Consider the following 72,089-nt stretch of genomic DNA (forward strand, 5'->3'; position numbering starts at 1 on the left):
GCTAAAATAGCTGGAAGTGGCTTATACCGGAAGTGGTCCACATTCAATGTTGCTAATGGTCCTAGTTTTGCTGAAACATAAGGTGGATACTGTGTACGACTCAGTATATAGCAATTATTCCAATTCTAACATAGCATAGCTCCTTTAAATATTCTTTTAAAAAGTGTGGGCTGAGCAGCTATAGTGATAAAACTGCTTGTAAATCCTAAAATAATAATAATAATAATAATAATAACTTGAAACACCATTTATAAAGAGATGGGGTCAAGCTCTGACCTCTGACATCATTTAGGGTTCATAAAGTCAGATTTGATCATTGTGTCATTGAACCACACCCCCTCATTGAGTAACCAGCTGGTTTGAAAGCCTACTTTGTAAAAAAAAAAAAAAAAAAAAAATGCATCTGTACTACATCAGAACGATCAAAGACACACAAAACGCCGTTTTCATATATTCAGTCTAATAAAACCACGATCAAATGCACACAACTGGAATCGAGCGTTGCAGTTAAATAGCACCCCACAATCGCCCTCTGCCGGTCACTTTGAGAACAACCTCAGTTGAAAGGGGCGGAGGACAGAGAGAGTCAGAAAAACGGGAGAGAGAAAGAAAGAAAAGAGTCTGAGTGTGTTTTTGCAGGCGGAGTTTCGTCCTTGCGCACCGTCGGAATTCACTGCCTCCGTGTGTTTTTATTCCGGGTTGCTGGAGGAGAGAGAAGGAGCGAGAAAGCGCCGCCAGCGAGCAGATGTTCTAGCCGGACCATCCCTCTGCCACAAGCAAGCTGTTTCCAACCTGAGAATCGAGCTTATAGACAATTAAAATGTGGCAGCCTGCGTCGGAGCGATTGCAGGTAAGACTGGATGGCTTTGTGTTGATACATAATATGAGTAAGAAATGCTTTTGTTATCTGTCGTGCATTTTTGGAGCAAGCACACAAGCTTCTCATCGATTTCTCTGCAACTGCAAGTTCGTATTCCTCCACCTCGCTGAAGCTCGAGCTTCTGTCCAGCAGCTGGGAGCATGAGCATAAAATATAGCTGAAGTTATATGCTGTTTTTTTTTTTTTTTTTTTTTTTTAGAATTATTGTCCCTATGTCTATACAGACCCAAGGCCATTTCACACCATTAACTGGCGTTGGGTCTGGAACGACTTTGTCGTGCGGGGAACTTGCAGCAGTGGCCTTGCTAGAGATAATAGTGCATTATTTCTTTTCTTTTAAAATTGTTGGTTTATACTCGTGGCGTCTGTACTACGGCACGTCAGGTTAAAGTAGTTAAACTTTTATAAACGTGTCTCTTTGTGTCCTGTGTGAACGCCCCTGAAGCCGGTTTTATAAACTGCACATCTGTTGACAAGCTGTGCGTCTTGATTTTTATATCTGTGTTGGGCAACGACATTGGCCTCCAATTCCCTTGCATTATAGTATTTAGCCTAATTTCACCAGGCAGTCGGATTCAGATAATTGGTAGTGAAATAGTTACCTGTAAATCTCGTTTAAATAATAATAATAATAATAAATACAAAAATTGTTCATGTCAAGTATTGTTATCTCCAGAGGTGCTGGGCTTCACGCCTCCACTGTTTGTAATATTATCCAGATGTGGAGAGGGACGGGCTTTGCCAGATGAACTTGCACAATCTTTCCTCACAGAGTTTGGCAAGGCGACAGTGATTAAACAGCGTAGTAAACTATTTGAAAGCTATTTCAAGTGATTTGATAAACATAATTTTCTATAATGCGTAGCAAAATGGCAGATTGAAAACACTATAAATGATTTAAAAGCATGTAACAACAACAAGAGTTTATTAAAGTAATACTTCACCCAACAATTAAAGTTTTCTCATCATTTACTCACCCTCATGTTATTCCAGATGTGTATGACTTTCTTTCTTCTGCAGAACACAAACAGATTTTTAGGCAAATATCTAAGCTCTGTAAGTCCATACAATATTAGTGATTGGTGAAAACTTTGAAGGAAACAAAGCACATAAATGCAGCATAAAAGTAATCTATAAGGCTCCAGTGGTTTAATCCATGTCTTCTGTGGCGATCCAATCTGTTTTGGATGAGAACAGACCAAAATGTATCTTCTTTTTCACTGTACATCTTGCCATTGCAGTCTCTAGGCACATTCATGATTTCAAGCTCAATTACACTTCCTAGAGCTCTAGATGGTGCTTGGAAGTGTAATCGAGCTTAAAACCATGATCGCCATGGAGACTGCTGATGTCAAGATTTATAGTAAAAAAGCAGTTACAATTTGTTCTGTTCTCAGCCAAAACCGATTGGATTGCTTCAGAAGATTGCTTTAAATTATAGGAGTCATATGGATTACTTTTATGCTCCCTCTATGTGCTTTTTGGAGCTTCAAAGTTTTGGTCACCATTTACTTGCATTGTATGGACCTACAGAACTGAGATATTCTTCCTAAAATCTTAATTTGTGTAATACACATCTGGGATGGGATGAGGGTGTGTAAATGAGTAGAGAATTTTCATTTTTGGGTGAACTATTCTTTTAATCTGTAGGTACCGTAGTTCCGTGCAAACTGGGCTCAAGATTAAAACAAATCCTTACTGAAGTAATCCAAAAGATTACAACCTAATTTAATCACCTCAAGTTTGTTAGTTATACACCATGTATGCATAGTTTGATAGAATTTTGTGGTCTTTCACATATTTGTATATAGTTTGAAAAGGCCTGTTCCTTATTAGACCATCATCCATGGCCTCTGTCCATTGAAGTCCCTGTTTTCAGTTTTACAGCGTTAAATCATAATACATAGTTGTGAGCATGTTTTTGAAATAATCGCTGTCATAAATAAATCACAGTGTTGAAAACATGGAAGTACATCTTTCTTACTGTGCAGTTGTAGATTTGCAAAAAGTTCAGTTTGTATACATCCTCATGCATACATTGAAACACATCATCCTAGCAGAACCACAACATCTTTTTCTTATTTGGTTTTTTTCATGTGAATTACAAGCAAAATGTATTGTTATTGTCTGATATAGGCCATATTAGGGCCATTTTAAGGGGTTTTCAGACCTGTAGACCGTTTGCTTTGTTCCGAAAGGTGGACTTAATTGTTACAATGTTGCATTTTCTTCTTGGTTCGGTATGCTTTCAAAAGGCAACATTTCAAAACAATACCAAATCTATGTCAATAAAAGTCACATGTGTGCAAGCTGTCCACTTAGAATTAAGCTCATCCATTGATATACCAGTTACAATTATATGCCTGTAAAAAATGTGTCAACCAATACAAATTTGAGAGAATTTTCAAGCGTCGCCAGTTAGAAGTTGTGCTCCAAATACAAATTATCCATCACTCGGATGGATATGAGTTGTAAAGTTTCCGTCATGGTTATTTTTATCCGTCATTAGTTGCTTTTAAATTATTTCTCCATAGAAACGTGCCTGTTGTCACAGATCTCTCTCTCTCTCTCTCTCTCTACCTCTCTCTCGCATGTACACACACACACACAGCAGAGTAAAGCCACGTAAAAATGTTTTTTTCTTTGTCAAAAAGTTGCTAACGCCGTCCTACCCATGTTCTGCCGCTATATGAAAGAGAGAAACGATCGCACTAAAATTACCACAGGAATTATAAAACAGCTATTTTAAACATGCAATTATAACTAATATAGTTACCAAAAGGCTATATACACGTTTTGATGCTGATCTACAGATGTCTTCTCCAAAGATCCCTCAGTTATGTTCATGGTTTTTATAGGGATATTGTTTGATTCGTTGGTCCATTGGGACGGTTTGCATTCTCACCACAAGCGAACTGCTCCAGGTCCGAGACCACCTCGTTCAGGCGGTTGTTTTGGTGTGGATCCGAGCGCGATTGCCATGTTCATATATGCCTAAGCGAACCGAACCAAGGGATGTACTCATATTTACTGTTTTCTTTCTGAAATAAGACATCACAGTTCTAACATTCTGCCTAACATCTCTTTTTGTGTGTGTGTATTATAATCAAATGAACATACAGTATCTCTTTACTGTTTGTGGCACCCCTAATCGGGCTAATCAAGCCCACGAGAGGGATAAAGGCGGCTGGAGGTGGCAGTACAGGGAGAAAGAGCTACAGGCAGCTGCCCTGTATGTGTTTGTGGTTATGTTTGTGTTTTTTTGTTTAATTAAATATTACTTTGATACTTCATCTGGTTCTTGCCTCCTCCTTTCCCTTTTACCCTCTTACACTGTTATACGTGTTTTTTTTCTGAGGCCTTGAGACAAACCTTCACTTAGTCTACTTTAGATCACCCTCACACTCTTATCTAAAAAAATACAGAACGTTCTGTCCAACGTTATCTTACCTAACCTTAGTACTAGGCTTAGGATCGATACCTTTTCCACGCATCCATAATCAGACAATTTTCCCGATGATTATTGATCTATATCGCCTTTTTTCAGATATAAATAGGGTTATACTCGTTGCACAATAGTCTTTGTCTCAACATACAAATTTCTCAACACAATGTAAGTAAATTGTTAGCGGCAGGCTCCAATTTAATTTCCTCTAACATGTTTTGGAAAAGGGACTTTCTACCACGTTAAGCCGCTGCAAAGCACCGACTATAAACTTAGCTACATAATTTGATATCTTTTTCTTAGGGTTCAGAGCTTCCAAAATTGTAGGTTGTACATGTATGTTGCCTGTTGCTGCGTATCATGGCGAATGGCAGGGATATCTGTTCATATAGGATATTTCTTCTAAAAGGGCTTCTTTTGCCCTTTCCCCAAAACTTTTCAATTTGTTTATCCACCATAACATAACATTATCCACAATGAAACACTATGCGAAACACCAGCTGCGCAAATGTAGGGGTGACAGAGGTGATAAATAACTTGGTATTAAGTACAGTATATGTTACATCACCCCCTTTTGGTCTCCCAAATATATTACGCCAGACTACTTAGTACCATATATCAGTCTTACCAAGGGCATTTATCTGATTATTATTAAGAGCCAATTGTCTCTGTGACCAGATTGATTGGATCTCAATACTTTTCCAATAGTGATCACAAAAACACCACACAGCCAAAGACTTGGATTTGTGACCTAGGCATGGTACAGTTCAGTCATATGAATGCAACCTTAGTGGGCACTGGCCTCAATAAGACCTCCAGACAATGAATTGAAACAAGACCTTATTCTCAACCCTTTAATTTTCCACTCGCATACACTGATTCTTTCTCAACACACATTTCTCAGAATGCTGTGAAGCACTCTCACTGTGTCCGCTGCATGGTAACCATGACTACCAGCAGTCTCTCTCTCTGTGGTGTTTCCACGGTAACGGGCATGGCTGTGTTGATGGCGATGCTCAGTCTCATTCTGTTCTCTCCCTTTCTGTGATATGAAACCGTTCTGATGAATTCTGTTATTCATTTAGCTGTTATTGAGATCCAAATCTGATCTTTGTAGAGAGGATAATCCTCTTTTGTTCTGTTGCAATGGTGAAACCACTCATTGATAATAACCTGTATATGCTTTGAAGAAAAATCCTATGTATGTTGTGTTTGATCCATGGTTTTGTGTATTAGCAAAACTGTTGTAAATATGTGACGGTTAGTGAAGTGATTTAGGTAGCTCACATAAAGGGTTTTACTTTGGGCTGCCACTCACTGCCTTGCTGAAAAGACTAACATGGCTGTTCAAGTAAATTATGACAGAATTTTCATTTTTGGGTGAACTATTCCTTCAACCATTGGTCAAGCAGCTTCAACAGAATGACCATGTTGGCAGACCAGCTTCACCAACACCTAACCAGCATAAACAAGCCTTGACCAGCATGGAAATTCATGCTGCTCTAAGCTGGTCTTTTGAGCAGGATCTTAAAATATTTTTTATATTTCATGTTGCACAATCCAAGACAACAGAAAAATGGCTTACATAGCAATTTCTCTGCATATTATGCCCACTGCGTACGTTTATTGGGTGTCTTTTGGGACATTCTTTCACCTCAAAATAAACTCCACATTTTCCAATGGGCGGGACATGTTTGTTCTTCTTTTCTATATGCGTGCATCTATTACTTAGTCATCATTTTTTTCTGCCAACGCTTAAATTTCATATCCCCTTTCCTTAAAGTGTGACACGCTTCTAAAAATTGTGCAGAGAGATGTATAGATGTTCAGTATTGTTTAGACTTGACACTAAAAACAATGTTTCCAATTTAACAGTTTTTCATACACTATATTGCCAAAAGTATTCGCTCATCTGCCTTTAGACGCATATGAACTTAAATGACATCCCATTCTTAATCCATAGGGTTTAATATGATGTCGGCCCACCCTTTGCAGCTATAACAGCTTCAACTCTTCTGGGAAGGCTTTCCACAAGGTTTAGGAGTGTGTTTATGGGAATTTTTGACCATTCTTCCAGAAGCGCATTTGTGAGGTCAGACACTGATGTTGGACGAGAAGGCCTGGCTCGCAGTCTTCGCTCTAATTCATCCCAAAGGTGCTCTATCGGGTTGAGGTCAGGTCTCTGTGCAGGCCAGTCAAGTTCTTCCACACCAAACTCGCTCATCCATGTCTTTATGGACCTTGCTTTGTGCACTGGTGCACAGTCATGTTGGAACAGGAAGGGGCCATCCCCAAACTGTTCCCACAAAGTTGGGAGCATGGAATTGTCCAAAATCTCTTGGTATTCTGAAGCATTCAAAGTTCCTTTCACTGGAACTAAGGGGCCAAGCCCAGCTCCTGAAAAACAACCCCACACCATAATCCCCCTCCACCAAATTTCACAGTTGGCACAATGCAGTCAGACAAGTACCGTTCTCCTGGCAACCGCCAAACCCAGACTCGTCCATCAGATTGCCAGATGGAGAAGCGTGATTCGTCACTCCAGAGAACGCGTCTCCACTGCTCTAGAGTCCAGTGGCGGCGTGCTTTACACCACTGCATCCGATGCTTTGCATTGCACTTGGTGATGTATGGCTTGGATGCAGCTGCTCAGCCATGGAAACCCATTCCATGAAGCTCTCTATGCACTGTTCTTGAGCTAATCTGAAGGCCGTTTGAACTTTGGAGGTCTGTAGCGATTGACTCTGCAGAAAGTTGGCGACCTCTGTGCACTATGCGCCTCAGCATCCACTGACCCCGCTCTGTCATTTTACGTGGCCTACCACTTCGTGGCTGAGTTGCTGTCATTCCCAATCACTTCCACTTTGTTATAATACCACTGACAGTTGAATGTGGAATATTTAGTAGCGAGGAAATTTCACAACTGGACTTGTTGCACAGGTGGCATGCTATCACAGTACCACGCTGGAATTCACTGAGCTCCTGAGAGCGGCCCATTCTTTCACAAATGTTTGCAGAAGCAGTCTGCATGCCTAGGTGCTTCATTTTATACACCTGTGGCCATGGAAGTGATTGGAACACCTGAATTCAATTATTTGGATGGGTGAGCGAATACTTTTGGCAATATAGTGTATGTTGGTAAATTTCAACCGACAGTAAGTTGTTAACTGCATGTTCTATTGCAACATTCCACATTGGTCATGTTTAGTGAACTGAAGTGAACCCATACTCAGAGTTTAATGCACTCTTTCTGTAGTGTGTTTGGATGGAGAGGAGGGATTTGGGCTTGTCATGTGCTGGCCTCTGTAAGGAAACATTTGTATGAAGTATGTGTTTTGAATGTTCTTTAAGGGAATAATTGATAACTGCAGTACAATACAGCCTATTACAACTCCCAGTCTCCAAGAATATCATTTGGTTTCTACTTGGTTTTAGTATGTGTGCCCGTGTATGTTGAGTGAGTTTGAGGGTAAACCACAGATATGTCTGTCTGTCGTTAGCTTCTTTAGTGTTTGGGAAGACTCTCCCACAAGGTTCACAGAGAGATGATAGTGTTTGGGTGTGTATGTGTCTGAAAAATATGTAAATAAATCAGGGTCTTTAAAATTTATGGATGTATTTACACTTAACCAGTGTGTGTTTTTATTTGTGTGTATGAGTGGTTGGTTTAATAGCTTCTGTGCACCATTGCTAGTTGACATTGATTTGTGTTTTGATGAATGTGGGTGGGGCCATCATTACTTTTAAAGGAATGTTCTGGTTTCAATACAAGTGAAGTTCTATTGACAGCATTTGTGGCATAATATTGATTACCACAAAAAAATAATTATGATTCATCCCTCAATTTGTTTTGTTTGAGCAAAAATCATGTGTCCAGTTAGGCACCTACAATGGAAGAAAATGGGGGCAATCTGGTAAACTTTAAAATTCACACAGTTTCAAATTTACAGCCACAAGACTTAAAAGATAATAAGTAGTAACAATATGATCACATGGGAAGTCGGCATGTTGTTCCTGAGAGTTCCAGTACCCTAGGATTGACCACATTATGCCGACCCAATGACAAGCGCTATCTCCTATCTAGGGCTAAAAAGATTAGTCAATGATATCGTCAACGTCGACAATAAACATTTGTTGAGGAAAATATCCATTGTCATAGTTTGATCTCATTTAACGTAACATGAAGTCATTAAAACAAATTTTTTAACCACTCCACAAATTTAATATTAGAAAACTATAGATTAAGCAAGTCGTTTAGGACATCTACTTTGCATGACACAAGTAATTTTTCCAACAATTTTTTGCAGACAGATTGTTTCACTTTTAATTGACTATATCACAATTCCAGTGGGTCAGAAGTTTACATTCACTATGTTAACTGTGCCTTTAAGCAGCTTGGACAATTCCAGAAAATAAGCTCAGTTTTTCATAATTCCTGACATTTAATTGTAGAAAACATTCCCTGTCTTAGTTCAGTTAGGATCACTTCTTCCTTGCTGAGCAGCCTGTCAGGTTATGTCGATATATGACTCGTTTTAGTGTGAATATTGATACTTGTCTACCTGTTTCCTCCAGCATCTTCACAAGGTCCTTTTCTGTTGTTCTGGGATTGATTTACACTTTTCGCACCAAACTACGTTCATCTCTAGGAGACAGACAGAATGCGTCTCCTTCCTGAGCGGTATGATGGCTGTATGGTCCCATGGTGTATATACTTGCGTACTATTGTTTGTACGGATGAACGTGGTACCTTCAGGCTTTTGGAAATTTCTCCCAAGGATGAACTAGACTTGTGGAGATCCACAATTTTTTACTGAGGTCTTGGCTGATTTCTTTTGATTTTCCCATGATGTACAGCAAAGAGGCACTGAGTTTGAAGGTAGGCCTTAAAATACATCCACTGATGCACCTCCAGTTCAGTACACCTCATATCAGAAGCTAATTGTCTAAAGGCTTGCCATCATTTTCTGGAATTTTCCAAGCTGCTTCAAGGCACAGTTAACTTAGTGTATGTAAACTTTTGACCCACTGGAATTGTGATATAGTCAATTAAAAGTGAAACAATCTGTCTGTAAACAATTGTTTGAAAAGTGACTAGTGTCATGCACAAAGTAGATGTCCTAAACGACTTGCCAAAACTATAGTTTGCTAATATTAAATCTGTGGAGTGGTTAAAAATTAGTTTTAATTACTTCAACCTAAGTGTTTGTAAACTTTTGACTTTAACTGTATCTAACATAATTATGTATTTTTCAGCTGGGCAGAATTATTCATATTTCTATTCTGGTGTCACCATTGCCCTCTGCTGGGCTGATTTTTTTTGTCCCACTCCAACCGCGATGGATCTTTTTACTCTTTAATGAACAGTACTTTTTGTTTAAGTTTTACAAGTAAAGGAAATGAACTGTTTTGCATATGTCCTGAAAGTAATAATAATAATAAATTAAAACTTTTCATGTTTCAGGCTTTGTTCAAAGTTTTGTGAGAGTATAGAATTGTGAATTCAGTATACAGTAAATCAGACCAAATCCTTAACGCCCTTTATCATTTCTGTTTTTTTTTTTTTTTTTTAAATCGCATTTTAATAAAATACAGGAAATAAAATTTCAGTATTTATCCGATTAATCTATTAATCGAAGAAATAATCGAAGATTAATCAATTATCAAAATAATTGTTAGTTGCAGCCCTAGGCAATATGCAGCTCTATTTTGTTGTGTGAGTTAAAGATGGATCAATGTGAACAAAATGGTGAGAGAGGGTAGTCTTTGCCCATTTTACACAGCAACAAAATACATTTTTCATTTGTTTTTGTTTTAGCTTGTTTTTCAGTATAAATATCTAAAACTTCAAAAGTAAGTGTACATTTACATTTGGAGCTATACTGCAGAAGAAAAATGTGTTATCTGTTTTATACTGAATATAATATAAAAAATTCAAATATTTTTAAATTTCTAAAAATCCTTAAAAACAAGATACATTCACCCCAGAAGCAGCATATACGGTATTTAGACTTGCTTTCAGAGAATATTTCTTGAATACAAGTGTATTTTGTCTTTATTGCACTGGCAGAAGTATGAACAAGTGAAAAAATACACTTATACAAAATACACTTATATTCAAGTTACATTCTCTGAAAGCAGTTCTTAACATCTTATATATTGCTTCTAAAGTAAATGTATCATGTTTTAAGGATTTTTAGATATTTTTAAATGGACAACAAGACAAAAACACTTGATAACAAACAATAGGATTTTTTGCAGTGAATTTGTACTCAATTAGAAAACAAAAAAATGTTTCTCTTTAATTCAGTGAATGTCATTTAGGGGTATTTTAAAAAGATGATTTGTCCTCTTTATTGTTAGTAAGCATGTTTAAGACAACCTTTTAACTTGGCCCGAATAGTCAAATAATCATTCTAATAATCGTTAGATTAATTGATTATCAAAATAATCGTTAGTTGCAGCCCTACTCCTATCAATGGGATTTTTAAACTGGGGTCCACAACTTGCCGCAAGGGGGTGCTAGGGGGTCCGTGGAAAATAAAAATATAAAGTGTAAAAATTCTGTGTGTGTGTGTGTGTGTGTGTGTGTGTGTGTGTGTGTGTGTGTGTGTGTGTGTGTGTGTATACACACACACACACACACACACACACACACCGGTTAGTCACAACATTAAAACCACCTGCCTAATATTGTTTAGGTCCCCCTCGTGCCGCCAAAACAGTGCCAACCCGCATCTCACAATTGCATTCTGAGATGCTATTCTTCTCACCACAATTGTACAGAGTGGTTATCTGAGTTACCGTAGAATTTGTCAGTTCGAACCAGTCTGGCCATTCTCTGTTGACCTCTCTCATCAACAAGACATTTCCATTCGCTGAACTGTCACGCAAAACAGTCTCTAGAATTTACTCCGAATGGTGCCAGAAACAAAAAACATCCAGTGAGCGGCAGTTCTGTGGACAGAAATGCCTTGTTGATGAGAGAGGTCAACAGCGAATGGCCAGACTGGTTAGAACTGACAAAGTCTACGGTAACTCAGATAACCACTCTGTACAATTGTGGTGAGAAGAATAGCATCTCAGAATGCTATGGAATGCTATGTAGGTTGGTGCTGTTTTGGCGGTGATCTGCCACAACATTAAAACCACTGACAGGTGAAGTGAATAACATTTATTATCTCGTTACAGTGGCATCTGTCAAGGGGTGGGATATATTAGGCAGCAAGTGAACAGTCATTTCTTGAATTTCATGTGTTGGAAGCAGAAAAAAATGGGCAAGCATAAGGATCTGAGCGACTTTGACAAAGGCCAAATTGTGATGGCTAGATGACTGGGTCAGTGCATCTCCAAAACGGCAGGTCTTGTGGGGTGTTCCCGGTATGCAGTGGTTAGTACCTACCGAAAGTGGTCCAAGGAAGGACAACTGGTGAACCGGCGATAGGGTAATGTGCGCCCAAGGCATGGGGAGTGAAAGCTAGCCCGTCTGGTCTGATTCCACAGAAGAGCTACTTTTGCACAAACTGCTGAAAAACTTAATGCTGGCCATAATATAAAGGTGTCAGAACACACAGTGCATCACAGCTTGCTGTGTAGGGGGCTGTGTAGCCACAGACCAGCAGAGTGCCCAGGCTGACCCCTGTCCACCGCCGAAAGCAACTATAATGGGCACGTGAGCATCAGAACTGGACCATGGAGCAAAGGAAGAAGGTGGCCTGGTCTGACGAATCACATTTTCTTTTAGATCATGTGGACGGCCAGGTACATGTGTGTCGTTTACCTGGGGAAGAGAGGGCAGCAGGATGCACTATGGAAAGAAGGCAGGCAGTGTGATACTCTGGGCAATGTTCTGCTGGGAAAACTTGGGTCCTGGCATTCATATGGATGTTACTTTGACACGTACCACCTACCTAAAGATTGTTGCAGACCACGTACACCCCTTCATGGCAATGGTATTTCCTGATGGCAGTGGCCTCTTTCAGCAGGATAATGCACCCTGCCACACTACAAAAATTGTTCAGGAATGGTTTGAGGAACATTCAAAGAGTTCAAGGTGTTGACTTGGCCTCCAAATTCCCCAGATCTCAATCCAATTGAGCATCTATGGGATGTGCTGGACCAACAAGTCCGATCCATGGAGGCCCCATCTCACAACTTACAGGACTTAAAGTATTTGCTGCTAACATCATGGTGCCAGATACCACAGGAAAACTTCAGAGGTCTTTTAGAGTCCATGCCTTGACGGGTCAGAGCAGTTTTGGTGGCACAAGGGGGACCTACATAATATTAGGCAGGTGGTTGTAATGTTGTGGCTGATCGGTGTATACTGTATATACAGTACATACATATATACTGTGTGTAATATAAGTATATGATATATATATATATATATATATATATATATATATATATATATATATATATATATATCTGTATATATAAAATAAATTATTTTTTTTAATAAAATTTACATTACCGAATTTGACATTATTACTGTTTTGTTTTGCTTTCTAAAGACTGGTTGGAATGCACAAGATTATTCATGATTATTTTATTTTATTGACAGCCCTAGTTTTAACTATAAGAAATGAAAATAATTTAAAAAAAATCTGCATATAGGTTTGTAATACAAATATTTCTTGAACCATTAGCTGTCACTTTTAGCTTGCTCACTTGTGGTTGTAAGGCCATATTCTTAGTAAAGCTGCTTTGGCATAATGTTTATTGTGGAAGCTCTATACAAATATGTTTTAATTAAAAATATTTCTCTTAAGATTTATATACGAACATTAATAGTGAAAATAAGATGGTAAGGAAAAAACACTATACATTTTAAAATACAAAATTAATTGTATATTGTATAACAAATTATTTGTTAAATATTTTGAACCTTTTAGCAACTGGGTTCTCTCACCAGGGGATCATCATATTTAGGGGTCTTAGGCATTGAAAAGTTTGAAAACCCCTGTCCTATCAGACATTTTTGTATCCGCTCCAGTGTGTTTACCTTCCCCTGTGGCGCGATCAGATGTGTGTTGCGTGTACAGTGTGGGAGGCCTGGGTTCAAATCCCACGTTGAAACCAGGAAGTAATCTCGTTTGCAAAATCTGTGACAGGCACGATTCTGAGGTTGCATTTTCCCCTTAAAACATTTCAATTTTTACCCCACTGATGGTTAGGTTTACGTGTGGGGTTTGGGTTGGGGGCTACGGTTTATTAAATCTGCATTCCTTTTCACTTTATTACAGCCTGTACAGCTAAAAACAACTTGCTTCACAACTTTTTGGCACCCCTCCATGGTCATTTCACCCTGGAAAATGGAGCTCACACGTGCCTGTATGCCCAACAACACTTACCGCTTTGGCCACTGGGGGCATTGTTTCACATTTCAGTATGCACAAACCTATTTTAGATAAAGAAAAGTCAACCTACTGTTTACAATTTTGCTGTGATATCAGTCTGGTGGTATCATGACTCAAGTTTGATAAAATTGCTTAATAATGTTTGATTGATGTCCGCTTTAGGATACCAAGAATAGAGGTGACTTAACTTCTTCGTTTACTTGGAGCTGATCAGATATTATGCCTGACTGTTGTCTTAAATCAACAGAAGAACATAAACTTGACTCCTCCTTGTTGTCTGTATACGTTTTTGATGTCCAACAATGAAAAACTGCCAGAATCCGTGTAAAATAAAAGCTGTCTGCTATTAACCTGACACCAGGTGCTTGACGACATGCTTTCACTTACAGGAGCAAAAAGGTGATGATTAACTAGAATAGCAGTCCCACTGCAAAAGTGACAATTTAGACAACTTGTTGACAGCATGTTTCTTACAGAATAATTTACGTAGGCCTAAGTGCTTTTACATAAAAAGCGTTTTTCAGCATTTAAACCCTCCAAATGCTAGCACCATTTACTTCTCTAGTAAGTGATTCACTCTAACCCTCATTTTTGCTTTTTAAAAAAAACAACAAGGGACAAGTGGAAATAAAAATTGTGGTGATCAACTTTTCGCAACAAATCTTGTCGATTGAGTTTAACTTGTATTAAACCAACATTCCTTATTACATTCCATAAGGTTTTTCACTGTCATTGCCATTAACCAACACCCTATCTTTCTAACTCATCAGTGTTTTTGTTTTTTTTTGCTTCCAATGGCATCTACCAGTGGCAGCACAGGACCTCCCATATATCTAGGCTGACTTGGCCCTGGTAGGTCCATGTGAAACGCAACAAGGACACTCGCAAAGTTATACACACCCTGCGACTGACACCCACACTTGCAAGCTGTCTGGACACATTCTCATACATAGCAACCAGACATTTATCATCTCTGTTTGAAAGTCAGATTTGAAATAGGTCATTTTGGTGGGTGGAGAGGACAGGGAGAGATTAGGGCTTTCTGTTGAAATAAGAAGTTGGGGTGGGAAATATCGAAGTGCCCGTCCCTTTCATTCAAATGGCCAAGAGCCTTTTATTTATGTCACAGACATGAACCATGCTTTGCTACTTGCGATTGCTAGTTGGAGGCAGGTGATTTTATGAGGAGGGAACGTTCTCATTTTACAGAGCATTTTATTAGACAAAATTTGTTACACATCCTAGGGTGTAAGATTAGTAAGAATTAATATGTTTGGCCCATTTTCTCTGAAGAGAAACTGTACATTTTAAATGTGAATATCTGCTAAAAGATAATTTTGTCAACTTTAGGACTGTACTAGCATATACTGTGGAAGGCCTTAAAACTAACACCTAGAAATGGACTAAAAGCCACAAAACTAAAGTTTGATTCATTCTTTAAGGAAATATTCTAGATAAAATGGAACATCTTATATTTATAAGTCTGTTCGTAGACTTGCCCAATAAACTTCTGTTGTGCATTACTGTAAACATAGTTTTCAGTTTCTCACAAACTAAGGGATAAATTTAAATTATTTTCTGTGGTAATCGACAGCATGCCACAGATGCTGTCCATAGAGCTGAACTTGTATTGAACCGGAACATTCCTTTATTTTCCTTTACTCCCTTGAAGTTGTATAAAACCTGCAGTATTCCTTCAAGACTTAGACACAACTTGCACGACAAGACTGTGTGAGGTCTGGTCGGATATAATCAGGCTGATAGAGGCTAGAGACGTCCCTTAGCCATTTCCATTGTCTCACTACCTTGCTAACTTACACCAGCCCTCTGACATGTTTCTATCTCTCTAGACACACTCGGTGTGAGTGATTTATGAATGACTAGAGATGTCCTGGGTCTTGTAAAACTCATCAGTGCAGGACTGAGCCACAAACTCCTTTATAATGTGTTAAACACTGACATAGTTTTGTCCATCTCTCGCCCACATACAACAGGAAATGGGCATATACATTCATGGTTTATTACTCGCAAACATTTAGTTCAAATCTGACAAGTTTTACACAATGCCTCCCTTTCTTCTACACACACATAACCAAAGTATGAGTTTGCTGGAAAAGACCATTTTGTGTGTATTTGAATTTGTGTGCATGAATGTTTATTTGAGTTGTGCATGTTAGGTCAGTGGTTCTCAACTAGTTTAGTTTCAGGTCCCAAATTATGACCTTGTGCCAAATTTGTGTACTGAAATAAACAAAATATGCCCTTAAAATCAAACACTGGCATTTAGGGCTGGGCGATATGCCTTCAAAAATTATATCTCAATATTTTTCAGCAAATTGACGATATTCGATATATATCTCAGCAATTATGGCCGTTTTCCAAACGGCAGTTTTGCGCCCTTGAAGGGCACTGCAGGAAGGGGACGCTACTCGAAAGTTCGTTCCAAACAAAAATAAGAAATTATTATTTTTTTTTTCACGAAGAGCCCTTTTACAAGACTTTTAGTAAAGGGTACATTCATACAGTACTTTCATGCTCCCTTTAGAGTGTCCACATCAAGAGATCTGTCCTTCAGAGAGAGTAGGGCATAGGGATGATCACTTTCAATTGGAATTTGCCCTATGTTTTTGCTCTGAAATAGCATGGTGTTTTTTGTTTTTTTTTTTAATCATAGGAACCATCATTTCATCTAAACAACCATTGTAGCCATGTATAATTAATATTTCAAAAGCATTAAATAAAAATCTATTTAAAAATGATGAAGGCATGTTTCCCAAAATGTTTCACTAAATTAACACAAGGGAGAGTAAAACGATCAATCATTTTCATTGATTTGCACGTTTATACTTATATTTAATATACAATCATATATGAAAGCTTAATAAAATCTTATTTACCTTCATATATTTTTGCTAAAACATTTTTCTTTGTGAATGAACAAGGTGTGCAAAAACTACTTCACTTACTTTTTGGAAACCAGATACATAGTACTAAATTATTACTGTGGAACCCAGTCAAGTTTATTATTATAATATAATACTGAATTATGATTAATTTCAGGATAAGATTTTAAATTGATATATTTCTGTCCTATTTACTTCACCCTTAACTGGGTTTTTTATTTTGACATTGCATGTACAGTCGTGTTTATTTCACCTTCACCAGGAGCTTTTATTATGAAACGGAAAGCATATGTTTGTTTAACAGTTATGAGTTTCATATCTTGTGAACTGCTGTCAAACTCTCCTTTTCTGTTCCGTGTTTGTAGATTTGTATAATAACTTTATATCGGTTACTAATGTTTGGAATTGCGTGAATGTTTGAACCTGCAGTACTTCACAATGCAAGTGAACTGTGCTAAAAACACGAGCCCATGAGCCCCGCTGCCCCGCGCATGCACACAGATCAGCGTGACGCCGGTTCATTCTGAAGCGCGCATAGACCATGTTTATCTGTCTTTAATCGCGGCCTTTGGCAGTTAAATAATCACATATGATAATTTCTCCATTTTTATGTTATTTTGATTAATTATACAGCCCTGAAGGATTGTGAAATTAGTCTACTGATGCTTTCTATGAAACTTAATGGCCATAATTAAAATAATTGCAATATTCATGATATTGTTGAATTTTATATCGTCAGCAAAATCATCACAATTATATCGTAGGTATTCGATGTATCGCCCAGCCCTACTGGCATTTATTAATATTATAATAAACTGCATAGGTCCAACAATAGGCAAAATTATTATCATGACAAAGGCTGAATAGGATCTTGACAATAACTTGGCTGCACCATGTTCAATGTCAATGATCCCAAATGCTATAATTTCTTGTGTCTTGTCAAACCAACTTTAACGAGCCAACTTTGAATTTTCTTTAAGTGCATCATATTTACTGTACCTCTGTCCTACACAGACTTGTTTTTGTTCACATAAAATTAAATATGCTGTCTACTCCGACTAAAACCTTTATGGCCTGCAAGGAACAAGTTCAAGTTTTCTAGCCATGAAAGAACTTCAAAATTGGTGTGGATCTAATTGGAGGAATGGTTGTGGAATGGCTTTATTTTCATTATGCTATGTTGTTGAGAATGAAGCTTTATGATTGGCCACTCGTCTTAATGTGGTCCACCAACGACAGCTGGCCACGTAGCTTTTGGTTAGCCGTAGGTAATGATAGTTATCTACAGTTAGAGAGAGAATTGACATGTTATGTCTATGTTGTTCTTGTCAAGCTTGGCAGTGCGGTGATGGATAGACATCTAGTTTGATATGTCAGAGAAATGTCCTTTCTGACATTGCACATGTTGAGACAAAATGAGGTTAGTAAAGGTGATGGTCATGCTCTGGTTCTACTCATGCATCCAGTGTTGAAATTCTGAAATTCTGACTTAACTCTGAGAACTTTGCCCTCTTTCTCAGAAACAGAAAATTCTCTCTCTCTCTGTCTCAAGCATAAGCTCTCTCTTTCTCTCCTGAGAGGAGCCAGTCGCTCTGTTGGAGGTAAAGTTTGGAGCCGGTGTCACGTTTTCAGGAAGAGGGGTCTAATTTGAAAACGTTTTAATGATCTATGTTTTAGGAGTCACATTTTATTCCCAACTTGTTTAAAACTTAGACAAACTCAAAAAACATGGACAGATATAAGAATACAAAAGAGCAAGCACACACTCTCATAACAATGACTCTCTCACACACAGAAACACACAAGCAGTTTTTCGTGGAAAATGTCCACTGTTCCCCTTCTGCAGTCTTCCATTGAATTTGCTCTAAATAGACTCAGTAAAGTCTCTGAAGTTTTTTTTTTTTTTTTTTTTTTTTACTTCCTGACTGAGATTAGGCTAAAAATGAAATGCAGTGAAAATATTATGAATAAAATTCCTGCTTTATTTCAACACTTCGGCCTCCCCTGAACAAGCCTCTTTTTCTCTCCCCATCTCTCTGCTTCTTTCTTTATTCCTCTTTCTGCTTTTCTTTCTTCCTCAGACCGCAGGAATGGTTCTTTCTCTCAGAAAGTTGTAAAGTGTCACAGTCCTGTCACTCTGTCAGGTGTCTGTCTTGTGTTTTGTTGTCTGTCTTTGTGTGAGCACACAGTTTCGATTGTATTCCCTGCCGTGCGCTCTTCAGTCTGTCTTGTTTCATGTCTGGAGTATGGTGTCTGGGTCCTGACTTCCTGTCTGGTTCAGGTTTGGTCTGTGTCGGTATCCGGGCTCTCATGCTCCATATCTTTCTGTTATTGACGTGGGTGCATTGCGCTTATGTCATCTTGGCAGCATGCTCTCGCGTCAATAGTTTGTCTGTCTCTCGCGAACATGGGTGCACCTCACGTTGCGTGCCCGGGTCACGAGCTGTCTTCATGTTGTGCTGAGGTTCGGTCACTTCGGTCTAAGTTGTCGGGTATGTGTGTGGCCGAACTCTCGCATGGGTGTCCTGTCTTGTTTTTGTCACCTGTTGCGTGCATCGCGTGGCTTTTGTCTTGTGATGTACGCTCAGGTTTCGTTTAGTATGAGAATGCATGGCATCGCTTTACTTGCCGTTGCTACAAACCGATTGTTTGTCGGTTGGCATGGGCGTATATTGCCTTATTGTCTTGGCGATGTGCGCTCATGCCATTCGGGTGTTTGTTGTCTTATGAGAGCACGTGGCTTTGTTTTGTTTCTGTATCGCCGCCACAGAATGTCATACCCCGCCTCCTTGTTTGCCCATTATTAGTTTATTAGTCACACCTGCCCTGTCTTGTTAACCTGTTGATTTCTCTACCTATTTTAGTCTCCTCATGTGTGCTGTCCAGTGCCAGTTCATCTTGTTTTCCAGTTAGTCTAGTTGGTTGGTTTGTCCTGTTCACAATCCCTTCCCTGTTCGGTCGGTCCTGTTGTCCTGTTTCCCCTACCCCAGCCCGGATTACTTTTTCCCCTTCGGGGTAGTGTACGTTTATTGTTTTTCCCCATTGTGGTTTTGCTTTTTTTTTTTCGTAAAAATAAATGTCCTTATTTTTTAACTCTGCGTTTGGGTCCTGCCTCTGCTTCTTTGACAGTAAAGTGTTGATTCTGGGCTCTAGGTGCATTTATACATGTGGCCCCTGTCGTTCACCCGTTTCCTTTCTCTCTGACTCTCTCTATTTCTCTCTCTTTCTCTCGCCATATTGTGTCTAAAATGTACTCGATGTTAACATGTTTTTGTACAACTGTTGCATAAAAGTAATATCATAGTAATTCGTACTGTGAATATCAGCATTCGGCAGTTGACAGTTTTCACCTTAAATCAGTGCAAAAATGCTAAAGAAAAAAAAATGCAAAAGGCTTGCATATTTCTTCTGGGCCTGGTCATATGACCAGACATATTCTGGCTGGTCAGTGTGTAAGTGATTGTAAATACAATGGGGCATTGGTTGCCTTATGGTTAAGGATTTAATCTACTAAATTCTATCACAAGAGTTGCAGGTTTACTTCCAATACGGAATGACTCAAGAGTTAGAAAGGTGGTAGTCCAGCACAATTGGGAACTATGCTTATTTATACAGAAATACCAATTTGATTCTAATTCATATGGGTATGTTTCAATTAACATGTCTGCATGGCTTTCATATGAAAGCAATTCTCTCTCAGCTAATGGTGTTATGATACATCCTTTGAATTGTACATTTTGAAAATATTAATTTTACACATTTTATTTTAGCATTATTTTATTATAATTTTGGTCACATTGTAGCTTTTCAAAAAATTTACAAATCCATGTATTCCATCAATTAATATGATGTCTTAAAGCATTGTTTGATACATGTTTATTGTTTACATGCATAATTTGTACTATTTACAAGTACATCATTTACACTGATATGCAGTACAATTGCTAAAACAGAACTGTCTCTTTAAGACTAGCAGAAGTTTAGCAAGCATTTCGCAGAAGTGTTTTGGTTGAATACACATTAATGAAAGTGGAGTCTAATGGTTTTATGGCATTTGTGCAATTTGTGATTAGAATTAATTGTTTATTTATTTAATCATATTACAAGTCAAATCAAACTTTTACTCTCAAAACACAGTAAAAGTTTCTCTGTCCTGAACGTCACCAATATACTACACAAATCACTACTGAGTGAATTCTGAAAATGTACAAATTTTGTGGCAAATCACTTTTTAATTTTTATTCGCATTGCATGAAAGTTGGTCGCATATGCAAGTGATTTACTTCCATTGTAGGCGGTTTTCACATAGAGTGAAAGATCATCCTTGGCATTTCAGAATCAATATTGAGATCATTCAGATGAAGACTGCGATGCATCTAAAAAATTTATACTTTTGCCCAGCTCTGCTTTATACATTTATATCACCTTTAGCAAATAGTTTTGGGGTTTGGGTGCTATTTCTAATTTTTGTACTGTTAGTAACTGTATATAAAACAGTCAGCTTAATTCAAAACAATTGTAAAATAAAATTGGTAAAATACAAAGAAGGCCTGAGATTGAGTATGAGAGAGAGAGGGACATCTGTGTAATATTACACAAGTATGTCATAAACTTTACACTGTAACTTTTTTGTGAAAGTGATCTTTTACAAGTTTAAACAGAGACACCCGTGTAGCTTGTTCAGTATGGTTCAAACTCTAACCTAAACTTCGATTTTTTTCTTTTCTAGCATTTACAGACTATGCTGAAGACCAAACTCAATGTGCTAACGCTCCGGAAGGACCCGTTGCCTACAGTGATCTTTCATGAGCCAGAGGCCATTGAGCTGTGTTCCACCACACCTCATTCAAAGAACCGCACACATACAGGATATAAGGTATGGAATGACACTTGGATCCTGAATCTGTTCAAGACTACAGGTTATTGTTGTTGCGGTCTGCAACCATATGTGGTGGAATATTCCAGCAGTGGATTTTGAAGCATTCTCTGACCTCTTAAATAAATGACCTCAAAATGGTGTGCAAGGTGCCTTGCTTTGTGACAGGCTGATCAACCTTACTGGTTTAATTAGGGGTATGTTTATAGTTAGGACCTTGTAAGCTTATCAGGCACAGATCAGGACACCTGCCACCAATGGGCTTGACATGTCAAGAAGTGTTTAGAAAGTGCCATAGAGTTGCACGTTTTGAAGAAATCAACCTTCCAATGGCTTACTTACAGATGTCTTTGCTCATTAAATTGAGAGAGCAAAAAAAAAAATGCTTTACATAGGAGAAATTACACAATTCAACTTTAAAGATTTCTCCGTTATAACCCAAGTCATTTACAGGCCAACACAAGACAAGGGATCTTTGCTTAAAAACTAGTTCATGCATTTTGTCACAGTCATGCACTAGTTTTGATACCTCTTGTACACTATTGCTGGAGTCTTGAGTTGGTTAGCTTATGCATGTATTGAAGGAAATACTGGAAAAATACATTTGCTAAAAATATACAAAATCTCTCAAGGATAACACACTGCTGAAGCAGCTGTAGTGCTGTTGCCATGGATACCTCAGCAGCATCCATACATTGCAAAATGCTGGTTAAGACAAACACAATCTCTCTTTCTCTAACTGTACGTCTCTATATATTTGTCATACTCCCTTCCAATTCTCCAGTTTTCATTTTTCTTTAGCTGTGTTTCGAATGGAATATTAGCAAACTGCTTGCAGAATACTTCCTACAGGTGTTTTTTTTTTATTTTTTTTTTTTTTTTTTTTACAGTAAGTGAAACAGTAGGCATTATGCAGTGATTGACATTTCAAGTTTTAGTGTACTACGTTGTCACATGACCTCATCATGCAAGTTCAGTGAGTTACATTAGTTATCATCTCTGAATTATGGTGTATTTAGCATTTGTTATGTATCTTTGTGTAAACAGTGGAAATGGAATGTCAGTTTAGGTAATTTGCATTTTTCTTCTTGGTTTGGTCTGTATTTGTATTTGGTCCGTAACCTTATCATAAGTATAATACTTTCAGAATGGTAACTGGTTAGAATAAAAAAATAGGCTACATGCCATCTGTCAAACTTACTTGAAAAAAGTCTAAACAGACTACAAATTATTTGGTCTGTGCTCTATGAAGAAAATTATTGGAACAAAATAATAATGTTAATTCCCTGTTACTAGCATTTAAAAATAAAATATTCACTCTGGAACAATTGAAATGGTTTTTGCTCCCATTTTCTATTCTGTTCGTTTCATTTTCTGCTTTTGTTCCTTGAACCTTTTCTAATCCCTGACTATTTCTAATCCCTGGTATTCAATGCATGCACATAATCTGGATATTGTGCACAGTAAACATGCTGCATACTGTGGAAATATTAAGAGTATCATGTTAGTTTGCTATTCCAAACATGGCTTTTCTTGCTGAGATTTTAAATTCCACAATGATTGCTGCCACATTTCTGACATGAAAGGAATTTAATATGGGCACACACTTGGTTTTAGTAAACTGTCGCCTCATTGAGCCTAAAATATGTGAAACATTTCACATATTTTCATCTGTGTATTTTAACATGGACCTCAGAGAGTATAAAGTCTCTAGCATACCCTAAACACACACACACACACACACACACACACACACACACACACACTTGACCACAAACATTTCTACACTTTGGGTGAAGACCGTTAGAATTGAGCTTTTAACCAATGGCGAGTGCATTAATCTGACAGACCACGTGTTTTAGCTTGACAGTAGCTGTATTTCAGAGAGCTAGTGAGAAAGGAGACCTAATCATCCATTGAGGCCTTTTGATTATGTAACAACTCAACAAAGCCAGTCTATACGCTGTTTCCATGGAGATCAGGCCTGCTGTGTGTGTGCACACTCAGCACGAGGCATAAGTGAATTGTCTGCTCTGTCCCTGTTTAAAACCCATTTTTTTTCGTCCCTTGTTTTTCTCTATTTTGTTGTTCCCTCTGTTGGCCCTTGGGCTGTCACAGTAATACAATTCTGTCTGGCAAATAAAGGGATAATTTATCCAGAAAAGAAAATTCTGTCATTTACTTTCCTCTTGTTGGTCCAGACCTATATGACTTTTTCTTCCGTGAAACACAAAAGGAGGTGTTAAGCAGAATGACAGCTTCAGTCACCATTCACTTTTCTTTGTGTGTGTAATATATATATATATATATATATATATATATATATATATATGTATATGTATATGTATATGTATATATAAAAAATTGCTATGAAAATGGAGACTGAGGCTGTCATTCTACTCAGCATTTCTTTTAAATGATGAAAGATCAAGAGTAAATGATGACAAATTTGTTTTTGTTTTGTTTGTTTTTTGTTGTTTGTTTTATAAAATATCAACATAAACAATTTATATTTTAAACATTTAAATATTTTCCCATTTCTAAAAATTAATCTTTATTTCTGATGTCCACTTTCTATTTACACTGTTTGAAAACTAATCAACTTGAATATTATATAAAAGTTACAGTAACGCTTTACAATAAGGCTCCATTTGTTAACATGAGTAAATGCATTAAGTATCATGAAATAACAATGAACAATATTTGTAAACAGCTAACTGATAAAAACCCCCACAATTGATCATTGTTAGTACATGTTAGTTAGTATTGCATTACTGTTAATAACTGTTGAAATTAACATTAACCAAGATTAAAAAATGCTGTAAAATATATTGTGCATTGTTATTCATGTTTTTATTTGATATTCAAAAAATAACTAATGTTAAGAAATGGAACCTTATCGTAAAGTGTTACCAAAGTAGTAATATATTTACAATTATTTTTTAAAAATAAACTCATAATTCCATGTTGTCATCTCCTCAGAGGAGCCTGTAATGAACCAAAAATGTTTGGAATTACATGAATTTGAAAATTTAAAAAGTTCTTTCATGATGCAGACATGCCTTGGACTTAAAAGTGCACTCAGTAAGTTTATGCTAATTAAAAAAGTTTAACACATAAAGACGTGAAGGACATTTTAAAAAGTTACTAAGGTACTACCACTAATAATGACAATAATGATAACATGTTTACTTCATATAGCACTTACAGCCAATGCTCAAACATAAAAGTACACGTAAACAAAACAAGCAAACCAAAAAATTGAACTGCTAATTAGGTGTGGGGGAAAAAATCGATTCAGTGATGCATCGCGATTCATACTCAAACGATACTGAATTGATTCTCAAAAGAATCAGAATAGATTCTGAGTTCAGTTTAAATCGCGGCAGAGCAGTAGCACGTGCCAAAAACAGATGTAGAAACAAAGAAGCGAGTTAAGTGCAAACACTAAAGTTAAGTGCACAAACACGATTGTTTGCAGCTCAGCTGTATCAAACACATGCCCGTTTGTGCCCGAATGAAACTACGATCCAAAATTCTTTCACAAATTTTGAAAAGAAAATAATGACGAGGCAGCGGTTCGGGAGATATTGGTGATGTTTTTATTTAATTCCTTTTTTTTTGCGATGCCTTTCTCTACTTTTGCGCGCTCTCCATTTCATTGGCTTTTGCTATATTGCCGGTCATTGCCGGTCACTCACTTGTCAGGACAGTGCGCACACCTGATGATAAAGGTTTGAAATCCATCGTAGCTTTTGCAACAGGGTTGTGCAATCTTCGAATCGCAGAGTAAACAGATGGAACAGTGCATACGAGACGCTTGATAAATTCTGAAGCAACAACTGTGCTATTTAAACTGCTTTACTATCACCTGTGCAGGTGAGGAGAGGAGAAGCTGACAGGTGCTCTCTCATAGAAGCACATATATCTCTCATCCTGGACCAGCAACTTCCAGTTGTGGTTAAAAATTAAAATGAATAGCATGGCATCAATTCATTTTAAATAATAATTAAATACTATTAAATGATTTACAATGCATATATATATAATCAGTTGAAGTAATAGTATTCAGTGTGTTCTGATGGAGAACCAATATTTTTTTTCTTGTGCTTTTAAGGGATTTTTTACAAGGTTCTAAAGAAAGAAACTGAAAAACTGAGATACTCTTTTAAACTATAGAACCATTTATTTAATATTGTGGATGTTCCATGTTTTTTTCACAGCTCATACTGAATGTAAAAGACCAGTTTATGTAATGTGACTCGTTCTGATTTTTTAAAACAGCTGTTAAATAAAAAGCTGAAAGGGAAAAAATAGAGAGAAAAAAATCATTTTTGAAAATACTGAAAAAAGAAAGAAATTGAAGGACAAGATGCATCGTGATGCATCGAGAATCGTTTTATAATCGAATGAATCGTGAGGCCAGTGAAGTTTCCCACCTCTACTGCTAATACACAATATGCTACAAACAACAACGGAGTCCAAGTCAACAGAATAGTCAAGAGTGTTGGTTTGGTGCATAGACTGTATATAAAGATGGACGACGCGTCTCCACTTCCTCCCACTGTACAAAAACGAAGCCAAAATATCCCAGAAACGGGCGCTGCCATCTTGCGCTGATGACGTCAGTTGGAGCCAGAATCTGCTCCAATAGTGATCGTGGGGTGGTGCCGCCGTATCTTTAGACAAAGTATAATTCAGATTTTTACCATATTATTTTCTAAAATAAAAAGTAATTAGTAACTGCTAGCTACCGATCACCTGCTTTTTTTCCACATAGCTAACGTTAGACTGCTTGTTGTCTTAGCTCGTTAATTACATGAATTTACTGATTAGCTTACAAAGCACAAATTTAACTTACCGAAAAAACTGTAATGATCCCTCAGATCCCTTTGGACAGTTAGTACAGTTTACTGCAGGACAACTCATTTTGTCGGTTTGGAACAGACACAGTCACAGTTATGGAAAGTTCAAAGTTAAAGTTAACGCTTCATCTCCTCCCAACGTTCCCGAAAAGAAGTCCAGCCTCCATCAACGTGATGAGAACTACCTAAAATGACAGAAACCATTTTTGAGAAAAATTTATTTGAGGTGTACTTTGATTTTTTGGTATGGCTCATGTCCCATCCTAACATGGAGGGGACGGGGTTTATTGCAGCCAGCCACCAGGTCGCGATTGAGATGTTTTGGCTTTACTTGTGGGGAGCTGTCATGTCGTCCATCTTTATATACAGTCTATGGTTTGGTGTTGACAGTCCAAACAGAATGAGTGCAAGTGGAAAGATAAAATGTCAAAACAAGAGTTCACTGCTGGAGTGATAAACCACTCATCTCACGGTGCAGATCATGGATACATTTCACGACAGCAAACACCAAGAGCGAGCAAAAGGTAGTGTTCAGCTGTCAGAGAGCTTGCAAATTGCGGCTGACCGGTCACAGTCCAGAACGCAAAAAGCAAGAAAATTAGAGTAGGATGAGAGTGACAAAATTAACTACTAAAAAGAACAAAACAGAAGATAAACAAACACCTTCGGTGTGCAGCAGCAGAACTTAGTATACAAACTTCCAGTATCCAGGACGATGGGTGTTAGTATAGAGTCCAAAACCACAAGTACTACTGGGACTGATGGGATGAGTAAGAGCCAGCTAAATATGTGAAGGGCCAAAATATGTGTTTGATCAAGATTTTCAATTCCAGTGTTTTTAGACAAATGAAATGGAATGATGAATGACATAAAAAGCTGATTTTTGTGTACGTTAATAGTTGTGTGTTAGTAACAGCGGTTTCTTTATAAACCTCCTCTTAACTCTGAGGGTTTGTGGAATTGGCCATGCTTTGATCAGGGTCATACAGGGGTTCAAGCCTTTACCACAATCCGGCATAAACACAGTCTTTCTCTCTCCCGATATCTCCGTCTTTTTCTCATCTTTTCCAGGAAGCTGAAAGTGCATTTTGAACTCCAAGAGGCTTTTAAAGAAATGGTGAGGCTGTGTAAATACACTGAAATATTTAGAATAGCCTTCAGTGTGTTTAGAGGACTTGTGTAGTATACAGGGATATTAAGAATTTTCTGACTATAAAGTGACACCTTTTGCACATTAAGTTAGGCCCAGAACATAATTTATGCAAGCATGTGAATGCAAGTTTGAAAGCTCGATTTCACATGTTGATGCATTTTAAAATGTGTCAGAATGTAGTTCATAACACAAAATAAGTACTAGGAATGTTAATGAATAACAACAAATAATCGATCATCGATTCATAATTTTATTAATTAAGCTTATCAATCCTTGATAAATTTCAAGTGTGTTCCATAATCCTGCCAGCAAATAGAGAAAAGACTGTCTATACAGTTATCCACCATTAGAGCATGCACTACCGCTTGCGTCCTGCATGTCGGGTCCTGTCAGCAACACAGAATAAAAAACACCGCTTGTATAGATGAAGCGGCTGGTCAATGTAATATTGAAGCATTTCTCTATAAATGAATATTACGTTTAATGCATAAACCATGATAGTTTGTTAAAGTACAACATGGCAAGAAGCATTGTTGATCTGCCGGTCTCACTTTATCATCCACAACGACAATCTTGTCAGTTCTCGCCAGGAGGGCGTGCAAGTACATTCTCCATGACCATTATAGAGGTACTGTAAGTTATTATTTGACTTCATTTTAAATAAAAAAAAAAGGCTTGAAATATCCCACCATCTACAATGCAAAGTTTTAATAAACTCTAATCTGTAGGGGGCCTGGGTAGCTCAGCGAGTAAAGATGCTGACTACCACCCCTGGAGTCACGAGTTCGAATCCAGGGCGTGCTGAGTGACTCCAGCCAGGTCTCCTAAGCAACCAAATTGGCCCGGTTGCTAGGGAGGGTAGAGTCACATGGGGTAACCTCCTCGTGGTCGCTATAATGTGGTTCTCGCTCTCGGTGGGACACGTGGTGAGTTGTCCGTGGTAACGCGCTCAACAAGCCATGTGATAAGATGCAAGGATTGACAGTCTCAGACGCAAAGGCAACTGAGATTCGTCCTCCGCCACCCAGATTGAGGCGAGTCACTATGCCACCACGAGGATTTAGAGCGCATTGGGAATTGGGCATTCAAAATTGGGGAGAAAAGGGGAGGAAAAATAAGTAATACATTAACAGTAAATTAATAATAATTTATTAAAACATTTATTAACATGTATTTATATTAATGATATTAAAACAGTGAGCTACATGCTAGGGCTGTCGATTTAACGCGTTAATTTGGCTCGATTAATTATATAAAAATAATCTGTTAAATGAACGTAAGTAATCATTCCCACGGACTGTAATATGGAATATTCCTATCATCGGATCAATTCAAGCTTGTACCACATGTTTACAGCAGGGGGCAGTAAATGAAACAGCTGTGTAGGCAATGCACAGCTTCATAGACAACAATACACACTCATGCTTGCTTGATAACGGAGACAGCACAAGATGAGAATGTGATTCCGGATGCAGGGAGTTCGAGAAGTGTTTTTCTATGTTTCAAACAATGTTAAACTTGACACAGTAACTTAAAAACACTGTGTTTATGAGACGACGCAACAAAAGTGAGCTGCTTCAAAAGCATCCATCTGACACTGGTGTACATTGACACGTCCTTATACAAGCCCTAAATCAATCTTGGACGTGTTGACGAAGTCAATTGCAGTATGGATTGTTGTGGACTGTAGGCCAATGTTAGGTTTATAATATGGAAATGAACAATATATTGCCTTCTAAAGCCACTTTTGTATTATCAATGCTTTACTCGCCACTATAATGTAATGCATTTTAATACTCAGATTTTTTTAATAATATATATTTATAATGATTTAAATATAAGTATTTATAATTATTTGATAATTATATATTGAATTATTGTTATTTGAGGGTCTTTCTCAGCAAATAATTATAAATGTGATTGTGATTAATTCTGTTAATTAATCACCATATCATGTAATTAATTTGATAAACATTTTTAATTGATGGACACCCCTACTAAATGCACACTTACTTTGTTGGCTGATTCATGTTTTCATGTTTCCATCCACAGAAGGAATTTTTCTCCGATGTTGACATTTTCAAGTTTGCATTAGAACAGTTGGTCCGTCAAAAATCAAACTTTGTATAAATAAAGCTTTAATCGAATCTTATACTTTTTGAGTTTCAAGCTGTTAACCACTTATTATTAGATTTTCATTCATTAATATTAACGATTGTCAATTAAGAATTTTATTATAATTTAATTGAAATGTAATTATACATTTTTATAATTTGCATCCCTAGTAAGTACATGTTGCATTTTGAGCATTGCCGCAAGGGGTGCTATGGTGGGAAATAATGGTAGGAAGTCTTCTGTGATCCATTTTCTCAGGTTAAACTGCCGGCATGTTTTATAGATACAGTAGCTACCTGAATAATAACACATCCAGTTTAATGGGACAGACTTTTGAAGATAAATCTATTTGTTGTCATCACAGTAGTGCAAGTGTCCTTGCTTTCTGGTACATTTGGGAATGCAACAATGTTTGAAATTGAGCTATAAGCATTTGTATTCATGTACTCCTGTATGTTGCAATACGTTGCCCAAGCATTCATATGATTGTGTACTTGCATACTCCATGTATACTTCTTGTTACATACACAAAAATGCTCGTCTAACGCTTTGCCAATGTGGGGTCCAGTTGAACATACTTGATGTGCGCTCTTGGTTTAGTCTGGTGGTAACAATCTTCAGTAGTCAAGAGGACTAAATGGTTCACTTGAAATGTCTGTGAAATTCAACCAGTTCTGTTATTATTCAGGTGAGTTGCTATAAACATTTATTTAAAGGAATTCCAGGTTCAGTACAAGTTACAGGTTACAGTGTGGCTAATTTTTGGAGGGTTGAAACACAGAAATGTGAAGCTTATAATTTTATAAAAGCATTTACATTAATTCTTCTGTTAAAACTCATGTCTTATTTGAAATGTAAAGGTCTTTAAATTGTCATATTTACAGTCGTTTTAGGGTTTCTTGACATCACATCGTCATGGCAACAAAGTTGTGAAATTGGCTACATATTTACACAGAAAAGGTTAGTAAGTGATTTTATCACACTAAAATCATGTTAACAAAGATACTGTTTACAGTAGTTGCTAACCATAGAAAAAGTGAAAATGAGAATGCAATGCATACTTGCGTTATGTACGTTATTATGTCTGTCTGAGCAATTTGTGAATGCAATGATGTATAAAATCGAGCTTGAATGGCTAGAAGCATCTGTGTTTGCGTACTTCGGTGGAGTATGTGTCTGGCCTTAGACTTCAGCAGTGTCTGGGTTATAGCACAGTAAGGGAGGGTGACTCATAATACACAGTGACGCATCATTCAGATGATTGTAAGATTATGTCGATGCTTTCATGTGGACTTTTCGCTCTTTTTGCGAAAACTCCATGTATAATTCAGAAAAAGAATTCCTCACCAGCTCGGCATTCCAGAGCAGGATGGTAATGTTTAAGCCTGCTCGCAAAATAAGAGCCATACGAGTCCACCAACACAGCTGCACAATGAGAGCATGTAGTAATATACACCATTCATGCCACAACATTAAAACCAACTGCCTAATATTGTGTATGTCCCCCTTGTGCTGCCAAAACAGAGCCAACTCACATCTCAGAATAGCATTCTGAGATGCTATTCTTCTTACCACAATTGTACAGAGCGGTTATCTGAGTTACCGTAGACTTTGTCAGTTCGAACCATTCTGGCCATTCTCTGTTGACCTCTCTCATCAACAAGGCATTTCCGTCCAAAGATCTGCCACTCTTGTATGTTTTTTGTTTTTGGCACCATTCTGAGTAAATTCTAGAGACTGTTGTGTGTGAAAATCCCAGGAGATCAGCAGATACAAAAATACTCATACCAGCCCGTCTGGCATCAACAATCATCCATGCGATTATCTAATCAGCCCATTGTGTGGCAGCAGTGCAGTGTATAAAATCATGCAGATACGGGTCAGGAGCTTCAGTTATTGTTCACATCAACCATCAGAATGGGGAAAAAATGTAATCTCAGTGATTTAGACCGTGGCATGATTGTTGGTGCCAGATGGGCTGGTTTGAGTATTTCTATAACTGCAGATCTCCTGGGAATTTCACACACAACAGTCTCTAGAATTTACTCAGAATGGTGCCAAAAACAAAAAAACTAAAAAAATCCAATGAGCGGCAGTTCTGTGGATGGAAACGCCTTGTTGATGAGAGAGATCAACAGAGAATGGCCAGACTGATTAGAACTGACAGAGTCTACGGTAACTCAGATAACCGCTCTGTACAATTGTGGTGAGAAGAATAGCACCTCAGAATGCTATTCTGAGATGTGAGTTGGCTCTGTTATTTTCAGCACAAGGGGGACATACACAATATTGGGCAGTTGGTTTTAATGTTGTGGCATGAATGGTGTATATTACTACATGCCCTCATTGTGCAGCTGTGTTGGTGGACTCGTGTGGCTCTTATTTTGCGAGCAGGCTTAAACATTACCATCCTGCTCTGGAATGCCGAGCTGGTGAGGAATTCTTTTTCTGAATTATACATGGAGTTTTCGCAAAAAGAGATATGAGCACCAACTTGATTGTTGTTCATAACACCGCCACCTGCTGGAAAAATTAGGCAAAACTGCATGTAAACAGAGTGTGTCCTGGAATTATTTGTTTTGCGGGGTATTTATTTATGTATTTATGTGCTGATTTTGAAATTCTGAATATAAAATAGGACTGGTTGGCAAAACATATTTACAACATAGCCTATTCACTATGATTTTACGGGCGATATAAAATTAAGCAACTTTGTGAAACTCGCTGATTTTGTGAAACGATTATATTGCGCTATTTATCTATTCATTAAGTTTCCTAAAAGCATCAGACGTTGTAGTAGCATCTCTGATTCAAACTTCAGTAGCAAAAGTTTTTTACATTTGATTAATTTAAAAATTGATTCAAAACTGATTCAAAGACTCATTTGCATCATTACTCAAAAATGGCATTTTTCATATATAAAAAATGTTTTACTAAAAATGTAGGTAAATATTGCAGTTTATTACTTTGAATTGTTATAGGTGAATTAAATGAAAATTACATTTACACCTTGTGTTCATTTAGTAAATAAAATATGGAAACATGTCTTGATTATTTTAAACTTGTTTTTTGACTATTTTATTTCTTGCATTTTACATTTTGAATCTACTTGGCTACAATGGATGAAATCAAGCCAAATCTTTTTCTTTTCAGCCATTCCAGGGCAAATACATCAATATAAAGAATAATACATAATGAAAAGTCTCAAAAATTTTGATGTATAATTTTTTAGCTTTGTCACCTATCTCAAAAAAAAAAAAAAAAAAAAATGGGAATCTCTGACTCATTGTGATTATGGTAATAGCGGCAAAATGATGTGTAGCAATCTTAACACAAACAATATTGTTTCTCCATGTCCTTTGCACAGCTGTGTGCATGTTTGTGTGTGTGGTTTTCTTAAACTGTTTGTTTATTTGTAGCAGGCACTTTAAACATGGGTATTGATTGTGTCCCAAAAAGTGGAGGGAGGCAAATGGTACCTAGATCTCATCTAAGATTAAGGAATTCCACATTAATTTAGCTCACTATTTATGAGAGCTGTGCATCAATGATCTGGAAGAACTTTATTGTTGAAAGCCAACTCTGTGTGGAGGTCAGAGAATGGAAAGATGAATGAACGCTCTGTTGGTGTCTAGACTCCGTGGTGACTGAAAAGCATGAATCTGCGTTAGTGTTTAATTATTTTTCACGGTTTTCTTCTTTGAGGAACACGCACTCAGACAGACACACCCAGCAACCAACAGCATTTGTGTGTATGAATACATGCTCTTAGAAAAACACTAGTTTGTATTTAGTCAGATCTGCATTGAAATACACACAGGATTTAAAAATGTGATAGAAGAATAAGGGTCAAGGTTGTTAAAGTTTTGAAAAGGTTTTATTTTGTTTTTCCTTTTAACAGTTTCTACTTACAATTTAATTTGAGTTTCAGATCTTTTTCAGTTTTGCTTTTATTTAAAGCATTAAGGTCCTTTCACATGGCTTGTGTCAACTTTCAAAGTTCAAACAATTTCAACTTTCAGACGCTGAATTTTTGAAGCCCTAGCCAGCCACTGATTACCTGTCTATTTCCATGATGTACAGTGCATTCATAAAGTTTTCAGACCCCTTCATTTTTTATTTTTTTTCACATTTTGTTATGTTGCAGCCTTATGCTAAAATGCTTTAAATTATTTTATTTTTTTCTCACATCAATCTACACTCCATACCCCATAATGACAAAGCAAAAGCCAGATTTTTGATAGCTTTGCAAATTTATTATAAAGAAAAAACTGAAATATCACATTGACATAAGTATTAAGATCCTTAACTCGTTACTTAGTTGAAGCACCTTTGGCAGCAATTACAGCCTCAAGTCTTTTTGGGTATGATGCGTCAAGCTTTGCACACATGGATTTGGGGATTTTCTGCCATTCTTCTCTGCAGATCCTCTCATGCTCTGTCAGGTTGGATGGGGACCGTCGGTGCACAGCCATTGTCAGGTCTCTCCAGAGATGTTCGATTGGGTTCAAGTTCAGGCTCTGGCTGGGCCACTCAAGGACATTCACAGAGTTGTCCCTAAGCCACAATTGCGTTGTCTTGGCTGTGTGTTTAGGGTCATTGTCCTGTTGGAAGGTGAACTTTCGGCTCTGTCTGAGGTCCTGAGCACTCTGGACCAGGTTTTCATTAAGGATATCTCTGTATTTTGCTGCGTTCAGCTTTCCTTCAACTCTGACCAGTCCCCCAGTCCCTGCCACTGAAAAGCACCCCCATAGCATGATGCAACCACCACCATGCTTCACCGTTAGGATTGTATTGCGCATGTGATGAGCGTTGCCTGGTTTCCTCCAGACATGACGCTTGGAATTGAGGCCAAACAGTTCAGTCTTCCTTTGATCAGACCAGAGAATCTTATTTCTCACTGTCTGAGAGTCCTTTAGGTGCTTATTTGCAAATTCCAAGCGGGATTTACTCAGTCTTGCACTGAGTAGAGGCTTCCGTCTGGCCACTCTGCCATAAAGCCCAGATCGGTGAAGTGTTGCAGTGATGGTTGTCATTCTGCAAGTTTCTCCCATCTACACATATGATCTCTAGAGCTCAGCAAGAGTGACCATCGGGTTCTTGGTCACCTCTCTTACCAAGGCCCTTCTCCCCCAGTTGCTCAGTTTGGCCGGGCGGCCAGCTCTAGGAAGAGTCCTGGTTGTTCCAAACTTCTTACATTTAAGAATTATGGAGGCCACTGTGCTCTTGGGAACCTTCAATTCAGCCGAAATATTTTTGTAGCCTTTGCCAGATCTGTGCCTCGACACAATCCTGTCTCTGAGCTCTGCATGCAGTTCCTTTGACCTCATGGCTTGGTTTTTGGTCTGATATGCATTTTCAACTGTGAGACCTTATATAGACAGGTGTGTGCCTTTCCAAATCATGTCTAATCAATTGAATGTGCCACAGGTGGACTCCAGTCAAAGTGTAGAAACATCTCAAAGATGATCCAGAGAAATGGGATGTACATGAGCAAAATTTCAAGTGTCATAGCAAATGGTCTGAAAACTTATGTCAGTGTGATATTTGTTTTTTCTTTATAATAAATTTGCAAAGTTATAAAAAATCTTAGGTTCAAGGTTATTGCTTTGTCATTATGGGGTATGGATTGTAGATTGATGTGAAAAAAATAAATAATTAAAGCATTTTTGCATAAGGCTGCAACATAAAATCTGAGAAAAATGAAGGGGTCTAAATACTTGCTGAATGCACTGTATGCAAAGTCTTGATTTGTAATTACAGGTCCAACTTTGCTCCAAACTTTAATTTTCACACATGCTTTTACCTCACTAATGGTATCTTTAAGATCAGATGTTTTCAATCTTTTTGATGCCAAGGAAATATGATGATACGAAGAACTCCCTGTGTGAGAAATATTGTAAGCGTGATATTATAAAGACATTAAATCATTGTTTTTAACATTGTCGATATATTAAAGCCAAACTAAATAATTAAAATATTATCTGGAATATATTTATTTTGTATCAAGTTAGTGTGCCTTTTTTTCTACACACTAATGGTAGTTGTATAAACCTGAAGAGAAACCATTTCAATTCAGTTCAAATTTCTTTGTATAGAACTTTTGTTTTACAGAAAATAATGCCCTACAATCCTTATTTCTTAGAAATAAAAAATAAATAATTATATTTTAAACTACTTTTTTATTATTACAGATTTGTTTTTATTTTTATTATTATTTCTTACTGTAAAAAACTATGGCAGTCAATATAATACAATAATAATAACTTTATTAGTCAAGTGCACAAAGAAACAGCATATTAACTTCCATTACGTAATATAACAAATTGTGGTCAGAGGTTTGTAATGTCAGTCAGACTGCCTGAGTAGGCTGTCAAACCATCCAGCATTGATTTAAAAATGTTCTATAATTCTATTTAGTTTTCATATAGTGCACATTATAGTTACAGTTTAGTTTGAATTCTTTTTTAAGCTTGGTTTACATTTTTTTTTAGCTAACAATTTATTTTTCTCCCAGTCTGAGTTGGTAGTTTCCGTTGACGATAATAAGGATTAATGTTAACCATCAGGTATTGGGAAACACACAAACACGCATACTCTCTATCGTATCTGTTAGTCATGGTGGTTTCATTTCTTTCAGGTCTAATGTTTTCCAACACTTCTTCCAGAAGAGAACACACATCCCCTTTCTCATTCCTTCTCTCTTTCTCTCTCTCTCTCTCTGATGTAAATCGTTTTCAGAAGAGAGGAGATATTACTGGTATTTCCTCTCCCAGCTCACAGCAAGGCCTCATTTCAGTTTGAGAGAACGAAAGAGATAAAGAAAGAAAAAGACTCATCTGGAAAGAGTGGCAATAGAGTCCTGTTTATAAGAGCGATGACTTTGCGTTGTAACGTTTAGTCTGGTATGCAGTTCCATTATTAAGTACAGCACAGATGTTTGTGCCCTTGCTGCAGATGTTTTTTTTTTTTGTTTTTTTTTTCAAAGTTTGAACAGTTACAGCAATAAAAAAAAACACATTCTCTAAATGTCGACACTGCGAGTTGAATAAAGAGAAGGAGAAAGCAAGGCCAGATTTAGACCTTGCGGTTACAGACTAAACAGAATGTCTGGAATAGGAAACAGACAGCCAGACGCACAGATTTTTTCTTCTGTAGTTCCATTTTTTCTTCCCAAATCCTTGCCAAAAGCACACACTTGCAAACACTTTAACAAGAACAGGTATTCACAATTGCTCATATTCTCTGGAATATTTGTTTTCTCTGTAACTGTTTCGACACTTGAAAGGAAACATCTGTGAACAAATTTGGTGACTTATTCCATATTTAGCTTTATGGTTAGGTTTAGGTTTGGGCATTGGATTAGAGGTGAAATATACGGAAAATTTTAAGACTCATGTTCCAAATTCTTAGAAATTATATCTTGTGGTATTAATGTTGGTTTCATACATTTTGTTTCTGGTCAAAAAAACAAACAAAAAAAAAAAAACAACAAAAAACTAAAAACCAACAAAAGTTGATTTAATAACTTGATTAATGGTGAGTGGTGAATTCCTACACTAAATTACCTTAGCTTAAAGTGTTGCTAAGTCACTGATGATCATTCTAAAAATAACTGTAATACAGTTAAAAAGATTTTACTTGTATACATTTTTCTGTCATTCATAGATAGAAATAAGTTTAGAATACACCCTGAAAAAACTTTGTTGGATTTACTTAAAATATATATGTAGCAATTTTGCATCAAACTTTTTTAAAGCAAATTCAACTCATTTTATGGTCATTTTATGTCAGCATAACTAGAAAACCTTTGTTAGATATACACAAATGTATCAGTTCATTCAACTTTATTTACTTAAAAAGGTATGTTACATGAATAAGATTTAAAAACTAATAGCATGTTGTTTTAAATTAACATTTATATTTCAGTTTCTACTTAATTGAGTAGGCTCAAAATAAAATAATGACTGAGGTCTGACATTAAACTTGATTTCCCAAAGAAGTGCTTATATTCAGCTGTGCAGATTCAAATGCACAAAGAAAAAAAAAACACATGGATTGAACTGGATCCAACTTAACCAAAGTGAACACTAATCACCCTAATAGTGACTTTACTTGAAACAACTAATTACAGTAAAACAACATCAATAATACTAAAATGAGCTAAAATCTCTATAAATTCTTAATACCAGCTTATTCAATGCCCCAATACATTCCTTTTGACCAGGGGTCAGCAACCCTTTCTAATTTAATAGTTTATTTTTTATTACAAATTATATTATCAGCATAACAGTTTATGTATAATTATATTATGATATAATTATGTGTGCTTTAATGAAAGAAAACCTGTCCTTTTGTACAAAATGGGTTAACACAGTTAAATGTCACAAATTTGCTTATTTGATTACTGATCATGAAATTGTGTGGAATCTTAAATATTTCTAATATCATACATTTTTCAAAATCACAGAGGGGTAATCAATAGCACGTAAGCAACAGCGAGAGAGGAGCAGACTATTTTATTAATATGAAGTTTTTCGCACCTGCATTCCAATCTACATCTTGATGAAATCCTTCCTCATGATCACGCAGCGCTTTTTCATCAGCTGAATGGGAGACTAAAAAACTATTAAAGTGTGACGAGACTCACACTGCACCTGCAAGCCATTCGCGCGTCACAAGCCGATCAACTATTTAGCCCTATTTGGTGAATCCTAAAACTATTTCCAGGTTTAATTTCAATTTTGAATAGACTCAGATTTTTGAACCCCACGATGTGGGTTTATATTTTCTCTTTAAATCATTTAATGTAATTTTGAGTGTGACTATGGTTTAAGGACGGTGTACCCATATGCTGGGTTTGAAATCTCAAGGATTAATAGTGGTGTTTTCCTTATTACATCACATGTTGTTCTGAAAGCAAAAAGAAACGAATGAAACATGGAGTGTAGGCTGTCATCCGCGCAGCCTGACCGAAGCAAAGTTACCCGTGTGCGATTAACCGAAAGTAAAGCGCTGCCGGCTCGTGATGCTTGAATGGCTTGCATGCACTGCACGAGTCTGTTGGGTATACTGCAGTCTCATCACATTTTAACTTTTTGCTTAGCTTCCCATTCAGCTCATGAAAACATGCTGGGTGATCATGAGGAAGGATTACATCAAGATGTAGTTTGGAATGCAGGTGCAGAATTTCATATAAATAAAATAGTCTACTCCTCTCTTGCAGTTGCTGGCATGCCAGTGATTACCCCGTTGGCACGTGTGCCATAGGTTGCCGACCCCTGCTTTTGACCAAACAAACATGCTTAAATTATTGTGCAAGGGATTATGGGTATTCCACACAACCTTAGTTCTGTACTTGATTGTTTGAGTTAGTAGTATTTAAAATCTTAATTTTATGGATTTTTTCAGGCAAAGAAGTTCAAGGAAGTAACAGTTGTTTATGTAACTTTATGTTCACTTTATAATTGACATTTGTGTTGTATGCATTAATGCAAATTAAGTAAACTTAAAAATGTACGTTTCTGATTAGAAGCAATTTATTTTCATATGTTATGGTTGTTGAGCCAAATAATCTTTTATTTATTTATTTATTTTTCAGTGCAGTTGCAGTAGATGTGTGAACTTATACCTGTAACTTATCTTTTCAATGTTTGTGTGGTGTGTTTGCCTTTACTAGGTGACCTACCTGGGCAAAGTTACTATTTCCGGCACTCAGTTCCTCTCTGGCTGCACAGAGTCGGCAGTTGTGGGATTATGGGACTCAAAGCAAAATTCTTTCGCCGACGATGACTCCATCGCCTCTTGCAATGCCATACTTGAGATCCGTCCTTTCCAGGTACGACTGCATCACCTGGATGGGCGGGGTGAGGCTTCAGTTGCCATGGACACCTTTCAGGTGGCTCGCATTGCATATTGCACAGCAGACCACAACATTAGCCCGAACGTGTTTGCGTGGATCTACCGGCAAATCAACGATGATCTGACGTTCCAGATGGACTGCCATGCTGTGGAATGCGAGAGTAAATTAGAGGCGAAAAAACTGGCCCACTCCATGATGGAAGCTTTTAAGAAAACCTTCCACAGCATGCGCAGTGACGGACGTATCCACAAGAGCGGATCATCCGACGAGTTTCCCGAAGATTCTAGCACACCTGACGATGCCTGAGGAGGGGTGGGGGTGGGAGCTTCTGTAAAGTTAGGGGTGGGGTTGGGGGGGTGAGGGAGTATAAGTGTGAGATAGTACTGGTACTGGTGTATTGGTTTAACACACTCTCTCTCTCTCTCTCTCTCTCTCTCTCTCTCTCTTGTCATTGTGCCATAATAGAACATTCAGAAAAACAAACAAAAATGACAAAAATGAAACAAAACCACAAGGAAAAGGCAATGCAAATGGGACAGTTGTGACCTGGAAAAGAAATTACTAAGAAGCAAAACAACTAGTAAGCTAACGTCTGCCTTTTTAAATCAGATTGTGCCCATTTTACTAAAGCATTTACAGAGAAATAATTACGACTTCACTAAGGTACAACACTTCAATATGTAACTTTGAACTTTACAATGGTTACACTCCCTGTCACTGTATTTTAATATGATGTTTGGAAAAGTGGTAGGGAATTAATACACCTTTTACCTGTTATTCTACTTTTGTTCTACTTCACCTTTTTGATGGGTGATTCTTGAAATACCTTCTAAGGGGTCATTTTTTAGATATCAGAGAGGTATATTCTTTCTGCTAAGTAGAGTTTAAGCAAGAGAGACTATATAATTTTGATATTTATGGCAGGCAGCCAGCCTAGGGCATTCCTTTGCCTTTATTGGGCCATAGATTCATCACCAATAGGGACCATGCATCAATTTGTATGTTTTTGTTGTTGTTGTTGTTTTAAGGATACCAAATGTCAGTATGTGATGTAGTTTGCCTGCAGCTCATGAGCCTTTGAATAACTATGGAACGAGTTCTCTACAACAAGCTAGAGGTTGCAAGAGTGTACATGTCTGCTTGTCTGGTCATTGTAGTTAAGTGTGTTTATGTGTGCATGAGGAGTGTGTATTTTTGAACAAGCAAAGAGTTTAGAAATACTAGTGTGTGATGAATGAAAGTGAGATGTTCCAGTGATAAATCAGTACATTCATTCATGCAGGGCTGTTGCATTTTAAAGACCCCAAGAAATCACTTTGCCATTTTCTTTCTTGTGTTTACATATTTCTTATTAAAACAAAAAGCTGGGACAGGACATATCAGGAACTTGTCCTGTTTTTAAAATAGCTGACAGCCTGTAGTTTATATCACAGTCGTGTCAAAAATCATGAGTGCTACTGTGAATGAGCTTCTCTCATGCATGTGCAACAGATGTCAAGATTTTCACTATTTCACTATTCACGATTTCACTAGATTTTCCAAACAATTCAAGTCTTTTTTCATTGAAAATCTTGACGTCCGTTGTACGTTTATGAACTCTAAAAGAGTATGTTCATGTTCGTGCGTTCCTTTGAGAATTTGCGTTGTTTAGTGCTAAAAAACAGTTCACGAATAAGCTACTCTCATACGTATATAAACATGCAAAATACATCAAAATTTTACTGAAAAATGACAACCCTTTTGATGCTGTCCATTCATTTTGACCTGGACTACTTTTTTTTTCTTTACTTTTATTATTTATTTATTTTTACTTAATCCAATTGGAATAAAATTCCTTGAATTTGTTCACATATGGTATCTGAAAACATACACACACAAAAAAATGGACCATTTTCTTTAAATTTGTTTGGTTTTATTTCACTTTGTTACACTTGTTGTGTTCCTGGTCAAAAATGACCGGCCATTGGAAATGAATGGAATAGACTACAAAATACAGAAATATTAAGTGTTCAGGAGCATCCCAGTCCTTTAGATGAGCATATACTTTGCACACACAAAGTCACTTTATACAAAAACTCACACACACACACACACACACACAATGTGTGTTGAGTGCCCTTTTGTGCATCATCTTTCCATGTACACTCTTTGAGGAATATTTCAAGATGTACATATCATTTTATGTTGTGTTTGGGCTCGTTTCAATCGGGATAGTATACTGTAAGTTACGATATGTCAGAGTCTATGTTATATGTATGTTTCAGGAATTAATAGGGAAAAACGTTACAAAAAGTCACTCCTGTTTGTTATATTTATGTGTCAATGGGAATTTCATACAATAATACTCACTGCAGTTTGGCCTAATTGAGACCTTTCCAATGATATATAACACATGGCTATCTCATCTTGTTTTTTATGGTTTTGCCAACTCTGAATATAATTGCAAATAATGGAACAAAACAGTTCTTGTTTTCTTATCAGCTATATGCATTGTAAAGTCCAGATTCTAAGCTTTAAAATGACATCTATTTTGTTCAGATCAAGTGATTATTAATTTAATTATGTAAAATAATGCCATAAATAGTTTTAATTTATCAATTAACGTCATACAATGTCCAGTAAACATAATAAAAAGCTAAATCAATATTTGGTGTGACCACCTTTGCCTTCAAAACAGCACCAATTCTCCTAGGTACACCTGGATACAGTTTTTCTTGGTTGTTGGCAGATAGGATGTTTCAAGCTTCTTGGAGAATTTGCTACAGTTCTTTTATCTATTTCGGCTGTCTCAATTGCTTCTGTCTCTTTATGTAATCGCAGACTGACTCGATGTTCAGTGGGGGGCTCTGTGGGGACCATGCCATCTGTTGCAGGGCTCCCTGTTCTTCTATTCTATTTGCAAAATAAATGTTTGGGAGTCTACAATGTATATTTCCTATTGACACACTAAAGATGAAAATATAAATAACCATCTTAAGACAAATGTTTTTGTGAAGCATTTTATGTGCCTAAGATTTTTGCACAGTACTGTATGTATATATATATATATACATATATATATATATATATATATATATATATATATATATATATATATATATATATATATATATATATTATATATTTTACTGGCCTGGTATAAGCTCAGTTAAATTAATCCTTCTATCAATAAAAATATATATATTTTTAAATATGTTCAAAAAGGAGTACAAAATAACTAAAACAAGATAAAAGATCTAAAAAAAAAAAGGTCTGACACAAACTAATGCTTGTGATAATATATGCAATATGAGAGCTTTATAAACAATCTTAGTGGGCCGGTAATGTTTGACCAGGAACACAAAATGTGTTAGCACAAAACGAACACAACACAAGGGTTAAATTATTTGGAACATGAGGGTGATTGAATTTGGACAACATTTTCATTTTTGGGTGCACTATTTCTTTAAATGCGGAAATCTGCTAAAACATACACTAGCATATAAAGTAGATGGCCTCAAAGCCAACAGACATGGTCTAAAAACAACACAACTCCAAATTTGATTTCATGGGGTCTTTGAGATATGTTTTGATTGTGCTTCTTTTTCAGTAAAAAAAATCCCCTTTACCAGTCATTTATTAGTTTGTAGGGTGTCAGGACGTCTTCCTAGAGATTCTGAGAGAAATGTGTGCATGTCTGTGTGGGGAGAGGGAGGTTCCAGGACCCTAAAAACATAGTTGTCCCATAGAGTGCCTGTATCTTCCCCCAGTGCTGAATGCATGGTGTCTCTTTTGCTGCAAGCGCTATAATTGTATAGGTACTCAAAGCCTTGTTTTATTATTATTTTAATGTTTTTGTTTTTGTTTTTGTTTTTTTAAATATACATTTGTATTTGCAGATGATTTGGAAACAGTGGTATATTTAGTCACTTTTTATACAAGATGCCAAGATGGGATGATGTGTGTATGTGTGTGTTACTTTCTCAAAATACAACCCTTCACACACCGCACACACACATTCTCATACACACAACTCCACTTACCTGTGAAAATCCTTATATGGGAACGATGGATTGTGGAGAAAAATGAATTAACACACGAATGAAGAAACTCTGACTCATATATATTTTGTATTCTGATTTTTAATTTGGTTATAAAATCTAATGTTAATTTGGATTTGGATTCTGTTGGAGTGGATCTGAATTCAGGCTCAGGTGGAAAGAGAGAAAACTAAAGTAGTGCAGACCCTGAGCAGCGAGCATCTATAAATAAAGAAAAAATATATATAAAAGATATATTCAATATATTGAAACTCATTCAATAAGCTTGTGTAAATACAAATGTATCCATACTTTTTTCTTCTTTGAAATACTGCATTAAATGTTAGATACTTTTAATAAAGTGAGAAGCATGATTTAAGGAATCAGTATTATGGCCAACTGTGAATTTGAATTGAGAACTGGGAGTAGCCTGTAGTCTGAGTGAATTGTCTGGGGAGAATGAAGATGAGCGTCACTTTGTTGTTCATTTTTTTATTTTTTTTATTTGTAAAATAAATGAAGATTCTCATTACATGTCTTAATGGCTCAGACTCACTTTAATGTTTTAAAATGTTACCATATGTGTTTTTATGCTGTATTTGCAAAGATAAAAAAGTCATATATAAACTATTTACCAAGCTAAGGTGTTGTGTTTTATTTATTTGTTTATTTATTTTGCCTTTTATACAGACAGACAGACAGACAGACATGCACAGAACATTCATTTCCATGTTTTGGAACACATTATTCCTGGCTGCTGGAGAATTCCAGTGCTTGAGTTACTCACACATACATAAGTGAATGTGTTTGTTTACTCATTACAATCAAGAGTAGTTTCAGCTGTTTTTTGAGCACACACAAATTGTCTAAATCAGTGGTTCTCAACTGGTTTTGCTTAGGGACCCAGATTTTACATTGGACATCAAGTGGCGACTCACCATAGTAAAAAACATAACCTGTATTTAATGTATCCTGGGTCACATTTTCTTTTATCTTGCAAAGTTTTGTTCATGGTTTTCAAGTATGAATGCATGTATCAAGTGACATTATTTTTGATGTTGATGTCAACAACAAAAATAAGTTCTCTTCCCCCTTTTTTAAATTTGATGAGCATATTTATTTATATGAGCCCATTATATTTATTATCCAGTTTATTTCCTAATATCAAACATCATTCTAACAGAACATATATTACACAGGAAAACTTTATTCATAATTTGTCCACAAGTCTTGGAGGTCCAGACTTTAAAGCCCTTTATGTATTTGCTCTTATATTTACAGTATAATGACATATAAGCACAGACAGTCATTACCATGGCTAGGTCAATGTAGCTAGCAGGGCCAGAGTGGGATGTTCAAGTCAGCCCATAACCAAAAGGGGGGGTAGGGGTTGGCGGTGAAGATTATAACAATAAAACAAGATCACAGCAAAAATATGCAATATATGCAATTACTTGAAAATTATTTAAGCTCTCCATGTCATTATACCATATACGGCATCCACTAAGATTTTCCACTTTTTGATATTAGATATGAATATGAAACTATAACATTTGTCAAAATATCAGTTACTGTTACTACTGTAAAATCGTGAAAAAAACTTTTGTATGGGTGATGTGTACATTTTAAAACAACTTTATTTTGACGCATAGCACAGTGTTGCTCAAAGGAAAGTAGCTAAAGCCTGCTCGAAAAGTCTCTAAATGTCGCTAGATGACGTCATACGCTAATTAGCATATTCATGACGTCATCGCGTTTCATTTGCATTTTGCATAGTGTCCGCCCTTTACATGTGTTTGCTTCTCTGTGCTTACCATACATACTGTAATACCCTATTAATTCCCTATACCTATCAATCACTCAGAGAGAAAGTTAGAAGCGACAGAAACTTTCTTATCTTTTCTGTCACACAGCGCAAAGCCATATTTACAAAAAAAAAAAAAAAAAAAGTATGAGCATATTTACAAAAAATAAATAAATAAATAAATAAACGATGTGCATGTTTAAAAAAAAAATACATATTTACAAAAAATAAAATTAAACTTTAAATTTAAAGCAAAAGGGGAGCAAACAATACAGATTCGTGATTAGTCCTTGACAACGCTGTTTGCACATGCGCAGCTCATTCACGTCTATGTCAGCTGCCGTGCGGTCAACTGATTGTGCTGCTCCGCCTTCTCACCTCTTTCTCTCTGTGTCAGTCTCACTGAACAGAGAAGACGCAGAGAGAGATGTGCCTCCGAGTCTGGGCAGTAAAGCAAGTCCATGCGCTCGCGGGACAGTACTGGCGACTTTCTTCTACGGAAGGTAGCTAAGGTTTGTCCAAAAAGTCGCTAGATTTGTCGCTAGGTGCTTTTTTTTAATAAAAGTCGCTAAAGAGTTCTGAAAAGTCGCTAAATCTAGCGACAAAGTCGCTAAATTGGCAACACAGTTTGTGATTGGTCAAGAAGGATTTCGATTACATATAGCCTCGATTACACTTTCTGAGTACCCGGATGTCTTTGTCAAATATACCCGAATCTGAATATAAAACCTGAATCAGTATATTAAAAAAATGTCATCTGAATTTGAGCCACATACATTTGAAGTTCAAGTTTGAGGTAATTCAAGTTCAAAACTGCACATTCAATATCAAGTGAGTATGTTCAAATTCAAGTCCTAAAATTTAAGTTCAAGCCGCAATGGCACATATTTCATTCCATAGTACGGCTCCATCTAGCGTTGGGTAAGCTAATTTTCTGCATTCCTCCAAGGAAATATGGGGCGATTTCTAAACTGACGTGAGCATCCCTATGCCCTACTCCCTCCGAAGGAAACTCTGGAGGGAGCAGGGCACTCGTGTCTCATGTTTGGAACACCCTTGATGAATTGAGTAATGAGAGACATACATTACTTCCACTTTATCTTTGCCTGAACATTACCACGAAGACGCAGCGCAGCTGTTTAACAACAGGAATCTCTTTGCTGTTAATTTTTTTTTTCTTCAAACATTGAATTTTGTGTCTTATTTAAGATTGCGTACTGTTGCTGTTTTTATAATAATAGGAATATATCTGTACTACATAAATGGAGGTATATTTAATCGGGAATTCGCCACAAGTAACAGGAGGCTGCAGTGTAACCTGGACAGAAATAAGTATAGGAATGGCTGCTATTTGGCATTTTGAACTACATAAGTTTGTAATCATGTACCTGTTTATATATAATTGTCTTTAATTGATTGAAGAGGTAGGTGAAATTAAAACAAAAGTTTCTAAGCAGTTGTACACCAAAATGTTCTTTGCATTCAGAATAGGTCCAGAAGATTTCAGCCTAATAGTTATACTTCACCGAATGGCCCATTTTACATATATTTTGTGTATTTTCAAGATACAAAATATTGTATTTTATTTTGATACATTTAAACTGAGGTATTATGTATTTGTATTTTAAATACATTTTCGTATATTTGTGTCCATCGCTGGCGTGTGTATTCTAATAATACCGCCTACAAGGCAGCTTGGAGATGTGATTTTACAGTTGTACTTTCATACTCAGTCAGTAGGTGGCGCCAGAGTCCAACAAAAACTACGCGGTACGTTGTAACGGGTGAATATGTTTGTACATAATAATAATAATAATAATAATAATCCATTATTTCCATTAATCATTCTTTAAATAATCGATTCATTTAAAGGCTACACTTGGAATTACCACAAACTAAAATTGAGTGAATCATCATCATCATCATGTGTTCTTCAATGTGGCCGATTATTTTCACTGTAAGCCTAGCTCACCCTCACTGATGTTATTTATGTGTAAATGCGATGATACTATTGAAAATACTTCCAAATAAATTAATGAATGCAATAATATAATTGATGCCACTATTAATAAAAATTCCCAATGAGAAAATGCATTGGTGCAAGTCCATTGTGGTAGAGTTGGTTTTCTATTGTGGTACATTGTGCCATATGGCAAAGTTTTACTTATTTATTTATTTATTTATTTTTCTTCTCAATTGTCTGTAAAACTATGTAAGGTAAAGTTGATCAGTAAACAACATCTCATTAACTTTTTAAATATGTAGGAAAAAAAAAAGAAAAAAAAAAAAACATGATGTAGAGGAAACAGCCAAATGTGTTTAATAAAGCAATTTTTGGAGCACTTCAGCAGGTGTGACCCCAGGGAAAAATTGGAGTCAAAATCAAATGGTCTGTGGCTTAAAAAAAAAAACATATTGTTGGTTACTGTAAAGACTGCCCTTTCATTTTATTACAATGCATTATGTTGTTGTTTATTTCTGTAAGGTAAGAAAGTGAAAGAAAATAAATTGTTGCCAAATGGTTACAGTACCATAAAGGCTTAATAGAGCCTTATATTTAACATTGACATTTATTCAATTAGCTTTTGAAGGTGAATGTTTCCAAAGTATATCCTGTTTATTTCTTTTTCATCATTTACCTCTAGAAGGCACTGCAGAATTGCGGAGTAGGAAGGTACAGGAAGGCATTTGCTAGAGATTTAGCCGTATACGTGAATCATTCAGACATACACGTACAAGCATTTGTTCTCACACCTTTTATCTTTAATGTCAGGATTCTTGTGAAGGTGCTAGGTACCAAATAATAATTGATAATTAACATAATTACAGAATAAGTCTTGAGGCAAGAAATTGACCTGTTCAGATTTTCACTTTGACAGTTTAGATCCTGTTGCTCAAACTGAGGAATCGGACATAACAGTCATAGAAGGTTGTGCCTAAAATAAGAATAGATCTTGATTATCCTTGCTCACTGTGACAGAAGATGACTGAATCAAAATGTGTTTATTTTGCACTGGCTAAAATGGCAGTCATCTATGACTTACACTGACACCTAGTGGTGACACCTAAAGCGAGTAATTTTTGGCTAGTCATGTGATCTAAAAATGACCACCCTCCTGAGGCAGCCCAGCTCCGTGTTAAAGAGTCCATATTACGCTCATTTACAGGTTCATAATTTTATTTTGGGGGTCTACTAGAATAGGTTTACATCCTTTAATGTTCAAAAAACACATTCTTTTTCTCATACTGTACATTGCTGCAGCACCTCTTTTCACCCTCTGCCTGAAACACTCTGTTTTAACTCCTGTCTATTTAAAGCCCCCCTTTCCGAAAAGCCAAGTCTGCTCTGATTGGTCAACTGGCCCAGTCTTTTGTGATTGGTCAACCACTTAGAGCGTGTGTCGGAAATGTAAAGCCCCTTAGCATAACCCAGTTTCAGCTCCCAAGGCTTCCTGAGCAGCACATTCCTGAGGCGGGCATTATGCAAATGTGTTACATAGTGACATAGCTAAGTCACGGAAGTAATGGCTGGACTGCAAACCAGGTGTTTCAGGCAGTTCAGGAGCAGTGTTTTCTGTGGGAGAGAGTAACTCCCTTTGGCATGGACTTTGTGCTTTGTAACTTTGCAGACCTTTTAAATCCCAAAAGAGCATAATAGGTCCTCTTCAAATAAACCAGCCTTTATTAGTCAACTGATATGACTGAATTCTTTATCTCATGTGAGTGTACATAATTTAAAACATACTTGTCAAAAGTGGCGAAGTATTCATTTCTTTAGGGGTAAATTTTTTTTTTAATGAGGACAAACTTAGTGCACCTTTTATGGCAGTGTTTCCCAACCTTTATTCTGCCACGGCACACTTTTTACGACTAAAAAATTCTATGGCACACCACTATCCCACATAAGCTAACCATCGTCAATATTTTTCCTTTTCAAGAACTTGTCCATGTTTTCTGTCCGTCTTAGTAGCGTGTTTACTTGTAATGTTTGAAATTCGGCTATGCAAAAAACAAAAAACAAAAATAATAGACAAATAATAATAATTTTGAGTTTCAATAATGTTCTTTGGTCACTGTAAAGTGCATTTCACATGAGTTGAGTCGACGCGTCAACGGCAGCGTCAAGTGCCGCATTGCCCTCCACATGACAAGAGTTGCAGAAAGCGTCACAGAGGGGCGATTTTACGAGTTTGCCACGTAAAAAAGTGGGAGGTGTGCACAATAAACATAGAGAACATGTATTTGGAAGAGAGAGAAATACAGAAAGTAATAAAAGGACTCATTTATGTTTAGGTCTAAGCATTTTCTTGGTGAATTTAAATTAGTTCAATAACTGGGGTCTCTGATATTCGTAAACAATAAGGTAATATTTAATTAAAAGAAATTATGAGACATTCAATGTCTCTTCACAAATTTGGACAGTTTTCAAATATTTCTTGTTGCTTAGTATTCCCAAAGACATCATTGGTGAAGCAAAAATGTGTGTGTGAATTGGCGTCACTTCATAGACTTCAGTGAATTCGCTGACGTGAGTCATGTGAAAGACCTTTAATGCGTATAAATATCAGTCACTTGTGCACATTAATCATTGCTCTTCACAATCACAAAAGTGACCGATTATGGTTTCAAAATGGCGAATTTCTCTGAAAGGTGAGGAGTTTGGATCCCTGAAATGATATTTTTCCCCCATGCATTTATTTATTTTGTGGAATTTGAACATTTTCCACGGCACAACTGACAATCTTTCACGGCACACTAGTGTGCCGCGGCACAGTGGTTGAGAAACACTGTTTTATGGTAATGTCACATGAAACTCGAAGAAAATGTTCTTAATGAGCTCTATTCTTTTTGCCTAGTTCTTACTTAGATATCAGGTTAAACAATTTTTTTTTTATAGTTTTCAGGCAGTTCTACATGAGTTCTTATGAGTCAAACTGTTAAAGTGAATGGGGTGAATACAATTTTGTGTATGATTTAGTCACGTGTGAGAACGCTGAACATATGGGCTCAGATCACAGGCTTATATGTCTCTCTCTCTCTTTTGATGAAACTGTTTGACAGCATTTTGTCTGTCGCTATTATGAGCGAGAGATGTCACACCTCTATGGCTTGCTCAGCTCCTCAGACTTCACTGCTGTATTATCCTACATCATTTCTCTTAATTATTTTAGTAATTGTTTGTTACTTCAGTGCATAATATAGCATTTGAACTCAGCAAGTCTGAATATTTGAGTGACTGAGTAAGACAAAATATCCGCTTGTATGTCTGTTCTGTGTTTGTCTAGCTGTCTGCTGCTTGGAATCATGTCCCCTGACCGAAATAAGGAATATTCCTACCATCAAAAAATGTCAAGCTTGAAATACCACATGTTTTCAGCAGGGGGGCAGTAAACGAAACTCCAGCTATACAGACCATTTCTTACGGAAGCCCTGAATCACAAGGTGGGAAGAAAAAAAAATATAACGGTGAAAAAAACGGTAAAAATTTTTTTTCTCTCTTCAAAAATGTTATCTTTTTCTCTTCACATTTTTTTTTCCCCTCTCTTCAAAAAAACATGCATGCAGTACCAACCTTGACTATCAATAAACATGTAATCTTATGCTTTTAATGCTTTCTCTGTTGCTATATAGCTGAATAATACATTTATTATTTATTTAAGGGTTTACAAACCTTAATCAAGACAAAATCAGGTTACATACGTTTGATATGGCATTCGTTGTCGTGTAACAACTGGAGTTATTTTTTTGTTTGAAATTGTTGGTCATGCCGTTTGCTCAGTGTTACATGATGGAAGCGAAGGAATGTATTGAGGAAAATGGGAAACATGGGGAAATTATTATTATGTCTGTCCTTTTACTTAGGCTCAGGAAGGAACTGATACACTATTTATTTTTTTCACCGTTATTTTTTTTCTCCACCTTGTGGTTCAGGGCTTCCGTAATTTCTAGGATGTAAACAATGACAAAGGAATTAGAAAGCCATTGGCCTTGAAGCACTTCCTGTATCATTACTGGATACTTTAAATAAGGCTCTGAGTTCACATATTTTCTCAAAGAACATCAGATGTTTACCTGAAATATCTTATCCAGACGTGTTGTAGAGACTGAGTGTATAGGTAAGAGAGGCAATGAAAGTATATCATAATTTAGATGCTCACTATTGTTTCTCAAGTGGAAAGATCAGGAATATTGGATCACTTCTAATCAATGAAGCATTCAATGAAGCTGTCTGCGTGACCTGCAGAAAAGGTAAGGACTTATTTTTTGTGTTCCTAATTTGTAAGTTGTTTTGGATGAAAGCATCTGCTAAATGTAATAGTACATTTCTTGCACAGCTTCATTTATCATAATGGGAGCGATCAATAAGCACTTTTAGAGCTTTACCTATCAAACTTACAATAAGATGGCATAAACTTCGTTCACCTACCAGAAATAAGATTAAGAGTTGTTAGCACTGCACGTATCCAGCTTCCTCGCTTCACTGCAGCAGTTCATGCGTCCATTTGCGGTTATTGTTTTGGAGATCTCAACACTTTAATATCCATTAGTTCCAGACATCCACTGAGTATCCAGCCACTGAACAACATGGTCTACATTTTAATAATGACATTTGATGACATTGTGTTAATGTTAGTTACATTATTAGTGTTAAAGTCACCATGAATGAAGCACCTCCCGCTGTTGTTTTGAATGAGTATAATAACTAGTAGGAAATGTTCAAGGAACAAATACGTCACTTCCTTAAATCGACGTATAGTGCTTGGGTATTTCTCAATACTAAGAACGCAGTCTTGCCATGTAACCTTGTAAGAATGAACTCGGAAGGACAGGAGGACTTAGAACGCATCTATTGCGAGCTTGGAGATGTGCTGTGATCTTCCTGTTCTGCAATTAACCATCACAGCACATTTGAATCCAGTGAGAGATCTACTGGCATTTGACAGCATTAATCTCATGAGTCGTCAGACTGTCGCAAGCTTACAGCGGGGAACGTTTGAGGGAAAACTATGATAAATGTCATTCGTTTGACTTCAGGTTCTTGCACATAAGTCACCATCCAATGCATCCTCGATATTTGGTCTGATCAAGAACACATCTGGGTAATTTTATGCATTCTCAGTACTTGCATTCTTGAGGATTGAAACAAAGTCTTTTATGACAAGTCAGGTCACTCTGTGGCAATCTTTGGAATGCTCCAGAGGAGCTATTTCCAGCCATGAAAATGCAGCTTTTATCTACTCGAATGGGGGAACACGGAAATCTCAAAAAATGGTGCTTGGCTCATTTACCTCTTAGGCGGTGTTTCCTTTTCTACATCCATTGAACATTTGCCATTCCAGTTTCCCCCATTCATTTTGATGGAAGTGACCCGTCTCTGCTAAATAGTCTCTGATTGGAATCAAACTTCAGCAGTGGATGATGACGTTGAATGAGTCTACGAGAATGTAAGAACACATAAGAACGCACTTGAGAAAGAGCCCTTGAAATGGTCTATATAGGCAACGCACAGTTGTACAGAAAACAAACCAAAATCAGGCTTGATTGACACTAGCGACAGCACAAGATGAGAACGTGTTCTTGCATTCAAACACAGTTGATGGAGTGCAATTCAGTACGCAGGGTTTCGATATGTGTTCTTCTAAGTTTCAAACTACGATTAACTTGACACAGCATCCTAAAATGCTGTGTTTATGATGCGATGCAACAAAAATGAGCCACTCCAAAAGCTTTGGTCAGACGCAGGTGTACTTAGACAAGCCCTTATAATAAATCAATCTCAGATGTGTTGACGAAGTGAATTGCAAAATGGATTGCTGTGGACTTTGGGCCAATGATAGGCTTATGTCCAATAATATGGAAATAAACTATATATTGCCTTCTAAAGCAACTTTTTGTATTATCTTATCAATGCTTGCAATACTTGTCTGCCACAATAATGTAATGCATTTTAAAAGCAACGACATATGCATATGCTACCAATGTAAATCTAATACAATTATTTAAAGGAATAGGCTCTCGAGTTTAACTCACTGACTCAATGATCCGGTTGCAACCGTTAGTAGCTCTCTGAAGGGGAGCACTATAAGTATAACGCACAAGTGATATAAGTATCACATTTATGATACTTTTATGGTGCTTTTGCATCCGATTTGAGGCTTGAAATGTCCAGTCCCTATTCTTTGTAATTGCATGGAAAATAATGCAAAGTATTTAATGATAACAGAGTTTTTCTTTTGGGGTGATCTATTGATTTAATATGGTACTTTATGCATTCAAGCCATCTTGTGTCACCTATGTAATCACCACTTAATTTATTCATAGAAAAAAGGTTTTTGAATCATGTGTAAAACTGATATATCTCCTCTACTTTCCTCTATTCATCTGTGTCCTTTGAATTTTGCACTTGTCACTAGCCGTTCATTTGCCTTAAACAAAATCGAGAAGGTGAAAATATTCTTTGATCACCATATGCTAATGTTTTTTTGTTGTTGTTGTTTTTGCAGAGGAAAGTTGTGACCTCAATGTGGAGCAGGGTATGATGTGTACTAGCTAAAACAAACTCTAAATCAGTGCCAGTCATCTGAACCTTCTCCGGTAAGGGAGTTAAGACCATCCGCCCACCTTATCCGTGACCACTGGGCAATGCTTGAAAAGAATGGATGAGATTAAGCAGCAGCATCTAAGCATATCTAGGATCTTTAATTGACCTTTTAAAAAGCATTAAAGATTGATTGATTGCTGATGTCTGGTTTTAAAACACTAAGGGAATACCCCTCTGGCCAAACTCTCTCTTCTTCTTCCCTATGAACACTGCTGGTTCTCCTATCTGTACCATCAACCTTGGCAAGAGAGCACTGTGACCTGCTTTATCAAAACCTCAGAGCCAAAGCTAATGTGTCTGTCGCTGATCTGAGACCAGTGTGATGTGGGTTATGATATGAGTGAGGTCTGCACCTGCTTTTAGATACTTAATCCTTATAGCAACTCATTGCAAATAGAGGTGCATTGTGGGTAATGAAATGGCCTACCTTAAACTAAGAGTCTTAATGTAGATAGCATCATGCAGAGGCTTAAATGTAAGCAAGGCAGAAGCGACTGAGTGATGCATCATGCATGTGTTGATGCTTTAAACTATTTTTAAGCTTTTGCACAGTGATGTCATTTCATCCTATTGATGACTGCCTGTGTAGATCAATCAAATCAATACAATTTCAAGCCTACGCTCAAGAGAACTGCTGGAGGTTAAGAACCAGTCAAACAGCAGCATTTGCTTATAAGTAATGTATTCGTTTTTAGAGATGTATTTTCTTAGCTTACAATAGATATACGTTACATGCAGGTTGTTCAGAGAGGAGATTCAGAGTCAGAATTTTGACTACCAATGTAAAGTCTGGTTGAAACTGCAGCAATTCTGGCCAAGAAATCCCTTCTTAGACAGGAAGGGGCGACAACTGCTTGTTTTTTCTTACATAGCTTTTGCATTTAACATGCATCAGCAGCATACTACATAATGAGGGATGACGGTTCAAGAGAGAAAATATTAATGTGTTATATGCAGGAATTTAAAGCTGAGAACAGAGAAGGGCATGGAAAGGTCAATGAATCTGCGAATTTAAGAAAGGTATATCGGGTGGCCTGGGAAGCTCAGCAACTATTGACGCTGACTACCACCCCAGGAGTCACGAGTTCGAATCCAGGGCATGCTGATTGACTCCAGCCAGGTCTCCTAAGCAACCAAATTGGTCCGGTTGCTAGGAAGGGTAGAATCACATGGGGTAACCTCCTTGTGGTCGCGATTAGTGGTTCTTGCTCTCAATGGGGCATGTGGTAAGTTGTGCGTGGATCGCGGAGAGTAGCATGAGCCTCCACATGCGGAGCCTCCGCAGTGTCATGCACAACGAGTCATGTGATAAGATGCACGGATTGACGGTCTCAGAAGCGGTCTCCGTCCATCTATCTGTCTATCTAGCTCTGTGTGTCTGTCTGTTTGTCAATTGATTTAATTTTTTAATTGTATTAATCGCATATCAATATACAGAAAGGCCCCCCAAATAAAGTTAATTTATTAAAAAACGAAAATAATTATAAACATAATATATAGACCTAATAAATATTATTATTAAGATAATTCAAATATATTACATAATTGTGACAACAGACAAGTACAAACCCTTAGAAAATTCAAAAAGTGGCTTTAAAAGTGGAAATGTTTTTTCTTTATTTCATATACTGTATTTATATCCAAATAAATGTAATTAGGCCTATAACAATAAATATACCTACAAAATATGAACTGATGTTCTCTGTTAATGTTACAACTTTCCCCACATACATTTACTGTAGCTGGATTCCCATTTACATTTGTCTTATGCAGGGCAGAAACACCAAAATGCAAATTAAATTTCCAAAATATGTATGAAAAATGTATATGGTATGAAGATAAACACTGAAAGTAAACTGGAAACACATTTTCCTTAATAGATTTGTATGCACATCAAAAAAAGTGACTGAATATTATCGCATAGCATCTTAAATGTTGCTTTGGTCCTTCTGAAACACCAGACACAAAGCCCTTCATCAAAATGATTAGCAACTATTTCCTCCCACAACTGTTTGACATGCTTTCACTCACAGACATAAGCCATCTGCTACTGATTGCTAGCAAACACTAAGTTCCTCAGAGCGTTTTGTCTGCGTACACTAAACAGCAATGAATGTATTACATTTAATGAAAGACCACTGTGGCTTACCCAGTGGCTATAACTTTCGTTTCCATTTCTGTTTTGCTCTAGTTTTCCTGGAAGTGTCGATATTGTTCTCTCATGGGATGGAAATTCTGCTTTATTCGCCGATTGTTCTTGCGATATTTTTGTGCATAAATAAAATTTGCAACTTGGATAGAAAACTGAGTAGTGAGGTAGTAAGGAAAAAGAGTTTATTATTTATTAAGAGTTTATTTTATTATTATTGCTCATGAATATGGTTCACATCAAGTGTACGATGTAGACATGAACAACATTGTTTTCTCATAGCCTTTTTCATGAATCTCACACCAACTATATTTATTTCAAAGCTATCACCATCTGCGTGTCTGTCGACCACTCTCATCTCATCCACCATCCAACACACACTCCCAGTGAGTAATTCTGCACATCATACCCACACACATTCTGAACTGAATACCTTACATATGTATTACTAGCCATATCTGTATAAAATGTCCTGCATGTCCTTGGAGCACTTTTTTGAATGTCAAATCCTGATATCAAATGCATCATACATTACTATGAGTGGAAACAAAGTGTCAATGTTGACAAGTAAATAGAGAACTGCACTTAAATTGAATAGACTTCCTACAAACAATAATGTGGTGAGAATATGATTCAAAGGCAAACAAGACACATTTGACTTAGGCTGCTCGAGCTCCCTTCACCTTGATTGTAAAATGAGATGCTAATAAATGCACAAAAGGTAGGAGCTTTCCGCCAATGGGAGCACAACTGGCAAACTTTACACTTACAAGCGTATCATGTTTATCATCCTGTATGGCCTTACAATATCTCAAGCTACACAATAATTTTTCACCATTCACTGCCATTGCATCTTTTTCCCATACAATGACAGTGAATGCTGAATGAGGCTAGCGTTCTGTTTTACATCACCTTGTGTGTTCCATGGAAGAAAGAAAGAAAGTAATACAGGTTTAGAATGACATGAGGGTGTTTATTTTTGGGTGAACTATTCCTTTAAAGACTTGTCACTTGTTCCTAATCCATCTTCTTCTATTACCCAAGTGACCCTACTTTAAAAACACCTGAAGTTTTTATTGATTTACCCCCTTTTTTTTTTTACACCACATATAAGAGTACATGTAAACTTTGAACCTTGTACATGATTTATTAATGTAGAGACTATCTTCAGAACTGTCATGTTTTAGTCTGTGTAGAGATGACATTGCCGAGCAGTGCACAGATGTTAGGAACATTTCTATGCTCATATTTTTGATATTTGCTGTGGCCCTATCCATTACCTGGGGACAGATCTACATATGGCATCTGATACCCTTTAGAAGTCACCTCTAAGACAAGTACTGAATGTGGGGCAAACTAAAATTATATGATTCTCCAGAGCCCAATATGCATGCATGAATGCCTCCTACCTCAACTGAAACCAGGTGCCAGATTCATGAAAATGTTCCTAAGAAAAAAAAATAAGAAAGCTCTTAGAATAAATAATAAGAGTTCTTATTAACATCTTCATTTTTGTTTTCTTAGAGTAAAACGACAGGCTTTGACATTGTCTGATGATAACTTTTACTAATGAGGTTGCCTTGTCAAATACAACAAATTCAGTACTTCAACACTGGTAAACCGTAATGATAAATGTATCTATCTATTAATCTTTTTTAAGTAGCAAGCACCTTGTGTAAATTTTTTATATGTATAGTACCTGAAATGTGTTAGTTTAAAGACATTAACCATCAGGTGATTTTACTTGCTGGTAACCATTTGACAACTTTTAATATGACATGGAAGAAAAGAAAAGACACAGAAACTTAATTAGACAAGAGCTGAAGGTTCTCACTGAGGAAATTAATGCAAGGGAAAAAGTTCTCCTTGGAACACGTGATAATTATATCACATCGGATATTGAGAGGCGGGCATTGGAAAGGGTGGTGGAGGACAGTCTCAGATTTCCAAATGATATAATTATGTTTCTATGGAGTTTAAGATTATGGAGAGAGCGTTATGCAGCGCATCCGTTAGAATTGACTAGCATGATTGGTCGCCACTTTAAGATGCCGCCGTGGATGGCCGCCTCGGTATGGAGCTCTCCAGTTCTTTTCAGAGTCAGAGGAGCTGCGGTGCTGTACAAGTGTGATAAAAGACACAAACCTGGGAAGCGAGCCGGCGTGCTGTCAAGCTCTGACAGAGCGGCTTTTGAACCATGCTGCCAAGCATCCATCTAGCGAATCTCTGTGTGACTAAGAGGAGGGTGTGGCCAGGCCGTAATGATGGATGCCCGATGCTGACTCAGTCCAGTCAGCCAGGAGAAGGATAAAGAGGAGCCGAGGACGCCAGTTCAAGAGAGTGAGACACACACGGACCTGTGTGTGTTTGTGTTTATGTATTGAACGTAAAAGCCGACGATGTATTTGCTGTAACAATGAAAGGTGTGTGTGTAAATAAATGTCTACGTGTTTGTTAAGCCGGTCCCAGCTTTCTCCTTGCCCATGCATTCCTTGAATCGTAACACTGGTGATGGGCAAAGAGGAGGTGGGAACTGGCTTAGCAGTCAACGTAAACTTTTAATAAACAAATGAACAAAACACAACATAAAACTGCTTTCCAGCATAACACAAAACACACACACACACACACACACAAGACTGCTGCGTGCATCTCTCTCTCTCTTTCTCTCTCTCTCTCTCTCTCTCTCCCGAACTGGTGTCTCCGGCTCCTCTTAATCCCTCTCCCGGCTGATTGGACTGATTCAGTGCCAGGCGTCCATCGTTGTGGCCCAGCCATGCCCTCCTCCTTGTCACACTCCGCTCTCTTCCTTACAAAATGGACGAATTACTTCTCCTCACCCGCAAAAATATGGACTTTGCAAATTCTGCTGCATTGTGCTTCACGGAAACCTGGCTGAGTGAAGCCATTCCGGACAGCGCATTACATCTGCCAGGCTTCCAGCTGTTCAGAGCGGATCGCACCGTGGAGTTAACAGGGAAAACAGGAGGCGGTGGAATGTGTTTTTACGTCAACGAATGTTGGTGTACAGATGTAACAATGCTGAAGAAGATGTGCAGTTCTAATTTAGAGGTGCTCTTCATAAACTGTAAACCTTTCTACTTGCCACGGGAGTTTTCCTTGTGCATTCTTGTGAGCGTTTATATTCTTCCACACGCATGTGTGAATGCAGCGCTGCAACAGCTGGCTGATCAGATCACAGACACAAAGCAACAACACCCGGACTCACTTATTATTATTCTTGGAGATATTAACAAGGCAAATTTCACACGTGAACTGCCCAAATACAGACCACACATTACATGCCCCACCAGAGAGAGAAATACACTGGATCATTGCTACACAACAATAAAGGATGCATATTGCTCTGTCCCACGTGCAAATTTAGGACTCTCTGATCACTGTCTAGTTCATCTTCTTCCAACCTACAGGCAGAAACTAAATTCAGCTAAAACTGTAGTAAAGATTGTAAAAAGATGGACCAATGAAGCAGAGCTGGAACTACAAGCCTGCTATGAAGGCACTGATTGGAGTGTTTTTGAAGCTGCAGCCACAGACCTGGATGAGTTCACATATACTGTGACATCATATATCAGTTTAGGTGAGGACATGTGCATTCCTACTAGGACTTATTTAACATACAACAATGACAAACCATGGTTTACAGCAAAACTCAGGCAGCTTTGTCAGGCCAGAGAGGATGCTTACAGAAGTGGGTATAAAATCTTGCACAATCAGGCCAAATACAGACTGACAAAGGAGATTAGTGTGGCTAAAAGAAGCTAAATAAATGAATTTAAAAGGTTATTTTTAAAAATAGACTAACTGCCAGAATTCCACTATTAAAAAGAAGTCAGAGAGTCTGTGAAATAATGGCGGCGAAGATAACAGGAGGGTGTCCTTATGAGGTAATGTGTGATAACAAAAGTGTATAAAGAAGTAAGCTTTGAATGAGAGGATAAGACGATACATCTGGTGTCTCAGCTTTGTTGCTTTGTTCAATAAAGTCTAATCTTTGATATCTGGAACCCCTGGACTTTGAGAGTTTTCTTGCTAAGAGGGAAAGAGACTCCACTATTCCACAACATAATTTTGCCGCCCAACGCGGGGCTTGAAAAGGGGCCAAGAGAGCACCGCTGTAGGTTTGCTGACATGGACTTCATAAAATCACTGGCGCCAAAAAATGTAGGTAAGCAATTTTGCTTAAAAGGTGTTTTGTGTAGTCTGTTGTAAGTTTGACCTGGGCAGTGATAACTCAAAGAGCCTCACCAGTCTCTAACTCAATTGAATGATTAATTGGATAAAACAGAGAACTGGGTTCCAGGTTTCAAAAACTGTGCATGCAAATGTAAATAAGTATTGTAAATAAGTTGAAGCGTGCAAAATACTGCGGATACCACACTCCTAGGTAGGGGTGGACTGAATAGGCAGGTGTGTTTTGAAATTCTGCAGATGCTGCTAGATGCAGTGACACCTGAAGGGATAAGGAGCCCATTTTGAATGGTGGTCTTTGAACTGGCTGAGAAACGATGAGCCCACAATTTGATTGTTGGCATTGTTCTCAAAATAGCACTGCATTTAGGGCTGAATTGGCAGACACACAAGAGGTGTGTATATATATATATATATATATATATATATATATATATATATATATATATATATATATATATATATATATATATATATTGGTTGTGTTGAGTTGTGTACAAAATTAATTGCATTGTTGTTGTATATTGGCTGAGTTGGCTGATGTGTTCATGTTGATTGTGCTGTGCTTATGTTGGCTGCTGTTGGGCCTAATGTATTCAGATAGAAGACAAAGGCATGCCTAACACAGTCGTAAAACCTGACTGAGGCCCACACACAAAGTCATAAATCTTACTGATAAAAACCACGCCAAAATCAAACAAAGGGAGTCCAAAACAGACTACAAATCCCATGAAGCCTTGCTCATTAAAGGATCGAACCCTAAACTCCTAGGGGCTCGAGGCACACGACAGATCCATGACGTCATCAGGAGTAGAAATACCTCTGAGATCCTTCTGGGCATGGCTTCCTGCAACTTTGCTTGCCGTGTGTAGACGCAGCTCATCGCTGCTCTCAGGTGTAGCCTCGTGGCACAAGGAAGTAACATCAGACTTGAAACTGTGGCCATACAATCTCCATCTCGCTGGAGGAGTTGAGATTACTCTGTGTTCCACGGAACACTCTAACGGATCCGAAGGAGACCACCAAGCAATCTGCATCTTCATCCGTTTGCCTGCAGAAGTGAAGAAAAAAGATTTCTCTTCCCTCTTCAATCAAGACGACGTTGCTGATTTCTCCGCCAGCCTGCCGAGAATCAGTAGCCCTACCGCCCGCGGACAGAGCGAGGAAATGGCCTCCCGTCATCACCTGAGCCTCGAGGAAACGAGTCGGAGTCAAACTACGGATGAACACACATTCTACCTGCGTTCTCATGCGATTTAAGTAAGAGGTTTACGTCTGGGCAGAGATAGAATATTATAGTGTGTTATTCTTGTGTATCAAGGTTATTGCTTGTACAGTTTACGGACCGCCAAGTCCACTCATTGCTGCTAATAATACTCAAGGTATTACTGTAATGTACTGTTATCATGAATGAGATCTGCTGTATTATAGTCCAACCACATTGGTCTGTTGTGTATTTCCGCCATCGCAGGTGAGACCGGCTAACTGAGTTTATCCTTTAAAGAACCAAAGACCGCAGGATGGTTTACAAGCCATCCACCGCGTCTCTGAGTGATAAACAAACAGCTGCTTTCTCTCCCATGATCACGAAACCGGCTTTGGTGCTGCCACTTTATTCTCTCTCTCTCGTACAAACTACACACTCACGCGACCCCTCACAAACATTCTCACACACACTTTTGGCTAGTAGATAACTTCGTGATAAAGCTCAGCTTTGTCCCTAAGTTATCGTACAAGCGGAAAAACACGGTAAACGGGCAGACGCCATTAACCGGCTTCTCTCCACCCACATTTGCGGCCATATTCTCTGGCTGGAATTCTCGCGTGATGTACTCTCCACGAGAGTCACGTCCGCCATTTTGTGCGCGTCACTCCTTACACACACACACACACACACACCTTCCTCTCATTTGTTATAGGCTTATTTTGGTTACCATATCTAATCATGTCACTGTTTAGTTTGTAGTTGTATGTTGGAAGTTTATTGACTGCATTGTATTGATTATTAATTGATATTACTGCATCAATAAACTTTGTTATACTTCAAAGAGAAGTGTTTTGGTTTGTTTTGCATACACCTGTGTCAAATGCTGGCAGGGGATGTCAGTGCTCGGATTCAAGCCTTCATTGTTTCCTTTTGAATGTCGATTTTCCTAAGAGAACAATCTAATATTGAGACTGTTATACTGTCTGGTTATTAGTATCTGATTCCAGGGTGGTGCCCCGGTGATATTAATCCTTATTAATATTCTATTGATTTTGAAAATTGATAATTATCTTTGATGATTGTTGAATTTGAAGGATCACTAAGCTAGTGTTAATTCTAATCAATGTTCCATTGATTTTAATAATTAATGATTATCTTTGATAATAATTAATATTCTGTTGAATTTGATGGTTATCTTTGATGGTTGATGTGAAGGTTTAACAGAGTTAACATTGATTCAAATCAGTGTTCTATTGATTTTAATAACTGATAATTATCTTTGATAATTATAAATTATTGCTAATAACCAAACCCGCTCCTGAACGTAGCGCACTACATTTACTGGTGCCCCGTATGAGGCTTTAATGAGTTAGATTCTATTATTTAATTTAAATATTAATTAATAACTAAATAAATAATTATTAATTTTTTTCTGATAGTAACACTGATCTAAACAACCAATCGCACCTACACTGCAATGTGTTATGCTGTATGTGTATGAGATCAGACTGTGAGTGTGCTGGTATATACCTATGTAATTGTTTTTAGCACTGTGAAACCGGTGTACTAGGCTTAGTATTTTGATAAATGTAAAATGATGGAAAAAGTGTAAAAGTGAGAAAAATCATTCCAAGAACTAAAAACGTTCCAAGGTATTGGCTTTGTGTGTGACTGAGAGAAGGAGAGCGAAAGGAGGGGCCAAAGTCATAGTTGTGTTTTAGAATTTTATTGTATTTTTTGAGAGCTCTGTGTATATAAAGGCCTTGTGTTTGTAAAAAGTGTGAAAGTTTCTGTGTTTGTGAGAGTGTTTGTATCTGTGTCTGAAAGTGTGTGTAAAGTGACTGTGAAATGTGATTGTTTGTAAAAGTGTGAATGAAAGCAAAAAGTTAACTCATAGCTGGCTGGACAAAATTCAGCCTTGGGCTGTTCTTTTCATGCCATGAAGGAAGCGTAATATAAGATTAACTAAACTGAGAAAGAGCAAGTTGTATATCTGTGCTTAGAGTTCAAGTTTGTATCACATTATCTGGACAAACAATAAAGTTTTGAGTCCAGTGTATTACTTTAAACTAAAGTCAACTAAATAATTTGATTCTAAACAAAAGTTGTATTGAAGATAAGTGTTGTTACATTACAATAAGGTATAATTATGGCAAACACTCCAGTGGAAATACTAACATCTAGAAATCCACTGTGTAAAGAACTGAATGATAAAATCTCAAAGAAATGGAAAAGAGGACAAAAAAAAAAAAAAAAGGTGAATCTGACTAATAAGAAAAAAATTTTCCAAAACCAAATTCTATTTTGTAAATTGAGTATGAGAAGCAAACCTTAAATGTGAAAACTTCACATTCATGTGTCTGTTTTACATTCTGTCTGGTCCAGTTTATGAGAGAATAACATTTTTAACAATATTAAATGAATCACTGTAAAGTCTTGATATTTAACTGTGAGAACCCATGATTATTTGTTTTGTTTTTGATTTCCTATGTGTTTAAGTATGTCTGGAGAACAAATTTACATGTGAGTTGCAGCTTTATCAGTGTAAACTTGATCAACCAACAAAAATAAGATAGGTAGAGTTTATTATTTTGTTAGGGACTGTCTGATGGAGAGATTGAGTGAGATGCTGCTCTGAATTGGAAAATTTGTCTCTCTTGGTGTCTCCACTCAGACGGGGTGCCCCGAATTTAGAAAAGATAGATAGCAGATTCTTTTAGTTTAGATATTTTTATTTTATTTTATTTGTATTTATATATATATATATATATACACACACACACAGTGTAGGCATTGGTTGATCATGGGTACACTGAGAAGCTGCCTTTGAGACTAAAATTAAAGGAAAAGAAATTTAAGAATGATTTGGATCATTTCATGATCTCTGCAGTTCCAATCCACTGAATTTGTGCCCATAATATCTGGTTTTCTGATTTTTATGTGTGGCAGCCTTGCCAACATTGTGATGCTTTTTCCTTGGGTTTGATCTCTGACAAATCATGCCAGATAAAATGGAAAATAAAGTCCCAACCTCCAATAAGGAGGCAGAGCTAAGCAAACATTGTGAACAGTTTTGCTCAGATGCTCTGATATCTAATAAAATATACGTTTTTTTCTTTTGAAACTGCATAAAATGGAAAATTTTATTTGTGCTAGAAGTTCTGATTTTAAGAATTGAAAAATATCTTTGATGTATTTGATTGTAAAAATTATTGATAATGCTCATTGGTGGCAGATAATGCTCATTGGTGGTGGGTGAAACCCATGGAGAAACATTAAGATTAAATTGAACATCATAACTTCCTCAATTATGAATGTTAATAACTTCATATTCATGCATCTATTCTGTGTGTGTCTTTGATACTAACTATGTTTTACCCTTTTTTGTCATCATTATGTTTATGTTGTTTCACTAACTCATTCTGGAACCAGTCTCTCACCATTGCAGATGGCTGGGCCAGATGATTTATTGAAGCTGCTAATACTACAGGAGGAAATCTGGAGAAAAAGAAGACTGAAAATGATGTGGGCTATTATCTGATTGGTCCTTCCACTCTCATTACTGCTGGTAATCATTACTGATTTACCATTTCTAAAGTGGATTAAAATTTCTCTGGATAAATTGATTTCAGTCATAAGTCCAGTTGGATTTATGATTTTCTAGGCTGCCATCCATGGGTTCAATACCCATGTCTAAATTGTTCTGAGGGTCTAAATTTGAATCCATCAGCTAACCACTGATTTATTGATTTGAAGAAATAAATATTACAAACGTGATGGCAAAGTTAGAGTTACCTATTGGATTGGTTACTCCCCCAAATTTTCCAGAGAGTACCCTCACTTTTAAAAAAAAAAAAAAGGTTAGTGGGTGCTACAAAGAAGGATTGAGTGTCTTTTTCTATTACTCCTATTTCTATTCACCATAGTTAATCCATGAAAGTATCACTTTACCAGTGGCAAGAGGTGATGACCCAATGACAGGTAAGACTCTCCAATGGCAAAAAATGGAGAGTCTTGGAAACCTGCCCAGGAAGGTTTGATATGGCTTTAAGGAAGTCGATGAATGCTCTTAGGTCAGAAGCATCAAAAGGGGGTCTAGAAGAGACCTGCCCGAAAATTGTGAGTTCCACTCAACCTGACTGCATTTTAATAACTCTGATTTACTTTTACTTGTTTGTATTGATACTAAAGGGATGATCTAATGTTTTTAATTAGAACAAAGCCAGGCTCTGCCTGGTACCTGCCTGAAGGAGGCAGAGGACCCATGTATTAATTAGTGCTTGAAACGAGATGAAACGAATGTATGTGGGTGTGCACATATTTCCCATCTTACAAGAATGTGTGTATCCAATGACTGTAATAAGGAAAATCATTTAATATACTAATCAAATTAATGCAGCAAGTAATGATTGTTAGTTAATATAAAATATGTAACCATATGAGGTGATTACAGTGTGCTTTATGCATATAAAATGAAAAAGTCATGCTGTTGCCAACATTGAAGCAAGTTGGGTCAGGATGACCAGCTGAAAGAGAGAAGGTGGAACAGAAACTGTATAAATGTGTAACAGCCAGCAGAGATGTAAATGGTATGTGATGATCACAGGAAGGACACATGATTGCTCCAACAGCACTCCTTACTATTCTAATCTCAGACGCGCATGGTTTTGATCATTGCGCAAGGGGGGAAGTGATTAGAAGAATAAAATGACAGGGATATTTGTCCCCAAAATTGTACAATAAAAGAAGCCCCATTTGCAACAGCCACAAAGCCCCAGTGTGCTTTAATACAACTGGGGAAGTATGCCTTTTAAATTGTGAAAACCAAACTCTAGTTTTTCCTAGGATAAGAACATTTGAGGGAAAAACAGTAGCCTTAGCAGACTATTTTTGGATTTGTGGAGGAAGATGATTGAGAGCTATATTACCCAAAGGGTGGAAAGAATATATACCAGAGTAAGACTAGTGCAAGAAATAACTATGTTAACATGGGACCCAAAAGAATATGAAAACCAGACTGAATCTAGAGAAACTGTACAGAACAAACATAGAGTAAAGAGAGCATACCAGCCAGACCCTAATGTATACATAGATGCAATTCGTCAACCAAGAGGAATACCTCATAAATTTAAAGCTAGAGATGAAGTAAAATCAGGCCTTGAGTCTATATTTGTATGGATACCAGTTAATAAGAATACAGAATGGATTAATTACATTTACTACAATCAGCAAAGATTCATTAATTACATTGATGATGCATTGAAGGCCTTATGAGAACAACTAGAACCTACAAGTAAAATGGCATGGTTAGAAATTGGTTTGACAAACTATTTGGATCCTGGAAAGAATGGCTTACTAAAGTGGGAGTGATAATAGCCATAGCTGTTGTTACTTTTGTGTTGTTGTTTTGTTGTGTTGTGCCTCTCCTCAGATCAATGCTGGCCAGTGCTGCAGCCAAACAGATGATCAATGTGTCTGTAAAGCCATCTGGAATTGACATTGGGGCCACTGTATACCCCATAGGCCCTGGACTGGATGGACAAATTCTAGTAAAACCTTGGAAGTATACAAGAGTGGTAGGGAAGGGGAGCCTTTTATTTTTGACTCTTTATTTTCAAATTTCTATTGTTTTTGGATAGCAAGAGAGTCAGCATACTCATATTTTCTTTTATAATAAAATTAGGTAGTACTTCAGATTGGATAGAGTAGGCAGGAAGATAGAGGGTGTTATGATTATTATTTTGGCATATGCCCCTTCCTGAAGTTATTACTCTTTTACTTTTTCTTTTAAACATTCAATTTATGATGTTCGTTGTTTATTTAACCTTCTGGGGTCTGAGGGTGTTTTAGGCCCTGGAGAAGTTTTGACATGCCATTTGTGCTTTTTTCAGTTGCTTAAAAACATATTAATGGCTAAAGTCTGATAACAGTGTATTCAGCACAAACTGGGCTACAATAATATGTGTACAACATGTATGTACATGTTTGTATTTTTGAGAAAACGTTTATGCGTGGTTTTTGAAAAAACAAAAATTGTAAGTCACTGAAATAAGGCCATATAACACATACTAAACATTTGTTCACAAGACTTTTGAGAACTGGATCTTGTAGCCTAGAGTTTTTGCTACAAAAATGATGTGAAACCATCCTGATCACTCATTCATACAAAACAATATAGTCATTTAACTTTTGTAAGACATTTTTAGTGTTAGAAAGGCCATATGCGAGGAGGCCTGGATGATCATGAATATTGAGGTTATTCACACCTGAGGAGACAAAGACCCCTCCCCTGAGAGATAATGAATGTGAGGAGACTTAATGACTGAATGTATTATCTGACTATACATTTTCTTTACATAAAGACTTTACTTAAAAACTTTAGACCTACACTACCGTTTAAAAGTTTACAGATCTGTAAGATTTTTTAACGTTTTTAAAAGAAGTCTCTTCTGCTCACCAAGGCTGCATTTATTTGATCCAAAATACATCAAAAACTGTGATATTGTGAAATATTTTTACAATTTAAAATAACATTTCTATTTGAATATATTGTAAAATGCAATTTATTCCTGTGATCAAAGCTGAATTTTCAGCATCATTACTGCTGCCTTCAGTGTCATATGATCCTTCAGAAATCATTCTAATATGCAGATTTTTTAATATGGGCATATTTACAGCACATTTTACTCATTTACACCCGAACAGATATTTGCAAGCACAAGCTTTGCTGATGATAATGAGGCAGCATAAACACTAGTTAAAATATAATCTAAACATTCATATTATTTTTATATCATATTACATATCATATTTATATGATATGTATGCCCTGACGTCTGTGGTCATGAAATCATTTGAGAGACTGGTGTTGGCCCACCTGAAGAACATCACTGGACCCTTTCTAGATCCCCTCCAATTTGCTTATCAAGCAAACAGGTCTGTGGATGATGCAGTCAACATGGGATTGCATCATATCCTGCAACATCTGGACAGACCAGGGACATATGCAAGGATCCTTTTTGTGGAATTCAGTTCGGCTTTCAACACCATCATCTCAGCTATACTCCAGAATAAATTACAACAACTCTCTGTTCCCATGTCTATCTGTCAGTGGATTACCAGCTTTCTGATGGACAGGCAACAGCTTGTGAGACAGGGGAAACTCACTTCCAGCACCTGTACAATCAGCACTGGTGCCCCCCAGGGATGTGTGCTCTCCCCACTACTCTTCTTCCTCTACACCAATGACTGCATCGCCAAGGACCCCTCTGTCAAGCTCCTGAAGTTAGCAGATGACACCACTGTCATTGGCCTCATCCGAGATAACGATGAGTCTGCATACAGAAGGGAGGTTAAACAGCTGGCTGTCTGGTGCAGTCAAAACAACCTTGAGCTGAACACGCTCAAAACGGTGGAGATGATTGTGGACTTTAGGAGGAACACCCCAATACTGACCCCCCTCCCCATTCTAAACAGCACTGTAGCAGCAGTGGAGTCATTCAGGTTCCTGGGCACTACCATCTCACAGGACCTGAAGTGGGAGACCCACAGTGACTCCATTGTGAAAAAGGACCAGCAGAGGTTGTACTTCCTTCGCCAGCTGAGGAAATTCAACCTGCCACAGGCGCTGCTGATACAGTTCTACTCAGCAGTCACTGAGTCTGTCCTCTGCACTTCAATAACTGTCTGGTTTGGTTCAGCTATGAAATCAGACATCAAAAGGCTACAAAGGACAGTTCGGACTGCTGAGAGGATTATTGGTTGCCCCCTGCCCCCCTTCAAGAACTATACATTTCCAGAGTGAGGAAAAAGGCTGAAATCACTCTGGACCCCACTGCCCACTAACTTTTTGAACTGTTGCCTTCTGGCTGACACTTCAGAGCTACGAGCACCAGAAACTTCAGGCACAGGAACAGTTTTTTTTCCCTCAGGCTATCCATCTCATGATCAGTTAAATTGCCCCATTGAGCAATAACTATGTGCAATACACAGTTTAGTCTTTCTTATGTTTATCCAACACATCCAACCTCTTCTGCCATTTCATTCCTCTGGAAAAAAAACGGGATTGTATTAGATTTGCACTACCCATGTGTATGTGTGTATGCAGGGCCAGAGTGGCAATCGGGAAATTCGGAAGAATTCCCGCTGGGCCGGTCAAAAATTGGGCCAGTTAGTTCCGCATGTTGATTGACAAACTTTCAACATATGTTGCATAACAATTGCCAACAGTCCGTAACATCCGGTATTTAAAGGATCAGAATTGCGTTCCGTATTATAGCGGACGCAGTCTGTATTTTATCATCTCACACTCAAACAAATGAGAGAGTAGCCTGTGAGAGACAAAACTGATGTTGCGCCACTTCATTTGACAGCACGGGAAGGATCACAGAAGATCCATCGAGAACAGATAGGCTACTAATAGCTGAATGGATGAACGTGCTTCAGGTAGCCTACAAGATCATCACAAGTTTAATACTGACTGCAGTCTCACAATCTCAGTCAATTAATCTCTGAAATCCTCTTCCCTAGCAGTGCAGAATGATAATAGCAAAAAAAAATTTTTGTCACAAAATAACAGAATACTTAAAGCAAATGAATACAGATGCAACAGCACGACACGGTACAAAAATAATGGGACTTTACAGCTCTCAAAAGATTAAACTCAACGAAACAAACTGCACAGAATACCTTCAATGTTGTATCATGCGATAAAACCCTCTTAAAGAGACAGTAACCACCTTTGTCCTGAACTTTTACATTCCAAGTAAAAGAAAAGTACAAATGTGTTATTTGTAGTCTTTTATTTCACTCTTATCATTGTAAAATGGCACGTTTTTGAATGGCATGTAAAAATGTAAAAACAATCACTCAACCTTAATTGTTTCACTGGATCTGTTGCTATTTTAATTATCTAAAATACAAAGCACTGACCATTTAAAGTGTGAGCCTGTACATCTTGAAAGAGTTATAAACATTTACAGTTCTATAGTGTTATTACGTGCCTAGATAGTCTTTAAAATAAACTTAGTTTACCCAAAAATGAAATTTCTCTCATGCCATCCCAGATGTGTATGACTTTCTGTCTTCTGCTGAACACAAATTAAGCTTTAGAAGAATTTCTCAGTTCTGTTGGTCCTTTCAATGCAAGTGAATGGTGATCAGAACTCAGAAAGTACAAAAATCACATAAATGCACTCCAGTGGTTTAATCTGTCTTCAGAAGCGATATGATAGGTGTGGGTGAGAAATAGATCAATATTGAAGTTTTTTTTTTTTTTTACTATAAATTCTCTTCCCTGCCCAGTAGGGGGCAATATGCTTTTGTAAATCACCAAAAACAGAAGAAGAACTCATAAGAGAGAAGAGTGCTTATGAAAGTGAAAGTGGAGATTTATAGTAAAAAAAATGACTTAATTATTGATCTGTTTCTCACCGCTTCTCATTCACTTGCATTGAATGGACCAACAGTTCTTCTAAACATCTTCATTGATGTTCTGCAAAAGAAAGTCGTACACATCTGTGATGGCATGAGGGTGAGGAAATGATCAAATATCCCTTTAACATTCACTTATTTTTACAACACATACAATGATGTCTTATGACAAAATGAAAATCTTAGTGAATGCCGTATGTGGTATAATGACATGGAGAGCTTAAATCATTTTCAGGTAATTAAATATATTGAATATTTTTGCTGTGATCTTGTTTTATTGTTATCATCTTCACCTCCAACTCCCCTTTTGGGTGTGGGCTGACTTGGACATGACATCCCGGGCTGAATATGAATCCCAATCCGGCCCTGTGTGTATGTATGTAGGTGTGTGTCTGTACGTGTGTGTATAATTAATTTTATTATTATTTTAATTTTTTATTATTATTATCTATATCTTGCTGCTGTTTTTGTATTGTTTTTGTATTGTTGTACACTGGAAGCTCCTGTCACCAAGACAAATTCCTTGTATGTGTAAGCATACTTGGCAATAAAGCTGATTCTGATTCTGATTCTGATATCATACAGCATACAATTTAAATACCTGCTTTAGCCGAAACAACATTTAAATGTAACTAAAACTTTTCTATTAGGACATATTTCAAATGTCAATACTCTGAATCCTGGCTGGCAATTCCAGCTAGTAAAATATGTACATGTTTATATAAAATAGCATGTCAACTAATGTAAGTAAAACTAAATGACTTACTCATCCAGAATTGTATCCTTGGCTGGATCAAGACGCTCTTCAAAATGTAAACATTCATCGTTGGAGTCGTGCTCTTTTTCTGAGGAAAATGTGAACTCTTCATCACTATCCAGTACCACCTGTAGTGCTTCCTCACCTGTGTAGCGTGCCATCTTCCAAACGTGCAGGAAAGTGAATGAATCTGATGATGAACTTGATGTTTTTTAAGGCATTGTTGGGGACGTTTACCAGTTGCATTGATCGCCTCAGCACATTACCGTATGAATAGCGCGCTCTGTTGGTGGGTGAGATCACATTAGCGATAATGAGCTGAGCCAGGTGAAACTGTACATCGCTTTGTTTCATACAGATTACATTGCAGGAGAATATTTGTTTTAAATTTGAATTGTTTTATTTAAAAGTAGACATTTTAAGCTTTCTTTAGACATATGTTTCAT

At 37.2% G+C, this 72,089-nt stretch overlaps 1 protein-coding gene across 1 annotated transcript; it reads left to right on the forward strand.

Annotated features, from left to right (window-relative positions):
• Positions 1–613: 613 nt before the first annotated feature.
• LOC127416627 (PTB-containing, cubilin and LRP1-interacting protein-like) lies at positions 614–39,789 on the forward strand. Its single transcript, XM_051656071.1, has 3 exons — positions 614–850; positions 21,320–21,466; positions 39,279–39,789. The coding sequence occupies exons 1-3, from the start codon at positions 821–823 to the stop codon at positions 39,765–39,767; spliced, it is 666 nt and encodes a 221-aa protein (XP_051512031.1). The 5' UTR covers positions 614–820; the 3' UTR covers positions 39,768–39,789.
• The last annotated feature ends 32,300 nt before the right edge of the window (positions 39,790–72,089 follow it).

The sequence above is a fragment of the Myxocyprinus asiaticus genome, chromosome 26 (genome assembly GCF_019703515.2).
Source record: "Myxocyprinus asiaticus isolate MX2 ecotype Aquarium Trade chromosome 26, UBuf_Myxa_2, whole genome shotgun sequence".
In the NCBI taxonomy this organism is placed as follows: Eukaryota; Metazoa; Chordata; class Actinopteri; order Cypriniformes; family Catostomidae; genus Myxocyprinus; species Myxocyprinus asiaticus.

What these genes read in the sequence shown, in the direction of transcription:
- LOC127416627 (XM_051656071.1), top strand. Translation starts at nt 821, where the DNA reads ATGTGGCAGCCTGCGTCGGAGCGATTGCAG. An exon ending in CTGCGTCGGAGCGATTGCAG is followed by an intron (nt 851 to 21,319) that starts GTAAGACTGGAT and finishes TTTCTTTTCTAG; the next exon opens with CATTTACAGACTATGCTGAA. An exon ending in GCACACATACAGGATATAAG is followed by an intron (nt 21,467 to 39,278) that starts GTATGGAATGAC and finishes TGCCTTTACTAG; the next exon opens with GTGACCTACCTGGGCAAAGT.